We start from the raw sequence: 72,089 nt of genomic DNA, 5'->3' as shown, positions 1-72,089 counted from the left end.
CTTTTTGGCCAAGTTAGGCAGTGGCTCCGAGAAACAGGTACAGTCTGACAATTATTCTATGTGAAATAAAATCGTGATAACTTCTGAACGGTTTGCGTTATCACGTTCAAGCTGACCTGTAGGCTATGGGACATGATGGCAGTTAGTATGAATATGCGCCTGGTTTGGTTTAGTGACGAAGCCCCCTTTCATTTGGAGGGCTCCGTCAATAAGAAAAACTGGCGCCTTTCGGGGAGTGAGAGTCCGCATTTCGCGATCGAGAAGACTCTTCGCCCTCAACGGGTGACTGTGTGGTGTGCAGTGTCCAGTGACAGAATGGTCGCTGCGATCCTTGAGGGCAGGGTGATTACCGAACCGTTCGTGAAGGTTTTGGAAGATGATTTCGTCCACAGTATCCAAAGTGAGGCTGGTTTCTGCAAGATGTGTTTCATGCAAGACCGAGCTCGACCCCATCGAAGCAGGAAAGTGTTTGATGTCCTTGAGAAACAGTTTGGGGACCGGATTGTGGCTCTGGGTAATTCAGGGGCCACTGGCATTGGCCTCCATTGGCCGCCATATTTTCCGGATCTGAACACGTGTGACTCCTTTTTGTGGGGTTATATCAAAGACAAGCTGTGCTGAAAACAGCCATTTGGGAGGCCGTCGACAAGATCGATGTTCCGACACTTCATCGAGTAAGCCGAAATTCGCTATTCGTCTGCGCCACACCATCGCCAATGGTGGCAGATACATCTAACATGTCATAACGTAAATATGAACATCCGTAGTGACGTTTATATGTTGAATGAAGTGTGTGCACCCAATAGTTTGTAAATAATTTACGTTCTTTCGTATGTTCAATAATTGTCATCCTGCACCTTCACCGAGATGGGGCTGGACTATGGTGCTCTACGGCAAAGCCGCACGCCCGAAATTGAAGTAGGTGTACAGCTTGGCGTTGAAGAGAACTCGTTAGTCCATAAAACTGCGCATGCAGTGAGTGCTAGTCACAGCATCGCCAGGGACATTCTGCGTGAGCAGCAATTACATCCGTACGACTTACAAAGGGTACATGCTGTGGGTCCAGTCGATGTTCCACAACGCCTTGCCTACTACACGTGGTTCCCGCATCGTTCCATCGATACACACCTGTTGCACGTAGTGTTCTGTTTAAGAATGAGTGTAAGTTCACTAGTGACTGAGTTCGGAATTCGAGAAGACGCCATGCTGGGCAGACAAAAACCCTCGCGCCGTGCGTGTTCAGGGATTTCAACACCGGTTAGGTATGAGCAGCTGTTGTGAACGGTCATGTGAGTGGGCCATACCTCCTTACACTCAAGCTAACAGGTTTTCCATGCTTGATCTTCCTACAAAACGTTCTGGAATCGTTCTCGGAAGGCGATCCCATGAATGTTCTTCCACATTATGGTGCACCGCCTCAATTTACGTGTGCGGTCTGGAGCCATCTCAACAGATATGGTGAAAGAAGGATAGGCCGAGGTCGTCCAAACTTGTGGCAGTAGCGAACGTTGGATTAAACTCCTGTTGACTACTTCTTGTCGAGTCGTATGTAAAATTTAATTTACGAGAATGCTGCAGAGACAGAGGAAGATCTGCAGGCACGAGTTCTGGCCGCTGCACTAGAAACCGTAGAGACAACGTTGTTGGTGGCCACATCAATAATTTAATACAAACAAATAAACTGAAGTGATAAATGGATGTTTCGTTATGTTTCTTTTCGAACATTTACCTAAAAATAGTACTGCGTGATGCTTAATTCATTTCCTCATGTAGAAATGGATGAATTAATAATCTGAATTGAAACCTTCGCAGACCGGAAACGGTAGGTTTTCGGGCGTGGGCTCCTGTTCAAAATATTACGTACTTTCTCCCCCTACAAGGCCTAGAAGTTTGTAAATGGAATTTCCAAACACGCTATATTTTACCACTCCATCATTCCCTGTCTCAGGAGTAAAAGTAAGAGGAGCTATTGGGGGCTGTTTCTAGACGGAGATGCAATTGATTTCGTTACCTATTGCAACAGATTACACAGCAAGGGATCCGCCGGTATCCTTAATTCAAGGGCTTACTGCACCTGCCGTATTATATAGCAATTGGATCGCTGCACGGGCATTGTCATTGCTTACTAGCAGCAGTGACTATTTGCCAAGATGCGCAAAGGCCGTAGCAGGCTGACTTTCATCATTCCATTGTCGACACAGCCGGCGAGGATTTGGTTAATCTTCTTCCTCCGTCATTTGAAACTGAGAGAAGCTTTGTCATACAATGAGACTAAGTCGGCTGTGAGGATGATGTCTGATGTTTGCATTAACCACCTCTGCAACTGATAACGGGCTTCGTCAGTGCTCGAAATATCGAAGACAATGAAAGGGCGATGCGTTGTCGATTTGTCAGTGTGCCCCGCTTGCGTTGTAAATCATTCACGGTGGTAGAGCTGGATATGTACAAAAGCTGGATTGTACGAACTATGCGACTGGGTAGTCGCTTCCAGCTGCCAGTCGATAGTAGCACACAGCTCTGTTACAAATTCTGCGTGAAATTCGACGGCAAAAGCTCTTAGTCTGCAGTATACTTCCTGAACAGTTTACCTCAGCCTTGAATGACAGTAATTCCTTTAAATTTCATGACGAGAAAATTTTACGTGGAGTATGGAGATGTGGCATGTGGATGGCGATACATCCATAGTGTCCAGCATGTGATCCAAGCGCTGCCCTTTAGCAGTTCTTCTTACTTCTTCTAGACATTAATGAACGTGCTCTTAATGTTCTGAAACCAAATGCCTTAGGAAATATTTCCTAAGAAGAGAATGTCATAATTTGGGAAATCTTGTCGTTAGCTTTGTGTTTACCACATGCATTCTGTGTCATATAGTTTTGTGAAGATAGCGAAAGTATGCTCACAATTTAAAGCGTGTCTATATAAATAAAATATACTGTGTAAAACATGACACAATGTTCACCATAGCCGACCGGGGTGGCCGAGCGGCTCTAGACGCTACAGTCGGGAACCGCGCGACCGCTACGGTTGCAGGTTCGAATTCTGCCTCGGGCATAGATGTGTGTGATGTCCTTAGGTTAGTTAGGTTTAAGTAGTTCTAAGTTCTAGGGCACTGATGACCTCAGAAGTTAAGTCCCATAGTTCTCAGATCCATTTGAACCATTTGAACTGTTCACCATAGGTAGAAGTGTTTGTGCTCCAGCTGGAAACCATAATACCTTAGATGCATTCCTTAAGGACGAAGTGGCTGTGCTTAGGACTTACGATCATGAACGAGAAGCAAAAATTATAAAAGACGTGAAATAATGGTGTACTCGCCCGACACATACAATCAATACTTGCATACAAGAAGTTATTGACAATTCGCGAAGCTGCTGAGGATGTGAACAAAATCACCGGACATTGAAATGATCACTAAGACTAAGGAAGATCTAGAAGAGACCTGCAGCACAAGGGAAATGACCTTCTGTAAACATTACGGTTATGAGAACAAACAGGAGAAACTAAAGTGAACCTTTAAGAAGAAGAATTGGAGGAGACGAACAAGAAGTGGTAGAGGTATTTGCCCGTTCGGCAAGTAACATAATAAGGAATAATAGGGGTTGGAAAGAAATAATAAGCTGAATACAGCAGGCCGTAATACACATTTAATTTGAAAAAAAATTTACGTAGCAGCAAGAACATTAGTCTGAAAATTAGTAAGCGTATCATGAGAGCATTTGGAGTGTGGCTCTTTGCGGTTGCGAACCTTGGACAACAGGTAAACAAAAGAGAAGATGACAAGAATGGGTCTGAGCACTATGGGACTTAACTTCTAAGGTCATCAGTCCCCTAGAACACCTAACTACTTAAACCTAACTAACCTAAGAACATCACACACATCCATGCCCGAGGCAAGATTCGAACCAGCGACCGTAGCGGTCGCGCGGTTCCAGACTGTAGCGCCTAGAAGAAGACTAGAAGCCCTGGAGATTTGATGGTGCTTAAGGTTGTTGATCAGATAGAGAGAGACACAGTTACCAATGAAGGCGTGCTCAGAAGAATACAGGAACGCAGATCTCTTTGGAGAGTAGACAAACTCGTAGGATGCACTGCAAAACACAACAAAATCGTTGGCAAAATAGCACAGGGAGCGATTCTGGGAAGGAATCACAGGGGACAACCAAACATGGGGCAGATTATGAATGATGTAGGTGACATAGAAATGACGAGGAAGGTAAACTGAAGACGGGGGGGGGGGGGGGGGGGGAGAAGGATTGAATACTACTGTAAACCAACCTCATACTTAAGTCTTCACTTTCCAATAAAAGGGAGACCAAAGTCTCAACACACTCCTACATACAACCAATGTGGGATAACAGTAGTGTTTTTATATTTATTGGGTAGGTAAAATACATTATGCCTCAATTCATACAGTGCTACCTTGTATTAATGTCACTAGTGCAAGTATTCCTACGTAAATTTACGAATCTCTGACCTGTTGTGAACATACCGAAATTCTGTGAAACAAAAGATGCGTAATTAATTGTAACTCAGCTGAAACTGTGATTTGAAATACGAGTAACAATGTTCCTAACACTGTGTTCATATTCGTACATGAGCAATGTGCTGTTTCGTTAACACAATAATGTTCAAATGTGTGTGAAATCTTATGGGACTCAACGGATAAAGTTCATCAGTCCCTAAGCTTACACACTACTTAACCTAAATTATCGTAACGGCAAACACACACACCCATGTCTTAGGGAGGACTCGAGCCTCCGCCGGCACCAGCCTCACATCCCATGACTGCAGCGCCTCAGACCGCACGGATCATCCCGCGCGGCTTCGTTAAAACAGCAATGTAATGACACAACTGTGCTAACCTTTACATTACTTGCAAAGGAAACTGAAACAAATAACGAATGATTTTATGCATCCCTTACCTGTTAATAAAGTTTTACTACTCAAGTTTTCTGCGATAATGCAAAATATCCAACTGCGAGCTGTAATATAAAATTTCCCAAAGAATAAGAAAAGTATCTCATATTATTTTCTGAATAAGTATACTATTCTAATGCTCTTTGCTGTTATCTCTATTTAAATATTGACTGTAGCACGGTATTCAGTTCACATATAAAGAGTCGTCTGTTTGTTGTCAAAATAGCGGATCAATTCTAGTGTCCGATACCAACCGTCGGCTTTGACCAGTGACGTATGTGTGATGTTATTTTGTTTGTGCCGCAGATTGCTGTCGATGATTTCTCTGGATTTCCTCGTTACGCGAGTATATTAAAACTTCGATGAAGATTGTTTTGTTTTGTCCTCGTAATATGTTTTCGGTACCTTTTGTTAATGAAAGTAATCGTAATTTAATAATTTACTTCGAAAATTCTGCTCCAGAAAATGAGTGACCGTACATCAACTATAGAATTTTTGCAATCATTGGGAGTCATTGCTGAATTTTGCAAGTGCAGTGTCTGTGGAAATTATATGGTTTTGATGAAGGTTGCGCCACCACGAACTTCCGACGAATACATGTGGAGGTGCAGAAAAAATAACATATGGAGATCCATACGCAGAGGGACGTGGTTCGAAAGATGGAGGCTGAATTTACAAGTAATTGTCATGCTGACCTACTATTTTTGCTATGAATATTCTTGCAAATCTGTCATGCACGAAGCAGGGGTTTCGTGTGGCACTGTAGTCGACCGGTTCTCATTTTGTGTTCAGGGGCTATAGTTGAAGTAGATGAGTCACATTTTGGAAAGAGAAAGTACAAAAGGTGGCACGAGGTTGTTGGACTTTGGGTGTTTTGAGTAGTAGTTTCTGGAGGAGATTGTGCTGATATTGTATTTAGGGTTGCAACAAATCGGACAAAGGAAACCTTGACATCTTTAATGGAAGAATATGTGGAAGAAGGTTCTGTAGTCATATCGGATGGGTTTGCTTCGTACAAGGGGTTGGGTGAAAGGGGTTATCATTATTTGGTCGTGAATCACAAAATTCAGTTTAAAGATTATTAGACGGGGGCATGCACTAATACTATCAAGGGGTATTGGGGGGCTGTGAAATCTGTTGTCGGGCGGGGAAAGAGAAGGATTTCAGTTTTGCAAGGCCATTTAGATGAATACTGTTGGAGGAAGAGTATTCCTAAAATTTAATGTTTTTTTCTTACATTTATGAAAATTGTCATCAAAATCTACAAGCCTCATTTTGTTAGTTAGGTGTTGGTGGGCCTGATACTTTTTTCTTGTTTTCCGTTGCGTTTCTTATGTTACTGTATTGTGCGAGTGCTACTTTTTTGGTTTCTCTGGAGGAAGGTTTTTCTGTCCTTTTAATATTTTCTGGTTACAATGGTGGGCTGAGCGGTATTGCTGTTCCCTTGCCGGAGGGTTTATGTGATTGACTCGTGGTTTCATTTTTTCTTTATTATTTTAAAATTTTGTGTCTGACTGAGGGCAGATGGAAGGGAACAACTGATTTGGGTGTTACCTCATTCGTGACTGACATTTTGTGTTTATAATTATTTTTTTCATTGGTTATTCTGGATTTTGTTTCTTTCGTTAGAGTTTCACCTTCTAACATTATTATTTATTGTTATGTCCTTCTTTCGTTCTTGTCAGCTTCGATCTTTGACTCCTTTGGAAGTTTATATGCGGTAAGTTTCTTTTTATGTAGCCACTTTTATGTTTTCCTTACCGATGTTTCTCCTGCACTTCTCTTATTTTTACTGTCACTCCTAGAGTATCGATTTTATTCAGTGTTATTTGGAGCTACTGTAGCTGGTGTCACTTTCGTGTAGTATAGTTATCGGTTGCTAAGTTTAGTAATTTCTTCGTTTTATTTCTTTGTGTGTGCAGTAATGTGTGCAAAGATTTTCATTTTTTGGAAGTCTAGTCGTATTCTGTAGTTCACTAACAAGATCATTTTTCCAGCACGTTTCTGATATAAGATTTTCGCGCAACAAACAGTAAATTGGAATCGGTAACTAGAAATAACCTCCTACAGGGGTTGCTTCTAGTTACCGATTCCAGCTCTTCAACGGTTCATTATTTAGATAGTTTTTGCAGTACGTGTACAAAATTAATATATTATATGCATTCGTATTTGCTCTGAAGTTCTTATTTATTTAGTTCATCTTCAACTCGTTTAACTGAAATTTGCGCGTAAATAATAGTCGCGTTAAATTTATTATTTTATGGCATGTTACATTCGTTTGTTTACGAGTATGATCCGTCCCATTCAAAGACAATCCATTGCAGCATCTTTGCCTTACGTATGACGTCATTGCTAAAAGCTGACGGGTGGTATCGGACACTAGAATTTATTCAAAATGGCTGCCCAAAGATGTAGCATCTTTTCATATACCTGAGATGGCATTGCTATGTCAGAAGATCGTCGCTGCATCATATTCTCCAACAGGTCTTTTTCTTTGAGTCATCAGTCTTTTGACTGGTTTGATGCGGCCCGCTACGAATCCTTCTCCTAGGCGAGCCTCTTCATCTCACAGTAGCAGTTTGCAATCTACGTGCTCAATTATTTGCTAGATATATTCCAGCCTCTGTCTTCGTCTACAGCTGTTGCCCTCTGCAGCTCCCTCTAGTACTATGGAAGGCATTCCCACATGTCTTAACAGATATCCTTTCATCCTGTCCTGTCCCTTGCCATTGTCTTCCACATATTCCTTCCTTTCTGATTCTGCTCAAACCCTCCTCGTCCCTTACGTTATCAGTCCACCTAATTTTCAACATTTGCCTGTAGCACCACATCTCAAATGCTTCAATTCTTTTCTGTTCCGCTTATAGCACAGTCCATGAGTACTACCAAACAATATCGTGCTCCAAACATACATTCTTAGAAATTTGTTCTCAAATTAAGCCCTATGTTTGATACTAATGGACTTCTCTTCGCCAGGAATGCCCTTTTTCAAGGGCTGGTCCCTTTTGATGTCCTCCTTTCTCCGTCCGTCACTGGTTATTTCGCTGCCTAGACAGTAGATTTCCTTAACTTTGCCGGCAGGAGTAGCCGTGAGGTTCTAGGCGCTGCAGTCTGAAACCGAACGACCGCTACGGGCGCAGGTTCCAATCCTGCCTCGGGCAAGGATGTGTGTGATGTCCTCAGGTTAGTTAGGTTTAATTAGTTCTACGTTCTAGGCGAATGATGACCTCAGAAGTTAAGTCGCATAGTGCTCAGAGCCATTTGAACCATTTGTCCTTAACTTCATCTACTTCGTTATCATTAATCCTGACGTTAATTGTCTTGCTGTTCTCATTTCTGCTAGTTCTCATTACTTTCGTCTTTCGTCGATTTTCCCTCAGTCTATGTTCTGTACTCATTAGATCGTTCATTCCATTTAGTAGATCATGTAATTCTTATTCACTATCACTCAGGATAGCAAGGTTATCAGCGAATCGTATCAATGGTATCATTTCACCTTGAATTTTAGGTCTACTCCTGAACCTTTTGTTTAATTCCATCATTGCTTCTTCGATCGGACTGAACAGTAGGAGCGAAAGACTAGGTCCCTGTCTTGCACCGATTCTAATAAGAGAATTTCGTTCTTGGTCGTCCACTCATTATTCCCGCTTTGCTGTTGTACGTACTGTATCTTACCCGTCTTTTCCTACAGTATACCCCTATTTTTCTTAGAATTTTAAACATCTTGCACCATTTTACATTGTCAAATGCCTGTTCCCAAACCCGCTGAACGTGTCTTGATTTTTCTTTAGTCTTGCCTCCATTATCAATCGCAACGTAAGAATTGCCTCTGTGGTGCCTGTATCTTTCCCAAAGCCAAACTGATCGACATCTAACAGATGACTGTATATTATTGTTGTAAGCAACTTGTTTCCATGAGCTGTTTAGCTGATTGTGTGATAATTCTCGCAATTGGCAGCTCTTGTAGTCTTCGGCATTGTGTAGATGATAAATCAGATGGTATGTCGCCAGACTCATAGAGTCTCTGACGTGAATAGTCGTTTTGTTGACACATCCGCCAATGATTTTAGAAATTTATGATGGAATTTTATCGATCCATTCTGCCTTATTTGATCTTAAGTGTTCCAAAGCTCTCGTAAGTTCTGATTCTAATACTGGATCCCGCGTTCCTTCTAAATCGACTCCTGTTTCTTCTTCTATCCCGTCACACAAATTTTCCCCTCATAGAGACCTTCAATGGACTCTTTTCAGTTACCCGCTCTCTCGCCTTCTTTAACAGTGGAATTCCCATTCACTCTTAAGGTTGCCACCCTTGCTTTTAATTTCATCGAACTTTGTTTTGACTTTCCTGTATGCTGAGTCAGTCCTCCCGACGATCATTTCTTATTAGATTTCTTCACATTTTTCCTACAGCCATTGCGCCTTAGCTTCCCTGCACTTCCTATTTATTTCATTCCTCAGCAACTTGTATTCCTGAATTTCGCTATTCGGTTTTGTACTTCCATCTTTCATCGATCAGCTTAACTATTTCTTCTGTTACCTTGGTTTCTTCGCGTAGGTACGTTTATCTTTCCAACTTCAGTGAGAGCCCCTTTTAGAGATGTCCGTTGTTCTTCAACTGTACTGCCTACTGAGCTATTCCTTAGTTAGTTGCCCTTGGCAAACGTATTTTTAACAATATTCTAGGAGCCAAAAAAGCCTGAATAATATGAAACTCTGATGTCCACGATGAACCATTGACACAACAAATTAAATAGATAATAGGATAACGCAGCGATAGTTCTGAAGTAAGCAGAGGTAGTTTCTGATACTAGCCTGTAACACATAATAATCATTATAGTCAGATAGTTTACACGTTGTTGTATGGGAATATTTAGCAGTTATTAGTTTTCAAGATGAATGACTGGATTTGTAAGTGAGTGAATAAACGGAAAACGTAATTTCTTGCAGTGGAAATGTCGCCATTTGGCTGGAGTTGTGTTTAGACCTACCTGTTCGAATTTCGTAGTCGTAATTTTACCCTAGCACACTTTACAAAACCTGAGATAATGTTGACCGTATGAATAAAGAATAATTCTACGCGTCACTTTCGGCGTGATTTGTTTTTTCTCAAAGAAAATGTTATCTTTTAAAATACGAGAGTAGGCTATCTACTGTATCCCGATTTCTTCAAGACAGAAGACATTTTGTATGTTGCACGTTTTTCTACATCATCTTCACTCATTTTCTGGACTATGTACTCATATTATTTAGCATAGCGTAAGACTGATAATCTATATTCTCGTCGTCAAGCATTTCAGCAAATATTCACTCGGAAACTGTTGTATTTAGCTATTCACAAGAGACATGCGGCTGGTGCTACATCCGCCAACAAACTAATCTATTACAGTACTTCTGCTTTCAGAATCACCAGTGAATTTAGGAATCAGATTTAATCCCATGAGGCGTTTCCGCTTTAACTGGGACTTGTGAACTTAGGGAATAAAATTTAATTTCGTGAGGCAAACTTGATGCTAGACGAAAATTGAAGATCTGAATTATACATTCACTGTCGGCGCCCATCTAATAAGCGTGGCGTAGGAGACATGTCAGACGTTATACAATAGCTCTGTACTACTGGGACGCAGAGACATTCGTTGGCTGTAGTTTTTCAGGTATTTCGTTTACGCCGAGACACATAGAGATTCGCGAGATACCGTTGTGTAATAGAATGCAGTTTGCAGATTTTATCTTGTTAAGCTCGCACCACGAATTCCCACGGGCATGTTGACAGAAAAGCGACGAACTCCCCCGTCAAATTTTTCGCCGTTTGTCCGCTGGGATATTAATTCCGGAATTGAGCCGGGCCTTTCCGCAGGAGCGGTGATTAACTTCGACCCGCGGGTGGGGCTCAGCGCGACTACTAGCGGAGGCAGCGGGTAATTAAGACCGGCGCGAGGATTTCCTGCGGGAGCGCCAGACGACAGGTGACGAAATTCCTGCAGATGCCCACCCGCTCACGTTCCTAGAGGGAAATTAAACTCGCGAAGCTCCCTACCCGCTCGTTCGTACAAAATACCTCTGTTTTAATAGGAAACAACAAACGCGTGTAAACTGCACTAGTTTTTCCGGTATCTTATACTACCAAAAAGGATCAAATATTGCAGATCTGCCATTTCAAAAATGCGTAAATGATACTTTGCACCATCTAGTTTCCCATCGGTGTCGATAGGTCATTTTCATGCAATCACAGAAATTCTGTGGGAAAATTAAATATTCTGCTGAACTACATTGCTTGACGACTAATCGATTTTAGGACAATTTGATTTTGGGTTAACTATTAATATCAGTGACTATCGAAACTAAATGTTTAGTTTTCGATGTATTATTACATTTATGAATTTCAGAACGTAGATAATTATTCACAATATTGCACTACACTTGCAGTGAGGCTGATATTTCGAATTCTAGTTGGCAGCATCGTTAGTTAATAACAGAGAGGAACGGTGTAATGCGATATTCTGTGTACAAAACGTAACGTCCTGCTATTACTGTATTTAAAAGTAACGTCTTGATTGATTTACGGCAATTTATATACTTCTTCCCTGTACTAGTAATTTCAAACATAGTTTTCATAGTTAGCAATCTCGAAGGTAGAAATAAAACTGTGAATCACCTTAAACAGTTTTGCTTGCAACATCTAAGTGTCAGTTCGTGATTCTTACTGCTTATCAATTCCTTTGCATCTCACACTACGCAATATACACTCCTGAAAATGGAAAAAAGAACACATTGACACCGGTGTGTCAGACCCACCATACTTGCTCCGGACACTGCGAGAGGGCTGCACAAGCAATGATCACACGCACGGCACAGCGGACACACCAGGAACCGCGGTGTTGGCCGTCGAATGGCGCTAGCTGCGCAGCATTTGTGCACCGCCGCCGTCAGTGCCAGCCAGTTTGCCGTGGCATACGGAGCTCCATCGCAGTCTTTAATACTGGTAGCATGCCGCGACAGCGTGGACGTGAACCGTATGTGCAGCTGACGGACTTTGAGCGAGGGCGTATAGTGGGCATGCGGGAGGCCGGGTGGACGTACCGCCGAACTGCGTAACACGTGGGGCGTGAGGTCTCCACAGTACATCGATGTTGTCGCCAGTGGTCGGCGGAAGATGCACGTGCCCGTCGACCTGGGACCGGACCGCAGCGACGCACGGATGCACGCCAAGACCGTAGGATCCTACGCAGTGCCGTAGGGGACCGCACCGCCACTTCCCAGCAAATTAGGGACACTGTTGCTCCTGGGGTATCGGCGAGGACCATTCGCAACCGTCTCCATGAAGCTGGGCTACAGTCCCGCATTCCGTTAGGCCGACTTCCGCTCACGCCCCAACATCGTGCAGCCCGCCTCCAGTGGTGTCGCGAAGGGCGTGAATGGAGGGACGAATGGAGACGTGTCGTCTTCAGCGATGTGAGTCGCTACTGCCTTGGTGCCAATGATGGTCGTATGCGTGTTTGGCGCCGTGCAGGTGAGCCCCACAATCAGGACTGCATACGACTGAGGCACAGAGGGCCAACACCCGGCATCATGGTGTGGGGAGCGATCTCCTACATTGGCCATACACCTCTGGTGATCGTCGAGGGGACACTGAATAGTGCACGGTACATCCAAACCGTCATCGAACCCATCGTACTACTATTCCTAGACCGGCAAGGGAACTTGCTGTTCCAACAGGACAATGAACGTCCGCATGTATCCCGTGCCACCCAACGTGCTCTAGAAGGTGTAAGTCAACTACCCTGGCCAGCAAGATCTCCGGATCTGTCCCCCATTGAGCATGTTTGGGACTGGATGAAGCGTCGTCTCACGCGGTCTGCACGTCCAGCACGAACGCTGGTCCAACTGAGGCGCCAGGTGGAAATGGCATGGCAAGCCGTTCCACAGGACTACATCCAGCACCTCTACGATAGTCTCCATGGGAGAATAGCAGCCTGCATTGCTGCGAAAGGTGGATATACACTGTACTAGTGCCGATATTGTGCATGCTCTGTTGCCTGTGTCTATGTGCCTGTGGTTCTGTCAGTGTGATCATGTGATGTATCGGACCCCAGGAATGTATCAATAAAGTTTCCCCTTCTTGGGACAATGAATTCACGGTGTTCTTATTTCAATTTCCAGGAGTGTATCTCTTCCACTACTTTTCTTTCATTCAAATTTCAAAGGTTTTTCACTGCCCATCGTTGTGGTGTTAAGAATCTTGCTTCCATATAACAGCATTTTGTCTATCACTCCGTCATATACCTTTGGCTTTGATGGAGAATTCCTGTGATGTCGTTAACTGCTGTTCATTGAATACGAGTTATGAATATGCTATTAACACAAGGCAACGGACTTGCCGCAGTGGCTACTTCGGGTGCCGTGAAATCACCTAAGTTAAGCGCTGTCGGGCGCTGTCGGGCGCTGTCGGTCGCTGTCGGGCGTGGTCGGCACTTGGATGGGTGACCATCCAGGCCGCCATGCGCTGTTGCCATTTTTCAGGGTGCACTCAGCTTCGTGATGCCAATTGAAGAGCTACTCGACCGAACAGTGGCGGCTTTGGTCAACAATACCATCATAACTACCGGGAGAGCGGTGTGCTGACCCCACGCTCCTCCTATTCGCATCCTCCACTGCGGATGACGTGGCGGTCGGATGGTCCCGGTAGGCCACTTGTGGCATGAAGATGTAGTGCTGTAAAGACAAGCAAACGGTGAAAAAAACCTTTTTAGTGAAAGTTTCATAGTCTGTAGTGCGTCATGTCCTAATGTACACTGAAGAGCCAAAGAAACAGGTACACCTGCCTGATATCATATAGGGCCCCCGCGAGGACGCAAAAGTGCCCCAACAAAACGTGCCATGTCTGAAGTAGTGCTGAAGGGAATTGAGACAATGAATCCTGCAGGGCTGTCCACAAATCCGTAAGAGTACTAGGGGACGGAGATATCTTCTGAACAGCACGTTGCAAGACATCCCAGATATTCTCAATAATGTTGACGTAGGGGGTCTTTGGTACCCCGTAGAAGTGATTACACTAACAAGAATGTTCCTGGAGCCACTGGACGTATGGGATGTCGTATTGTCCTGCTGGAATTGGCCAAGTCTCTCGGAAGGCACAATCGACATGAATCACTGCAGCCGATGAGACAGGATGCTTATGCACGTCTCACCTGCCAGAGTCGTATCTGGTCATATCAGGGGTCCCATGTCTTTTCAACTGCACACGCCACACACTATTACACAGCCTCCACCAGCTTGAACAGTCTCCTACTGACATCCAGGGTCCATGGATTAGTGAGATTGCCTCCATACCCGTACACTCCCATTCGTTCAATACAGTTTGCAACGAAACTCCTTTGACCAGGCAATATGTTTCCAGTCATCAACAGTCAAATGTCGGCGTTCACGGACCCAGGCGAGGCATAAACCTTTGTGTAATGCAGTAATCAAGGATACACGAGTGGGCCTCCGACTCCAAGGGCCCATAGCAGTGATGTTTCGTTGAATGATTCGTACACTGACACTTGTTGATGGCAGAGGATTGGGATGAGCAAGAATTTGCGGAAGGCTTACACTTTTGTCACATTGAACGAATCTCTTCAGTCGTTTTTGGACCCGTTTTTGCAGGATCTTTTTCCGGTCATAGCGATGTCGGAGATTTGATGTTTTACCAGATTCCTGATTTTCACGGTACACTCTTGAAATGGTCGTCTCCACACTTCATCGTTACCTCGGATATGAGGTGGCCCATTGCTCGTGCATCGACTATGTAGGCACTTTCAAGCTTAATTAAATCTTGATAACTTGCCATTGTCGCAGCAGTAACCGATCTAACAACTGCGCCAGACACTTCTCTTATATAGGTGTTGCCGACCACAGCGCCCTATTCTGACTGTTTACATACCTTTGTATTTGAATACACATGTCTATACGTGTTTTTTTGAAGCTTCAGTGTGTAACAAAAAAGCTTTTTCAGCCTTTCTTTTACAGTTAACAGTTAGTATTTAAGAAATGATTTCTTAGTGATTTTATATGTATTTGATAAACAATTACTGTTAATGATGGTATGAGAGTGACTGCAATAGAAAATATACATGGTCAAACTGCTGGTATAAATGGCGGAATGGATAAGGAGCAAGAAATTTCTTATGGTCATACGGCGGGAAAATCATTCCACATGAGGTATACGCACCTGAAGATAAACATTTACACAAGGTTGGAGCCGGTAGCGACACCTACAACGAGCTGACATGAGGAAAGTTACCAACCGATTTTTCATACACAAACAGAAGTTGACCGCCGTTGCCTGGTGAAACGTTAATGTGATGCCTCGTATAAAGAGGAGAAATGCGCACCATCACGTTTCCGACTTTGATAAAGGATGAAGCTTAACCTATCGCGATTGCGGTTTATTGTATCACGACACTGCTCCCCACGTTGGTCGAGATCCAACGACTGTTAGTAGAATACGGAATCGGTGGGTTCAGGAGGGTAATACGGAACACCGTGCTGGATCCCAACGGCCTTATATCACTAGCAGTCGAGATGACAGGCATCTTATCCGCATGGCTGTAACGGGTCGTGCAGCCACGGCTCGTTCCCTGAGTCAACGAAAGGGGACGTATGAAAGACAGCAATCTTCTGCACGAACAGTTCGACGACGTTCGCAGCAGCACGGACTATCAGCTCGGAGACCCTTGACGCTGCATCACAGACAGGAGGGCCTTGGTTGGTGAACCAAACGACGAACCTGGGTGCACTAATGGCGAAACATCATTTTATCTGGTGATTCCACGTTCTGTTTACAGCATCGTGATGGTCGCATTCGTTTTTGGCGATATAGCGGTGAACGCACATTGGAAGCGTGTATTCGTCATAACCATACTGGCGTATCACCCGGAATGATGGTATGGGGTACCATTGGTTACACGTCTCGGTCACCTGTTGTTCGCATTGAAGGCACTTTCGATCCATGCGAAACCGTACATTTCAGCAGGATAATGCACCATCGCGTGTTGCAGATCCTGCACGCGCGTTTCTGGATACAGAAAAAATTTGACTGCTGCCCTTGCCTGCTCATTCTCTATATCACTCACCAATTGAAAACGTGGCCGAGCAACTAGGTCGTCACAATACGCCAGTCACTACTCTTAATGAACTGTGGTATTGTGCTGAAGCTGCATGGGCAGCTGTACCTGTACACGCCATCCATTCTCTGTTTGGCTCAATGCCCAGGAGTATCACGGCAGTTATTACGGCCAGAGGTGGTTGTTCCAGGTCCTGATTTCTCAGGATCTATGGACCCAAACTGCATGAAAATGTAATCACATGTCAGTACTAGTATAATACATTTGCCCAACGAATACCCGTTTATCTCCTGCATTTCTTCTTGTTGTGGCAATTTTAATGGCCAGTAGTGCATAATGTGTAGCCTCATCCGAGAAATAGCTGAACTATTCACATTGGATATCAGGCCAAGTCAGTTTGCGACTTCCATTTTTGTTGTGACCCTATTGTGACCCTGCACGGCAGAGAGTCTGTAGGCGTCGTCCCTGTGTCATACTTTATAGTCTATGACTGTGTACCCACCGATTCTGGATGTGGGCCTTCCCTGAGGACACTATCCCGCTTGATAGGTGCCATGAAGTCATTTCTGGTGTGGTTGTCCGTTGATCGGAGTGCCACCTTCCGTGAAGAACTCTTGACAGTTTGTATGATTATGTCGTGAATTGGCACAGGACGGGAATATAGCTGTTTGTTGCTTCTATTTAGGAAACCAGTGTATATTGTGTAAAGTCTGTGGAGTTTACCTTTGCCACCTCAGTGATTACCATCTCAGGAGCTCCCCCTTCCGTGTTACAGATCTATTTTCATAATGAACCTATCAATACACGTATATGTCAGTAGGTTTCACAAAAGAGTGTGTATAATATTTGCATTGTAACTTCATAAGGATTTCTTTTGAAAATAAATTGGATGCAATGAATTGACGTGAAAGCTGCAGGCCATTAGAAATGTGGCGCATACTCAGCTATATTAGATAATTATATTGTTGCTGTTGTGATCTTCAGCTCTATCTACTCTATCCTGTGCAAGCTTCTTCATCTCCCAGTACCTACTGTAACTCACATCCTTCTGAATCTCTTTAGTTTTTTCATTTCTTGGTCACCCTCTATAATTTTTACCTTCCACGCTGCCCTCCAATACCAAACTGGTGATCCCTTGATGCCTCAGAATATGCCCTACCAACTGATCCCTTCTTCTAGCCAAGTTGTGCCATAAATTTCTCTTCTCTCCAATTCTATTCTATACCTCCTCATTAGTTATGTGATCTAACCACCACATTTCGAAAGATTCTATTCTCTTCTTGTCTAAACTATTTACCGCCCACGTTTCACTTCCATACGTGGCTACACTCGATACAAATACTTTCAGAAACGACTTCATGACACTTAAATCTATACTCGATATTAACAAATTTCTCTCATTCAGAAACGCTTTCCTTGCTATTGCCAGTTTACGTTTTGTATCCCCTCTACTTCGACCATCATCAGTTACTTTTCTCCCCAAATAGCAAAACTCATGTACTACTTTAAGTATCTCATTTCCTAATCTAATTCCCACAGCATCTTCCGATTTAATTCGACTTTATTCCATTATCCTCGATTTGCTTTTGTTGATATTCATCTTATATCCTCCTTTCAAGACAATCTCCTTTCCATTCAATTGATCTTCCAGGTCCTTGGCTGTCCCTGACAGAATTACAATGTCTTCGGCGAACCTCAAAATTTTAATTTCTTCTTCATGGATTTTAATTCCTACTCCGAACTTTTCTTTTGTTTCCTTTACTGCTTGCTCAATATACAGATTGAATAACATCGGGGAGAGGCTACAACCCTGTCTCACTCCCTGCCCAACCACTTCTTCCCTTTCATGTCCCTCAACTCTTATAACTGTCAACTGGTTTCTGTACAAATTGTTAATAGCCTTTCGCTCCCTGTATTTTACCCCTGCCACCTTTAGAATTTGAAAGACTATTCCAAGCAATATTGTCAAAAGCTTTCTTTAAGTCAGCAATTGCTAGAAACGTAGGTTTGCCTTTCCTTAATCTATTTTCTAATTTAAGTCGTAGGGTCAGTATTGCCTCACGTGTTTCAACATCTCTGTGGAATGCAAACTCATCTTCCCCGAGATCGGCTTCGACCAGTTTTGCCATTCGTCTGTAAAGAATTCGTGTTAATATTTTGCAGCCGTGGCTTATGAAACTGATATTTCGGTAATTTTCACATGTATCAACACCTGCTTTCTTTGGGATTGGTATTATTATATTCTTCTTGCAGTCTGAGGGTATTTCGCCTGTATCATACATCTTGTTCACCAGATGGTAGAGTTTTGTCATGATTGTCTCTCCCCAGGGGTCAATAGTTCTAATGGAATGTTTTCTACTCCCGGGGCCTTGTTTCGACTTAGGTCTTTCAGTGCTCTGTCGAACTCCTCACGCAGTATCGTGTATCCTATTTCATCTTCATCTACATTCTCTTCCATTTCCCTAATTTTGTCCTCAAGAACATCGCCCTTGTATAGACCGTCTATATACTCCTACTATAAAAGTCGATAAATCAAATATACGACAAGTGTAATGTCTATGTAACTAAATTGTAGCTTTTTTTTTTCAGAAGAGATGAAATTCTTTTGTGAATTTTGTATTCGTTTCATATGTTGAGTAGATTGCTCTCTAAATTTGATACTCATGATCGAAAGACATAAAATTCAAAAGATTAAAGTATTCAATTTTCCTGCCAGTTGTGATAACATGGGGTGTTAAATGTCTGACAGAAAAGTACTCTTTTTACATTTCAGGTTTGTTACTAAGACATGCCATATCCGAATAGAACACGCAAATGTGCAGCAGTGGGCGGTGTTTGCTATTAAATCGCTCTGTGTCCTTGCAACTTACTCATAGCTCAGATATAAGGATGGTGTACACCTGACGCAAACAACGTTGTAAGGTGGAAAGACTTAGACCCTAGAGTCGTGCCATGGCATGAGAGTCGTAGCTTTCAGCCTTGCTGCACACTTGTCCCTCCACGACGTCATCTTGTCTGAGCATAAGCGGGGTGAAGGGAGAGGGAAACTGCAAAGGTGCCGCATTTACATGGCAGTGCAATCACACTGCTCGTGACTTAGTTTATATTTCATATCTCTCACTAACAGAGATCGCAAACAAAATAAATTTTGAGTATGTTTTGGTTATTTTTGAAGCGCTGAAGACATAACAGAATCTTTCTTTGGTGAAAACTGTCAACACACAAAAATTTCACAGGTTTCCCGCACTCATATCGCCACATAGTCGTGACATATTTAGCTTCATCATCGAAAAAGGTAGTTAACACTAATATATCGATCGAAATATTGTACCACTTTTGCAGTCTCATTATGACGACATGGAAACTCAAACAGAGGAGTGCATTGCAGACGTCTTGGGCAGTTTTAACACAAAAGGATTTGTCGTTAAAACAGGAATTACCTCTCAGGTCAAACAGTTACTTTTGCACTTGCACAGAAGTGCTTCCAACTGAAACGGCAAACGGTCTCGAAACAGATGCAAGATTGACACTGACCCCAACACATTTACAAAAAATATCCTTGTACTTCCTTCAAGGCCATAAAACCTTCTTCAGAACTTACGTTTTATTTTTCAGGCACATAAATTTGGGAACTGGATTGTGTTTGTCAGAAAGTACCGCTTCTACAACGCTATTTTATTTTTAAATACATCCCCATCAAATCAGTAAGAAGTAGTTTCTCACATTGGACTGGCTTACTGTGGGTAGTGTACAGACCAGTATCCATACACGTCTCATATTTCCTTTGAAAACTGTTGCAGCTAACAAAAGAATAAGCCGTGCGACTAAAGAAAATTTAGTGTTCATGCCACCAATTTCTTCACTTTCTGTATGGCTCGCGCATTGTCAGCTAAGTCTTTAAATACATCCTCTGTGTTAACATGTATAGCACATTACAGTATCTATCACTTTGTTTGATGTAGCTCACTGAAAATTTCCTCCTGTGCCTACCTATCCATCTCAGACTAACAATTCCAACCTGCATCCTCTGTTATTTGCTGGATGTATTCCTGCCTCTGTCTTGGTCTACAGTTTTTACCCTCTACAGCTCCCTCTAGTACCATGGAACTTATTCGTTGTTGTCAGAACAGATGTCCTACCATCCTGTCCCTTCTTCTTATCAGTCTTTCCCATATATTGCTTTTATTGCCGATTCTGTGAAGTACCTCCACGTTCCTTACCTTATCAGTCGACCTAATTTTCGAGATTCTTCTGTAGCACCACGTTTCAAATATTTAAATTCTCTTCTGTTTCCATTTTCCCACTGTCTATGTCTCACTAGCATACAGTGGTGTGCTCCAAACATACGTTCATAGAAATTTCTTAATCAAATGAAGAACTATATTTGATATTAACAGACTTCTCTTGGCCTGGAATGCCCATTTTTGTCAGTACGTGTATGCTTTTTATGTCCTCTTTGCCTCGTTCGTAACCGGTTATTCTGCTGCCTAGGCAGTAGAATTCTTCAACTTCATCTTCTTCGTGACTATCAAACCTAATGTGAAGTTTCTCGTTGTTCTCATTTCCTCTACTTCTCATTACTTTCGTCTTCCTTCGATTTAGTCTCAATCTATATTTTGTACTCTTTAGACTTTTCGTTCCAATCAGCAGATGATGCAATTCTTCTTCACTTTCACTCAGAATAACAATGCCATAAGCGAATCTTATTATTGATATCCTTTCACCTTGAATTTTAATTCCACTCTCGAATCTGTATTTTACTTCTGTCATTGCGTCTTCGCTGTATGGATTGAACAATGGGGCCGAGAGAGTATATCCCCCTCCTCCACACTTTTTAGTGCGAGCACTTCGTTCTCGATTTTCCACTCTTATTATTCCCTCTTAGCAATTTATATTACCATTTTCTCCATATAGCCTATACGTATTTTCGTTAGAATTTCGAAAACTTTGCACCATTTTTCATTGTCGAATACTTTATCTAAGTCGATATGACCTCTGAAAGTGTCTCGATTTTTCTTCAGTGTTGCTTCCATTATTAACCATTACGTCAGAATTGCCACTGTGATGGCTTCATCTTTCCTCAAGCCAACTAACTGAATCTTAATTTTGCTTCCCATTCTTTTGCATATTACATTTGTCAGAAACTTGAATGCATGAGCTACAAAACTGATTGTGCAATAATTCGCGCACTTTTCGGCTCTTGCAATCTTCAGAATTGTGTGGATGATGTTCCTCAGTAAGTTTGATAGTGTATCGCCAGTCTCATATATTCTACACACCAAAAGGAACAGTCAATTTGTTGCCACTTATCGCATGAATTGCAATAATAATGGTGGACTATCAGATATCCCCCCAGACGCATTTGCTCCTAGGTTTTCCAAGGTTCGGATTCTATAACTGGTTCCCCTATCTCTTCCCTGTCGACTACTGTTTCTTCTTCTATCACATCATCAGGCAAGTCCTCCCCCCCCCCCCCCCCGCCTCCCCCCCCGCCGTAGTGGCCTACAGTGTACTCTTTCCACTAATCCGCTCTCTCTCATCCATTTAACAGAGGGATTCCATGGTCCCATGGCATGTTATCGCCTTTGTTTTTCATTTCACCGAAGGTTATTTTGACTTTTCTGTGGGCAGAATCAGTCCTTCCGACAGCCATTTCTTTGTCGATTTCTTCATATTTCTCATACTGCCGTTTGGTCTTAGCACCTCCTTCATGCTAGCAACAAACAGCGCTGACACTACTATTACACCGAACTGAAGAGCGTCGTGCCGACCGAAACTGCCATGCCCCAATAATAAATGAAATGTCATGCTGTACTGAGTACTTCCGGGAAGAGACGAGCGCCGGCCGGGGTGGCAGAGCGGTTCTAGGCGCTACAGTCTGGAACCGCGCGACCGCTACGGTCGCTGGTTCGAATCCTGCCCCGGGCATGGATGTGTGTGATGTCCTTCGGTTAGTTAGGTTTTAGTAGTTCTAAGTGCTAGGGGACTTTTGACCTCAGAAGTTAAGCCCCATAGTGCTCAGAACCATTTGAACCAAGAGACGAGCGAAGCCGAGACAGACCGGGTTGCGAACCCAAGCGACAGGCACGCACGTCCTGATTGAAGTTTGGCGCCCGTGGCCTCCACGGGAATGCAGTAGAGTATAAAGTGATAAAGTGAAGGGACCAAAGGAAAGACGGTGAACAGAAAAGCACAGGGAATTATTTGTGGCAGTTCGTGGAGTGATTCTCCACTGTAAGAATTATCTTAGTATACCTGGAATTTGCGCCACTGTTGCCTTCTACAGAGAATAGATTTGTGTGTGCATGGTACCTCTGAAGGGTGTTCGTAGTGCTCTGACGACCGATTACTCACTACTTCTTGTGTCAATGAAGACTTCTATGTATGACCAAATAAAGCAGAGGTGCCAGCGCAAGAAAACCGTATGCCACCTCACCTTTAGCCAACTCCGAATCAAATGTCCACACTAGAATGTTTTGCACAATAATGACCTAAATTCAGGCTAGCACTATTCAGATATTACTATCATTATCACAGAATCTTAGTACGCAAAGTAGGAGTCAAACAGAAGTGTGATTGTTTTTAAATCTCTTGATTAAATAGTGGTGGATACCAGTAGAAAAGTTACGCTTAACAGTTCAGATTACGCGATGCACGTTTCGTTGAATATTAATTTTCCTTCAATTATTTTTTGTCAAAAGTTGTGAGAAAAAGGATTAATCGTATAACTAATCTGAGGCTGTTACTCATACGAGTGGCTCTGAATGGAGGCAGTTTCAAAATTAAACATGGGCACATCGGCGTAACGAACAGTCACTGGTAGTTGTTCTGATGCACTAAATACTATATAACTCACTTCAGATGACAGAAGGTAGACTACGAAGCAGACTGATGTTACACCTCATTGAGAAAAACTGCCTTCAGCACATTTCAGTTCTTTATTCCGTAAAATGAAATGGTGAGAAAGGCCATTAACCTCTACAGATTCCATCACTACTCATATTAGCCTATTTCGTGAGTCGTCAGCCCGGTTTTACTGTACAGTAATTAAGATATTACTCCACCCACTGCCACTTTATCCTGCCTTACAGATCAGGATTACCTGAGCCGAGAATTGAAAGGGGGACAGCTACCATACGTTTTAAACGTTTCCCTCGTTCCGTTGATTATGTGGGCCACGCAGCTGTAATTTTATGTTGGTTAATTTACCTGAGACATAAGATGTGAAAACTTGAGATAAAGTAATGGTACCAAGAAAGTGCTGCCGGACAAGTAAATTAGCCAACGGTAGCTATTTATCTACAAGAAAGGGTGGAGGCAGATCAAATACTAGCAGTCCTCTTTCACCCAGCTATATTTTTAACAAACTTCTAAACCACATCCGAAATAAATACCTAAGGCTACAACTAGAAAATATTAAGTTTTATGGAAAAAAGCCGAAATGATTAAGATAAGGTCACTCACATTTATCGTAAATGACAACATAATATCCGTTGATAGAGACAATGAGGCGGATTCTGTACCTAAGCTTTCACAAAGCTTTTGAAGAAATACCAAGACGTTGAGAAAATTTGTTGGTATCTGGTATATAATCAAATTTGCTCTGCATTTAAACTTTGTGTTATACAGAACACAGCACGTTTTCTTGGGAGAAGTGTCACATGCAGCAAAGAAGTATCGTATGGTGTGTCTCACGACGTCGTTACAGGCGAATTAATGTTTCCATTATAAATTACGAGTATTTACTTAGATGGTAGCATTGGTAGCCGTTTCCGCATAACTGATTACGTTTCAGAATGTTATCGGATAAGGAACGGAGTGATATGCAGTTAGAGTTCTACACACTAACCTCGTGGTGGAAAGTCGGAATCTAGCTCTTATTGAAGACATACTTTAAGGGACGGAAGAATCAAATAAAATGATAACCCTTAAATTTACCAGTTTCTGAATGTAAAACTATTTTAGTGATTCCCAAATGGATATCCAATCACTTGATAAGTCATACAATGTAAGCAGGGCTGATTATTCTGACTGAGGAGAAACTAAGCCTAATTCGTTAAAGATATCCAGACGCAGCAAGTTTGATGCCTTAAGGATGTTAACTACTGCTAAAGTAGCTGTCTTGGTAAACTGTTTGTAAGTTACTTCCGTCGTCGGTGCACCTTTGACTGAAATTTATTCATTACTGTAGCTTTACAGTGAGATTTCAAAATGCTGCAATTTAGGAGAACCTAGTCGTTCATGCACGTGCAGATTTATGATAGAGAGATCGACGATCCTGTGTCAATCTGGAATTTGATAGGTATTCTGTTCACCAGTAATGTGACATATAAAGATTTGTTCCTGTTTTGTACAATAGCATTAACTTTATGGTTATCTTTTGAAACCTGAATATGGTCTTGCCTATTCATATCGTCACACGCATTGGAGGTATTATTCTTAAAATTAAGCACTTTATTATTGCTAAACTTATTTCTAGACTGTACACTTATCTTATTACACACTTACTATTTGTGCCCTTTTCGATTGCAAAACTCACAATGTGGGTTACCATAGTAACAATTGTCTCTGTGATGATTGATTTCACATTTAAGATATGATTTCAACTTTAGTCTTTTAGTTCGGGTGTGTGATCCGTTGGTAGATTGCGTGAGCCTAGCCCTGCTGTCCTTTTTACGGCCTTGGGTACGCGGGCCGCGTTTCTCCGTTTCGCGTGCTTGTGTCGCGAACACGTCACAGCCGTCGTCTTGTACCACACTCAAAGAAGCTTGGCTTTGTTCGTGTGCTCGAATGAATGGTAAACAATCTTGCAAAGACGCATTGATTAAACTAAGGAGCTCTTTCCTTAATTTCTCGTCTGGTGAATGTATTGTGAGCATATCACGCATTAATGAATCTGCATAGGACTTTTTACACATTTCGTTTTCACAAATAACTTTGCAGTTCCTAGTGAATCCTTGCAACTGTGTAATCCATTCCGTGTATGTCCGCTGGGCCTTTTACTTGCATAAGTAAAATTTATGCCTTGCACCAGCGACATGCGTTTCATTGTCGAAGTATTTTTCAAGCAAGTCTTTAATAGCTGGGAATGACAAATTTGTTGGTTCACTAGTCATTCAGTTTTAAGATAAGGCTGTAGATAGCTGCGCTGCCATTTGCCAAAAAATAAGATCTTTATTTTACATCACCTGAAATCTGGTGTGTGAGGAAGTGCTGTTCCAGGCGTGCTGCATAGTCCTGCCACGCTTCTTCCTTGCTGTTGTAAACTGCGCAAGGTGTTGGCGGAAGTTTAATTTGTAGCGGAGACGCTACGGCAGGCTGTGGCTCCAAACGTTCCACTCTTGTAAGCAACAAGCAACGCCTGTTGCGTCTGTTGTATTTGTACCATGAGATTTACGATCAGCGCCGTGAGGTCCATGGTTATCTGAGAATTCCAAGTACGACTAGGTTACTGCAATAATGATATTTTAGCTGCAAGAGAGCGGGTTAACAGGCAAGTATGCATCTTCCTGAAATCTTCTGTAATTCTATTTTATTTTAGAGTCACACGTGGTCTTCCGTAATTGTGCTTTAATCTTCTGTTTACTTAGTACCTCGTCACCAATGTGGTGTACGTACTGTAAGACCTTCAGTACACACACTTTTATATTATTTGACTTGTCGCTCTAACGAAGTAGGCGAGTATTAGCAATATGTCTAGTGGTCTTATCATGGCGTCTTTATCTTCTGCCGTTAGGCCAGACAATAGAAATGCCACTTGCACGCTTAGAGCAGCGGATTGACCGTGCCCAACTTTAAACAGAACTTGATTAATTTTCACCGACATTTATGAAAATAATAACAAACATAAACATTACTTAACTTGGTTCTGGATGCTATTTACAATTGACAATCTGAAGCACCTTTGGTATTAGTAAGTTAATCTTATTCTCACATATATCTCTGATACTTGACAAACGTGTCTATACATTTATCTTCATGGCTATGTACAGTAATATGGTAATCTTATTAGGCACAGACTTAAACTTGACTATAGACTGGTACAGCCTAATGCAGACAAATGCAGACTGGTACGGACAAATGCAGATAGACTAATCAGAGGTCAGTACACTCATTATAATACCTCGAGCGTTCATGTATCACTGTGCAAGTGTGATCTGCGAGGAGATAAGGTTCTACATTAGCAGCAATCTCATTGGCGGCGTTACATATTAATAGACGGATCGGAGGAAGCAGAATTTGGTCCGTCTCTATGGCAGCACCATCTTGTAGTGCGGAGACGAACGAGCGCTGCGCCTGCGCTGTTGTGCTTAGTGGGGCGCGCTCTAGTGGGAAAGTTGTGTACTTGCTGACTACGTGTAACTATGTACACAACAACCACATTAACGCAATAAATCCTCAAAAATGAGGTCCGTCAACCTCAATGCATTTGGCAATACGTGTAACGAAATTCCTCTCAACAGCGAGTAGTTATCCTTCCGTAATGTTCGCACATGCATTGACAATGTGCTGAGGCATGTGGTCAGGTGTTGTCGGTGGACTACAATAGGAAATATCCTTCTACTTTCCCCACAGAAAGAAATCCGGGGACGTCAGAACCGGTGAAGATGAGGGCCATGGTATGGTGTTTCGATGACCAATCAATCTGTCATGAAATATGCTATTCAATACCGCTTCAACATCATGGGAGCTTTGTGCCAGACATCCATCATGTTGGAAGTACATCGCCAATCTGTCATGCAGTGAAACATCTTGTAGTAACATCGGTAGAATATAACGTAGGAAATCAGCATAAATTGCACCACTTAGATTGCCATCGATAAAATGGGGGCCAATTATCCGTCCTCCCATAATGCTGCACCATACATTAACCCGCCAAGGTCGCTGGTGTTCCACTTGTCGCAGCCTGCGTGGATATTCCGTTGCACAATAGTGCATATTATTCCGGTTTACGTTAGCGCTATTGGTGAATGACGCTTCGTCGCTAAATAGAAAGCGTGCAAAAAATCGGTCATCGTTTCATAATTTGTCTTGTGCCAAGTGACAGAACAGTACACGACGTCTACAGTGGTCGCCATGCAATTCCTGGTGCATAGAAATATGATACGGGTGCAACCGATGTTGATGTAGCATTATTGCTCAAATTGAGTGCTACTGATGTGCGGATTAGCTGCGACAGCAGCTAAAACACCTACTTGGGTATCATCATTTGTTGCAGGTCGTGGTTGACGTTTCACATGTGGCTGAACACTTCCTATTTCCTTAAATAACGTAAGTATCCGGCGAACGGTCCGGGCACTTGGATGATGCCGTTCAGCATACATAGCACCCGCCCTTGAGCATTTTGATCACATCGACACAATATCGTCCTTTTCCACGGTTAGTAAACAGTCCATTTTAACATGGGTAATGTATAACGAAGCAAATACCGTCCGCACTGGCGGAATGTTACGTGATACAACGTACTTACACGTTTGTGACTATTACAGCGCCATCTATTATAAAGCGTAAAAAGTGGTCCAACTAAAACATTCATATTTCTTTACATACTAAACGAATATGTAATACAAAATGGGTGTTCCTAACCAAAAAAAAAAAAAAAATGCAGTTAATATCCGTTTGACCTATGGCGGCGCCATCTAGCGGGCCAACCATAGCGCCATCTGGTTTCCCCCTTCAAGCTAGACGAGTTTCATTGTTTGTGGTGTTTTCGTTTGACGCTTATTACGTGAGATATTTGGCCAAGTCACTAACAATGGGCCACCCTGTATATACTGTAGGAAAGGCCTTTGGTTGAAGTAGGATTTGGTGAGCAGAGATAATCCTTGTCAAAGGTAAAACTTAACTATCGACTGTCATCTTATCAAAAATTAAATTTTCTAGCGATTCTTCAGAGCTACTGTCAAAATAATTATCCATGAGTATGCAGAGAAGCAATTGAAAATCACAAGCGTCAGGACAATTTTGGTAGGAAAGAGGAAGCATTGAAACTTTGCAAAATACAGACAGTAGCTCCAGAGCATCACTAGACAATTTTAACTTTGACAAGACGACAGTCGATAGTTAAGTTTTATCTATGACAAGGATTATAACTGTAATCACTAGTTACTTCAACCATAATCTACCCTCTCTGCCTCCCTTCCGATCCTCGAGTCCTCCTGCATTTCCGTCTTCTGCCTTTCCCTATTCCTTCTCGTGTCTGCGGTGCCCCTCTTATGAGACCTCTCCCTCCATCAGTTCCCCACACCCTCCCCTTCGTTTTTCTCTCCTCCACCCCCCCCCCATTTTGCCACCAATCTGTCCAGGTCGCCCCCCCCCCCCCCCCAGTCTGGCCTTGGCTGTGGTGTGACACCTTCGTGCCGACTTTTTAGTGCAGTGTTTCCAGTGAGTGATCAATGTTGTGCATGTTTCCCGAAGTGTTGCGAACGGAAATAGTACTGTCGATATTTGTGATTTTTATATCTCTTTCGGACAGAAAGCATGTTTTTTAATTGTCTGTCTACTATTGTACCTGTCTACTTCCTGTGTTTTTTATTAGCATCGCCAACCCTTCGTTTTATGTTTTACCTTTCCACAATTTTCCGCCGTTTTACAATTTAAGTCACCGTTCCATCGCCTGCTTTATTATCTCCTTCTTGTGTTTTAAAAATCATGTAGGCTGAATAGCAGCGTACTAAGCTGCTGCCAGCCCGCCCCTAAAATCGATTGGTCTGTCAGCAAGGCTTAGTGGAGGAGCGCCTCTGAAGCCGTTCAGCGGTCCTGGACGAAACACTTATAACCCGTGAAACACACTTTCTCTCAATGTTCCCAAGCTCTGTTGGATGTGATGAATGGCGATATGTTTATGAACTGAGTACCACATCACAAACCTTGTTTAAATGGAAATGTTTGTCTTCGTTTATTAAGTTTTCCGGCATTTTTATTTTGATAGCTTCCTTAATTTCGTCACATTTCATTTCAAGATTATGTTAGAGACAGTATTTGGCTCAGGACCGGTTTTCTACTCAAGTGACCTTTCACTTTGGCGCCCTCTACCCCGCTGCCCTTATCCCTCGGACACTTTGATCCACGCCAATTCCCGCTAGTGATTGTAATAAGTGCTGTACACCAACTTTAGTTTCACTAGAAACCATTGTGCACAGCGACTGTGGATTAACTTAAGGATTTAAGAAAGGACAGAAACACAGCAATTATTCGCTATTCCATTGGTTTTTTATGATGCTTGCACACCCAGATTTTAGCTGTAAATACCATCTTCAGTGGACTCCAGTGAGTTAGCAGCCAACAAATTCGCAGCAGCGCATGTCCCGTATGATTTCACTGGCGTATAGGAAGTAAAGTCATATGGTGACTGTATACATGTGTTCGGAAGATTCTGGCACCCGTATCAGCTCGGCGCCCCCAGATTCATGTAGAATACAAATTTTACAGTGGTGGCGACTCTGGTGCCCCTCTGTGCTTGGTGTCCCAACGTCACCACCTAAAAAGTGGTGGTGCCAAACGGCAACTTGCGTAGCAACGGCCTTACGCCGACCCTGCCTTGATGACAGATGATTTTCATGGTTGGCTTACTAGAGTGTGTCGATGATATTTCATTCCGTTTTCTCCTGACTGTTTTTAGTTTGCACCATACAATACGATACGTTCGTGTGATCGGAGGTTTGGAGTTTATGGAACATTTGGAGAATGGCATTCTGTATGCGTTTGGGAACTCGCCAGCCATCACCAGAACTTCAGAACGCCGAGCACGAGCATCACTCTGGGCTCTGAAATACGGAACAGAAACAAACGGCTTGGTAGTCCTTAGGAGTCGGATTTACATTCAGTTCTAAATAGCAATGCGAGACTAGCAGTAGTTAACGGTCCGGGTGGAATCCAGAGCGTAGACGTAACTGAGAAAAAGAAGTAGCATTTCAAGGAGACGGTTTGGTTGGTAGTCGAAATTTTGGGCTTAAAACGGAAAATAACTCAACAGAACAGCAGTAAGCACTCCATCCATCATTCTTGTGCCTCATGTCTGACAACAGAATCACAAATACATTAAATTAAATACAGTGAGAAAGATTTACGAAAAGGAACGAGCAATAAAAGTCAACACCAACAGGGCTTACGTTTGTGATTAGTAACAGTTTTCGACTAACGTAAAATAGTTCAGTAACTTCCTTCGAGTTGAATGGAATGAATAGCGTCTTGAAAGGAGGATATAAGATGAATATCAACAAAAGCAAAACGGGGATAATGGAATGTAGTCTGATTAAGTCGGGTGATGCTGAGGGATTTAGATTAGAAAATGAGATACTTAAAGTAGTAAAGGAGTTTTGCTATTTGGGGAGCAAAATAACTGATGATGGTAGAAGTAGAGAGGATATAAATTGTAGACTGGCAATGGCAAGGAAAGCGTTTCTGAAGAAGAGAAATTTGTAAACATCGAGTATAGATTTAAGTGTCACGAAATCATTTCTGAAAGTATTTGCATGGACTGTAGCCATGTAGCCATGTATGGAAGTGAAACATGGACGATAAATAGTTTATACAAACAGAGAATAGAAGCTTTCGAAATGTGGTGCTACAGAAGAATGCTGAAGATTACATGGGTAGATCACATAACTAATGAGGAGGTATTGAATAGGATTGGGGAGGAGTTTGTGGCACGACGAGAAGAAGGGATCGGTTAGTAGGACATGTTCTGAGGCATCAAGGGATCACCAATTTTGTATTGGAGGGCGGGGTGGAGGGTAAAAATCGTAGAGGGAGACCAAGAGGTGAATACACTAAGCAGATCAGAAGGATGTAGGTTGCAGTAGGTAATGGGAGATGAAGAAGCTTGCACAGGATAGAGTAGCATGGAGAGTTGCATCTAACCAGTCTCAGGACTGAAGACCTCAACAACAACAACTTCCTTCGACCTTTATATTTTGGTTATGACCTCCTGTGATAATGTGGTTTAATTTCTTTGTGAATGCCTTTGATATACTGTATGTATTTACTTTATCGCAGCGAAATGGGGAGAGGCATTTTCTCATTGATGGGAGACGGGCAAGAACGGGACAGTGAGGCACAATTGCAGTGTGCTGTTTTATAGTCCTGGGAATGCTAAAACTTATGGTAATGACATGTAAATATGTCTCTGAATGGAAGGGAAGGGTTTGGCAGCCATAAGCAATTCTAACTTATTTTGGAGGGCACCTTCGATCGGTTTCCAGTTTCGATTTTATAGCGTTTGGCGAATTTCAACACATGTTAAACCATTAACTGTTAACTATAAGCCCTTCAGCAATATTTAATCTTAAATTGCATGCCATTTGATATAGGACAGTCACAAACACGTTCACATCCCTCAGTTATGTCCCACAAAAGTTTTTGATCTGAAGTCTGTCTTTGGGACGGAATAGCATAGTGTCCCCTTATGCCTCGACAATATTGCATGCAAGTACATTTCAGACTATATGTTTCCCTTTCCCCTTGCTTATCCAGGTGGTGCTAACTTACTTTATAAAACTAGTAGACAGCAATGAGATCACTGAGCCAGGTGGCGCAGTGGTTAGACACTGGATTCGCATTCGGGAGGACGACGGTTCAATCTCGCGTCCGGCCATCCTGATTTAGGTTTTCTGTGATTTCCCTAAATCGCTACAGGCAAATGCCGGAATGGTTCCTTTCAAAGCGCACGGCCGACTCCCTTCCCCGTCCTTCCCTAATCCTATAAGACCGATGACTTCGCTGTCTGGTCTCCTTCCCCAAAACCAAGCAATGAGATTCTGAATCAATGGAAATGGCAGTTCAAAGTATTCCGTCTTCTGAAATGTGGTTTTTAAAAAGGGTCTTGACGGCACCAAATAAACGCAAGAAAGATACATTCGTAAAACTATGAATAATTCTGACTACAGAGCTGACAAATCAGAAGACAAATTTAAAAACTGTTCGCTGCAGAGAAACTGTCGATTTAACTCATACTCGTAAGAATGAACTGCACCAAGCTGTTGCAAGTTCAGAAAAGAAAGAAAGTGATTACAAAAGGTTCAAAAACTGTAGGCCAGGAAAGACAACTGTAAATAAAGCGCTTTGATAGAATCAAAGCTAAAAAGTGTAACTGTAGACACAAAAAAGACAGAAGATGAAGCGTTTTGAATACAATAAGAAGATGAGTGCGATGGAGAGGAGTGAATCAGACGAAGATGAAGCTGAGTGTCTTTTACTTCATTTGTGAGGGCTGTTTCGTAAGTCAGATATGTTTTAAGCGGGCACACAATTTGTGTGCTGGCACAGAGTGAGGATGAAGAAGGAACTGTCATTTGTGAATTCTGCTACTGAAACTAGTACATAGTTATTAGTTTGATAGCTACTAAGCATTAAAGATAATTGCACAATTGTTTTCTTATTCTTAATGTCGTTAATCTTTTGTAGATAACTTATTGCACAATCTGTGCCCTCGTTTACTCTGATGGATAGAGCGTCTGCCATGTAAGCAGGTGATCCCAGGTTCGAGTGCCGGTCGGGGCACAGAATTTCAGCTGTCCCCGTAGATATATATCAACGACTGTCGACATCTTAAAGTCTCGATTTAATTATCATTTAATTCTAGAGACCACCGAGCGAGGTGGTGCAGTGGTTAGCACACTGGACGCGCATTCGGCAAGACGACGGTTCAATCCCGCCTCCGGCCATCCTGATTTAGGTTTTCCGTGATTTCCCTAAATCGTTTCAGGCAAATGCAGAGATGGTTCCTTGGAAAGGGCACGGCCGATTTCCTTTCCCCTCCTTCCCTAACCCGAGCTTGTGCTCCGTCTCTAATGACCTCGTTGTCGACGGGACGTTAAAAAACACTAACCTAACCTAACCTAATTCTAGAGAGCTGTATGGTCACTGATATATATCTTCATATACAGTATAATGAACAGATGCAGGTGATCATACAGGATGCTTACTTACGCGTCACCTGTCAGAGTTGTATCTAGACATATCGGGAATCCCATATCACTCCAACTGAACAAGCCCCACACCATTACAGAGCCTCCACCAGCTTGAACAATCCCCTGCTGACATGCTGGATCGATGGACTCATGTATATACGCTCGAAACAGCCAGAAACGAGACTCGTCCGAACAGGCAACATGTTTCTATTCATTAACAGTCTAATATCAGAGTTGACGGGCCCAGGCTAGGAGTAAACCTTTATGTTCTGAAGTCATCAAGAATACGCGAGTGGGCCTTCTTCTCCGAAAGCCGATATCGATGATGTTTCGTTGAATGGTTCGCACGCTGACACTTTTTGGTGACCCAGCTTTGAAATCTCCAGCAATTTGCGGGAAGGATTGCTCTTCTGTCGTGTTAAACGGTTCTCTTCAGTCGTCGTTAGTCTCGTTCTTGCAGGATCTTTTTTCCTGCTGCGGATGTACGAGATTTGATGTTTTACCGTATTACTGATATTCACTGTACACTCGTGAAATGGTCGTACAGGAAAATTCCCACTTCATCTGTGTCTCGAAACTGCTGTGTCCCATCGCTTGTGCGACGAGTATTGCTCTCGTAAATCCTGATAACCTACCATTGTAGCAGCAATGAACAATCTAACAACTGCGCCAGACACTTGTTGTCTTGTGTAGGCGTTGCCGACGGCAGCGCCGTATTCTGCCTGTTTACATATCTCAGTATTTGATTTCGAATGGCTATACCAGGTTCTTTGCCGCTTAGGTGTTTGATGGGCACTGTTAAGCCTTAAATTTGTGTCATACCTCAGGTACTGAGATGCACAATTTTTTACTTTTCATCTAAAGCAGTCTACACGAAAGAGATCTGTAGACTAATAGAAAGAATTCACAACTACAGCAATAAAATGGTATATCTTTGGCTTAATATTATTACGCTATTTACGTAAATAATTTTGCTGTGGTCAGTTCCGTGCTCTCTTTACTGGAACAATTGTCATAATTAGTAATTAATTAAATTAGTTCCAAAATATAAAAAAATACATCTTTCCCAACGATGTGATTAAAATCGGTTCTGTTTATGGATAATTGGCTGTTACTCTATCACTGAGAGAAAAAGTAATCGCTACAACACTTTTATTGTAAATATGATACTGGCCTTTGACTTGACACTCAGCTCATTATTTATTTACATTCTCTTTGGGACAGCTGTTAAATTGCAATGCAATCTGATCGCGCATAATCCGAAATTTGTTAACTGGTTATTCCCCTACTGGTGTGATACGCATTGCGACACACCAGCGCATCGCACCCAGCGATAAACGCCAGAAAACGCTATGAGTCTCCTACCCAATAGATAAAATTTATGAAAAAGAGTATACCACGAGGGTTTCTCTACAGCAGGTCGACTGTATCTGTATTAACAGAAAATGAGAAAGGAAACACTATGTCAACTTAGGTCAGTATACTGGTGAATATACAGGGTGGTCCATTGATAGTGACCGGGCCAAATATCTCACGAAATAAGCATGAAACGAAAAAATTACAAAGAACGAAAGTCGTCTAATTTGAAGGGGGAAACCAGATGGCGCTATGGTTGGCCCGCTAGATGGCGCTGCCATAGGTCAAACAGATAACAACTGCGTTTTTTAAAATAGGAACCCCCATTTTTATTACATATTCGTATAGTTCGTTCTTTGTGGTTTTTTCGTTTGACGCTTATTTCGTGAGATATTAGATCCGGTCAACATATATGGACCACCCTGTATACGACGGTAAGCTTCCTTTAAACTTCATCTGGATAGAGAAATTCAGAACTGGAACGGCAGTCGGGGAAAGAGCTTTCATATTAATAGAACTTATCTCAATAACCCGCTATTTCTTTTCCATAAATTGAATAAACGAAAATTTGTTATTAACACATACTTTGTTTTATTCGTGTTAAAATCTTGGCGCGATTCATAATATAATAAATGAATCGTCAAAACTTAGCTATAATTGTTTTTCGGGTATTATTACGCTGTTTGCCTCAAGCGCTGATAGAATGTTATAAAATGTAATGGAGGGATTTAATGGAGCAAGACTGAAAGCAAGTTTGGTTTCTCTGTTCTAATAAGTTTGAATCAGCATATTATCGACACAATGAAAATAAATACTTTCTTTTTTCCGTAAGTTAAACAGAGTTATTAAATTTAAGTTTTCATCTCTCTGAAATCCAAACAGACAATCCATGCAATAATATCAGTGCCCCTCTGTGTCTGTCTCTCTCTATCCCTCTCTTGAGTGTGTGTGTGTGAGTGTGTATGTTTGTGTGTTTCTGTACACATTGTTGCCAGATTTCTTTAAACTTCTTGTGGAGGACAAGGTGATTAAGAAACAGTATATCGTCGAATTTGAAACATTAAGTAAACAAATAACTAATTCGTAAGACATTGGTATAAATCGTAAATTTGTTTGTTCTATACTATGTTTTGGTATAAAGTAATAATATGCTATCCGAGGATCATACAGAACAATTTTCTAATATTTATTCTCTTCTCCCATGACTTTTAAATTCTTCGCCTGCATAATAGAGGTGACAAGTGAAGGAAACAGGAGCGATAGTGATATACACCCTGAGAGCAAATGTCTTTGCCCGGAAAATATCGCATCCAAGCGACATAATTATGAATCTTCTACAGTCCGGAGGAGGTTCTCTATTACCATGTGATTACGACGTTAGGAAGTGAGTTAAGAATTTTATGTGTGAGAAGCATCAGAAAAGTGATTATTGGTCATAGAAAATTGGATATTCAAATGATGAGAATTACTAGAGGAACATCGGTAGACAAATAAGTGGATCTGGCATCAACTTGATGTGGAAGACTTGAAAAGAGGAAGGAGGAAACATGCAGAAGGGTACATAAATGCTAGGCAGATGAAGGAAGTTATTTACCGGATCGAGAAAAGGAGAACTTTTATAAGAATTTTCTGAAAGAAGTTTACTATAGTTGTACAGGAAATTTCTTTAAAAATATGTCCAGATACCAATACTTGTTAAGATACGGTATACCTCACTTCTGCCGAGAACAGTATGAAATTATTTGTGTCGACTTTCAATTTTATGAAGTTCGTTGTTCGTTTGTAACATGCTGTTGCCAGACATACAGTTCTACAGCTGTTGCGAAAAATCACCCTTGCCTTATATATAATTTAAACGTCGTATTGGCATCAAAGCAAAACTGATGATAGTGGTAGAGGTAGAGTCATATAATTCATATGAAATAGGGTATGTGTTATTGGCTATTGCTTGAGAAAGATAGTTCCCTTATCATTTAGCTACAAAATGGCAGGTCAGCAACTGGAAGCAGTTAATTCCATAAATTATTTGGGAGTACGCATTAGGAGTGATTTAAAATGGAATGATCATATAAAGTTGATCGTCGGTAAAGCAGATGCCTGACTGAGATTCATTGGAAGAATCCTAAGGAAGTGCTATCCGAAAACAAAGGAAGTAGGTTACAGTACGCTTGTTCGCCCACTGCTTGAATACTGCTCAGCAATGTGGGATCCGTACCAGATAGGGTTGATAGAAGAGGTAGAGAAGATCCAACGGAGAGCAGCACGCTTCATTACAGGATCATTTAGTAATTGCGAAAGCGTTACGGAGATGATAGATAAACTCCAGTGGAAGACTCTGCGGGAGGGAAGCTCAGTAGCTCGGTATGGGCTTTTGTTAAAGTTTCGGGAACATACCTTCACCGAAGAGTCGAGCAGTATATTGCTCCCTCCTACGTATATCTCGCGAAGAGACCACGAGGATAAAATCAGAGAGATTAGAGCCCACACAGAAGCATACCGACAATCCTTCTTTCCACGAACAATACGAGACAGGAATAGAAGGAGAACCGATAGAGGTACTCCGGGTACCCTCCGCTACACACCGTCATGTGGCCTGCGGAGTATGGATGTAGATGTAGATGTAGATACGAAGAACGATATCCTCTGTGCCGCATCCTTAAACATGTTGAACAGATTGATCCAGTGGATTACAGGCAAGATACCACTCATTTGAAACACAAGAAGATAATCTAGGGAAAAACGTGCAGAGACCTGCAGTTTAAGAACGCATATACAGCACTCTTTGTAGGGCATTTCTGCACGAGCAGTTACATTATTCAATTCACTATGGATTAAAGTTATACGTAGGGATTCTATGGCTGAGCTGTGAACGTCAGCAGTTTATAGCTTCATTTGGACTATGTATCAGACGGGGATTACATACACTGGACTAGTAAGTTACCACTGCAATCATGCATGGGAAGAAGTAAATACTTGAGTGATCATGGAATGAATGTACTCATGGTCGGATTACTGATTATAACATCTGTGAGGGAATTATGGACGTAAGATTCACAGAATAATTTAACTTTCTTGGAAAAATTCTGTATATTATTCCTGCATGGCACTGGAAAACACTTTCTTGACTAAGACAAAAGATACCATTCAAAAATCTGCACCTCGTACTGCAGTATCTAATACAAACCATTAATGAGTAATGATTATTCAAAGAGGCCTGTTAGAATGTACGCTCCTTGATCCTGGCATTTAAGTTTTAATTTCTCGCTGTGGAGGCATATAAGAGCATTCGAGTATCCCACATCAACCGGCGAGTTACTTATGTTAATACGAGCGTGACCAAATCCGAGATTAGCCTGATGCTTTAGAACCAGTTGATGAAAATCCTCCAGTAGTGTCAAGTGACAGCTGGCAGTGTTACCCACAAGTTAATTAGTATTTTTCCCCGGATATATACATCGTCCGAAGGGTTTCGAGGCTGGATTAATAAAAAGTATATAGTCTATTCACCGCGAGTTGGGACGAAACAGGAACAGTTTCACGTGACCTACCACCACCTGTTGCAGTAAAAGCAGAGGTGTCGAAAAACGTCACGCACTGTTGTGAGTTGGCCACTGGGCTGACGTCACATCGAAGCTTGTATCGCTTATAATAAGAAACTGGATTAATAAAAAGTATATAGTCTATTCACCGCGAGTTGGGACGAAACAGCAACAGTTTCACGTGACCTACCACCACCTGTTGCAGTAAAAGCAGAGATGTCGAAAAACGTCACGCACTGTTGTGAGTTGGCCACTGGGCTGACGTCACATCGAAGCTTGTATCGCTTATAATAAGAAACTGGATTAATAAAAAGTATATGGTCTATTCACCGCGAGTTGGGACGAAACAGGAACAGTTTCACGTGACCTACCACCACCTGTTGCAGTAAAAGCAGAGATGTCGAAAAACGTCACGCACTGTTGTGAGTTGGCCACTGGGCTGACGTCACATCGAAGCTTGTATCGCTTATAATAAGAAACCCTATATCATGAACTCTGGCAATAATGTAATGGAAGAAAGCATAAGAAACCGACAGGAGAGTCAAACACAAATGTTTTTAATAACGACACCAGTTACAATTATGTTAAAGGATCGATAAGGCAGAGCCGGAGAGGTTCGAGTCCTCCCTGGGCATGGGTTTGTGTGTTGTTTTTAACTTAAGTTAGTTTAAGTAGCGTGTAAGTCTAGGGACCGATGACCTCACCGGCTTGGTCCCTTAGGAATTCGCACATATTTGAACATTTTGATCGATAAAACTAAGATCATTCCTTAAAATTTGATCGGTTTTGATTCAGGATGAGAAAAAAACACTCTTCCCTCGTCGTTATAATGCAGTCCAGTGTCCATATTTGAGTTGCAAACTCCTCCACATCGTGCAGGATACATTTTTCCACTCTTCTGCAATCACAGTTCTTACTGCTCGTTCTAATCGTTTTTTTACTTTCGAGTTTCCGTATGTTCTATGCTTTTGCTGCGACATAGCCTTTGTACTGTCTCAGACGGAATCGACAGCTTTTAATTCGTAACAGTACGGAAAAGTGTGAACAAGTTTTTCTTGCATTATAAGCCATTTCATCTACTGTGAATTCGTTGTGACCTACCTCCTTCTAATTAAAAATTTCTAGTAGTTATTTCTTCAACATATCATCTTAAAAAGCAATATTTTTGTATTTTAGCTATTCACATATATTTTGCATATTGGAATTCCCATTGGGAACTTCCGCTTTTCGACTGGATGGATGCGGCACGTTATCAAGAACAGAAGCTGCGTTTTCCTGAAGCCGAAGAAGAGCATCTTGGAACAACTTCTCGAGTGTATTGGCGCACGTCGCTTTATGAAAATCTTCAATCATTTCGGTTTTGAAAAAGGTGTAACAGCGTTGGACTAAATATAGTTTGCTCCCAACGTTTGTGATAATCGGGCATTTTCCATTATCCGGTGTACCATTGCTCCCGAGGGACTACCCGGGCGAAATCGTTTGCTTAGAGGATTTTATAGCGTTAGCTATTGAGACGTTACTGCAGATGTGTCCTGTATTTAACCCTGGCTCATTCAAATAGTACCTTGGTCTTCCCTTACTGTTCCAGAATTTAATGGTTCGTAGATCACGCCACCTCCACTATATGTCATCCCTGTCTGTTAACATACTATCGCCTGAATGCCGAACCTATTTCAAACGCATCTCTTTTAATAGTTTATACAATGTAGTTCTCCAAAAATTCCCACAAACTCGACATTCGTTCACGGTAGCAAACATTTTGTTAGTTGGTGGGTTATTCATAACGAAAAAAAAGTTCATCTAATTTATTTCGTATCGCATTTCTGTCGAAGTCAACACTTTCTGAAAGCTTTTGCTGTGATTTTTCTTTCTTGCGTGACTTTAAAGAGTATATGACCTTGTACTCATATATCACACGATACCGCGAAGAATGATCAACACACCTGTAGATGCAGCTATTTTCATAAGAATGTCAATCATTGTCTGTTCTGGATACAAAAGTTACATTCTGTACACACTAAGGACCATGTGCCTCTCTGCTGAACTTACTGATTTCTTCATTGGATAACTTCTTGGTTGGACTTATAACTAACATATCGCCTCACTCGTTGTATTCGTGAAGGATGACATTGTGGGTTTACTCGTACGCGATACTTACGGGACCAAAAACAGATTTTGGTTGGGCACAGAAACAATGAATGCTAAATGAGATTACGAACTCTTATACTTACGCTAACTACCAAAGTTGGTCCTTCAAACGGAAAGAACCTTATCAGATTCTAACACCAGTCTATAACGACTCATATTCGCAACGCCTGCGGCCACATTGTGTTAGTGCTCTCTGTATACTTTAGACGGTGATGGCAGCAGCGTGGTCACGCGTTTGATATGTTTACAGGCCGTCTCTTGTTTCGGTGAATGTCGTTTAGAAATCTTAATATGGTAATTTTAATGCTACAGGTGTTGTACATAGTCAACCCCCACTCGAGTACAATGCATAAAACGTGCATAGAACCATATGGAATTCTGAGAATGTAGTTCTTTGTGATGATTAACTCAAGCGCCGCATTGGCTTCACTATCGATTTTTTCGTCAAAACATTGACCGTTCATGTGAGATGCTGTACTTTGTTGTAGTTTCGTACTGATGACACCAGTTCCATCAGGCTAGATGATTTTTTCCTGGTAAGAGTTTTCCGTGTTTGCATTTCGAAAAAAGCCTCGGCAGTCGTCCGGGAGGCATTCCTTTTGTTCGCCAGCGGGACAAACACTATAAACACTTTCCTCTATTTCAAAACATTCTGCTCAGTTTCTTGAACACTAAGTGACGATCTTCCACACCAACTCGTAGCACCATTACTACTGTCGCACGTCCACTATTTGACAGTGTCTGCTTATAACCGACTTGTCGAGTGCACATCTGCTGTTTACCGTTGTTGGTTGAAGCTGCCGCCGTAGTTACCGCGCTGACGTAGCTTACACGCCAGGCATAAACGCAGTCTCGGAACGTTTGCGGCGGACGGTAAGTGTTCATCGGACTTATTTCTTCAATTTGCCATTTCTGTCTGATATTAGCATACTGTTTTCTTCTTATTTTACGACCATTCAAGTATCATTGTATATGCTCATCTGCTGCATACATAGATACATAAATTCTCTCGTTGTCAATGTTTCATGCCAGTAACTGTCTTGTCGGCCGGGGTGGCCGAGCGGTTCTAGGCGCTACAGTCTGGGACCGCGCGACTGCTACGGTCGCAGGTTCGAATCCTGCCTCGGGCATGTATGTGTGTGATGTCCTTAGGCTTAAGTAGTTCTAGGAGACTGACGGCCTCAGAAGTTAAGTCCCACAGTGCTCAGAGCCATTTGGGCGGATAACTGTCTTAGTTCGTACAATACGGTTTTTTATCTACGCCAGTCTATGTACGGTAGCTTCCTTGCTTTGTAGTAGAGTAGGACTAGAACAGCGTTCCATATTCACCGTATTCACCTTCGAGTCTACTATGACATAAGATTTGTTTTTAAATGACACACTGCACGTTGAGAGCAAGGACTTGAAATCGGCGCATCGCCAAAGTCAGGTGAAATTGTGAAGTAGATGACTGAGATTATAATACAACCAAGATGGCGAAATGATTTCTCTTTTAATAAATTCTCGGCTGTCGCTTCGGATATGAGAAAACATACTGGGTAGAAGTTTCTCCACCGAATAGGCAATGAGAATCTACTCGTTCAGATCTAAAATATGTTACGTTTTTTGTGGAGCACTAACCCGGTCTTTGAATAACTTCTAATCATCGTGCTGAAACACATTCTTGAAATACGTAACCTCAAAATACAGAGAGCCCTCATCCTAAATCGCTTTAGCCATATGCAACACATGTTTACATATAACTCAAATGGTTCAAATGGCTCTGAGCACTATGGGACTTAACATCTATGGTCATCAGTCACCTAGAACATAGAACTACTTAAACCTAACTAACCTAAGGACATCACACACATCCATGCCCTAGGCAGGATTCGAACCTGCGACCGTAGCAGTCATGCGGCTCCGGACTGAGCGCCTAGAACCGCTAGACCACCGCGGCCGGCTACATTTAACTCTCATCCGGTGCGGGTGAAGTATGATCTATTGAGATGTAATTTTCAACATATCGGTTTGATTTGTACAGGGTCGTCATATTTCATAGTACAGAGTGCTTCCATGCGATGTGGTTGAACACCAATGTGTTGCTAATGATATGCGGGACAATCGAAAAGGATAGACATAAGTTAGGCAACATTATGACGAGTTCATACAATGGCTGGAAATACACAAATGGCCATTAAAGTTGCTACACCAAGAAGAAATGCAGACGATAAACATGTATTCATTAGACAAACATATAATACTAGAACTGACATGTGATTACATTTTCACGTAATTTGGATGCATAGATCCTGAGAAATCACTACCAGAAAAACCACCCCTGGCCGTAATAAGGGCCTTGATACGCCTCGGCATTGAGTCAAACAGAGCTTGGATGGCGTGTACAGGTACAGCTGCCCATGCAGCTTTAACAAGATACCACAGTTCATCAAGAGTAGTGATTGGAGTATTGTGACGAGCCGGTTGCTCGGCCACCATTGACCAGACGTTATCAATTGGCGAGAAACCTGGAGAGTGTGCTGGCCAGGGCAGCTATCGAACATTTTCCTATACCATCACTCCAGGTGATACGCCAGTATGCCGATGACGAATACACGCTTCCAATGTGCGTTCACCGGGATGTCGCCAAACACGGATGCGACCATCATGATGCTGTAAACAGAACCTGAAATCATCCGACAAAATGACGGTTTGCCATTCGTGCAACCAGGTTTGTCGTTGAGTACACCATCGCCGGCGCTCCTTCCTTACACGAGGAATCGCAGCAACGTTTCACGAGGCAACACCGGTCAACTACTGTTTGTGTATGAGAAATCGGTTGGAAACTTTCCTCGTGTCGGCACGTTGTAGGTGTCGCCACCGGCGCCAACCTTGTGGGAATGCTTTGAAAAACTAATCATTTGCATGTCACAGCATCTTCTTCCTGTCGATTAAATTTCGCGTCTGTAGCACGTCATCTTCGTGGTGTAGTAATTCTAATGGCCAGTAGTGTAGAACCTGCTGGTTTCTGGAGACTGAGGAGATCTTTTATTTGTTTCCACTACTGTATGTGCCAGTGAAAGCTTTTTATTAGAACCACACAACTCAATTAAAGCAGGGTGACACAAAAAATTAAAGCAAAAATAGTTTTATATTTTATTCGCTTACTTGTCATCTGCTTCAAAATTATAACATATAACGTGCGCTACTACGATTATTAATGTAATTTCACGATGTCTGTCAGTATCTCTTCAGTTAGGGATACTTAATTTAACCGCGATTGTGCAGATATTCATTGTAACTACTTTGATGAGCGTGTCGCCATGTCCTAAGCACGGTGTTTTGGTATTCTTCCCACTGCATGTAAACCAACGCAACTCTCGTGGGATTTATCTTTTGGTGTGTGTGTGTTATTATAATTTTACAAAAAAAAAGTTTCGAGGGGCTCTGAGCACTATGAGACTTAACTTTTGAGGTCATCAGTCCCCTAGAACTTAGAACTACTTAAAGCTAACTGACCTAAGGACATAACACTCAACCATGTCTGAGGCAGGATTCTAACCTGCGACCGTTGCGGTCGTGCGGTTCCAGGCTGAAGCGCCTAGAACCTCTCGGCCACTCTGGCCGGCATAACTACTACTATTACTAAAATATATAACTGCTGTCGTCGTAAACTGGAATCTACCATGACAGCAATTATGTGGTTGGATAACTGACTGTGTAAATAAAATAAGGAGGTTATGTGTCAACACATGAAAATTGCAAAACGTTGAAATTAGTTGATCGTGTGTAAGAACTGACTGTGATACTAACAAAGTGTTTTATCGCTATGACTTTTCCTTTCCCCTCTTTTTCCTTCATCTAGAACGAAATACCTCGTTTCTTGTCTGTGCTACCTACCTAATTCGTAGGAAACTTTGGCAGAGCTTGAAACCACATAAATTGTTCGTTTTTAATTTAATATCTCAGCCGGAAACATCCCTTTAGCTCTGTGTGACATCATATTCACAAATATTAACGATCAATTAGTGTTTCGATGAAATAATACTTGGGTAACTCGTCAGATGTGAGCGTCAAACTGGTGCCATATATCGACGTCAAATCTAAATAGCGTCATCAGATAACAGGGTGAACTGAGATGCTAGAACTTTAACCAACTAAATACGACTTCACAAATTTTGAGATTTCATGCTCAACTGATATGATAGCTAAATGGAAAACAAATTTATGTGGAATGACAAATCCCTACGCAAGTATGTTATATCGGTTGTGTCACAGAGGGTAAGTTCTGGAACTGTTATTTTTGTATGTTACCTACCTCTCAGTGGTTCTGTACTCCTATAAATAGCATTTCTGTGACCAACGTCATTAAACTGTCGGAAATGAAGCTCTCAGTTCTGTCACGTCCATTTGTCTTTCTTTAATACTGAAATGGGACAAAATATATTATTGAAATTAAAAGCGAAGTTGTCGCAATCCCTTTTATTCTTGCAACACAAGTCGGTCTCTCCTAAATTCAGCCAACAATTGCTTCCTGCCGGCCGCGGTGGTCTAGCGGTTCTATGCGCTCAGTCCGGAACCGCGCGACTGCTACAGTCGCAGGGTCGAATCCTGCCTCGGGCATGGATGTGTGTGATCTCCTTAGGTTAGTTAGGTTTAAGTAGTTCTACGTTCTAGGGGACTGATGACCTCAGATGTTATGTCCCATAGTGCTCAGAGCCATTTGAACCATTTGAACCAATTGCTTCCCGATCTTCCTCCCAGTTTTCCAATACCACCCGTCACTAAGTTGAGGAATCAGTTTGTGTCCTTGGATAAGTTTCCAAGTGCACCGTGAGCTATGTTGCCTTCTGCCTTCTGCCTTTCGTTTGCCACAGTGTCCTATGTACATGTCGGACGCTATGTACTGAGATGCAGGTCAAAGTGATTGGGGAGTACAGCGCTAGGTTTTTGTGACGGGGGTTCAGTTAGGCTGAAACATATTTTTTAGTAATCCGTCAGTTTCAGATTCCATATGAACGCAATTTTCGCTCTCCGGAATCTAACGAGAAACTAAACATGCCATGTCTCAAGAGTGAACTCGCCACGAGACTTCAGAACTTGATACAGATAGACTAGCGTCACGTCGGTAAGAGAACGAGACAGAGCTCTAAATTGCTGAGGGTGGAAAAAAAGGAAAGCATAAGTGATTTTGTTCTTAGAGAGATTTGAATAGCTAATATTGTCCGTTGAACGTTTCTACCTTCATATCTCCACAGCTACGTCTACGTGACTACTCTGCTGTTCATAATAAATTGCCTGGCAGAGGGTTCATTTCGCTGAAAATATTGATTTTTAAAACACAACAAGTAAGACATATAATTAGCGGATATTATATTTAAATTGATTTTGGAGGGGGGAAGAAAGGAAAAGGATCGGGAGGGATCGGTAGGACATTACGCGGAATCGGCGACGACGAATGAAAGTGTTTATCGGACCGGGATTCGAACCTGGGACCTGCTGATTTCTAGGCAGGTGCGGTGACGACTGCACCATCCGGGACAAAGCGTTGGCGCAACCGCACGGACTACTATCCGCAGCCCCTGTCCATGCACGTAACTAGCCGACAATTTAAGCATTTCATCAGAAACGCTTCAACTGATCAGGATCCATTAAACATTTCCATAAAATAAAATGTCTTCAACAGACATCGTATTACAAATCGTTATCACACGGCTAGTACTTACCAGCCTCTGCACAACTGGGCTATAGTCCTTCACCAAACACGTACACACACACACACACACACACACACACACACACACACACACACAGCCTAGTGATATTGGTTAACGCACCATACTTGTCGGACTGCACAAGCTACAGCTAACGAACATCATAATATCAGAGTCAGTTACATATCATAATACAGATACTACATTGTACCCTGTTGCTAGAAATGGCTGCCGAGAGTTAGTAGATCCACTAGCGGTCGCTCTCCATGCTAAACCCTAGCTGAAGTTTAACCTTGATCGTACATTCCATGTTTATTAACTTTAATGTCTGTGGTTTCACATAAAGCTAAGGCAGTAGCCATTTGTCGGACACTATTACAACTATTGGGCGATAGCGCATTTGTAACGGTAGTTTTGATTTCCCGTTTACACCCGTGTTTATCCCTTTATAAGAAAAATGGGTATGAGCACTATGGGACTTAACTTCTGAGGTCATAATTCCCCTAGAACGTAGAACTACTTAAACCTAACTAACCTAAGGACATCACACACATCCATGCCCGAGGCATCCATGCGACCGTAGCGGTCGCGCGGTTCGAGACTGTAGCGCCTAGAACCGCTGGGCCACTCCGGCCGACTGTGCCTTTACATTTAGACAGGCTTTAGCCAGATCAGCAGTGTCAGCAGCACGAAAGTGTACTGTTGTTGCCTTGCTAGTAGTCAGCACATAACTCTGATTTGTCATTGGTAGAATTAGAACAGTTCTTGGTGCAGGATTTTGTTGTTAGCAGCTCAGGATAACCACTAAGGTAGCGGATTGCACCGCGGTGACTATCGAATGTGGTTTCCTAGACAAATTTTGAACACTTGACAGTGCTGAGATGTGGTGCCATAAGCACAGTCACAGTACTCAAACGAGACACTGATCAAAGCAACCAAACACCTTGACACTCTTATGCAGCGGTATCAGCACTAGGCTCTCCCAAAAGATTAAGGAAAGCTCATAAAAGACAAGCAACGTAACATCTTCACTCGACGCAGCTGCCGTAAACCACACATTCTTGACTGCCCAGACACCGACACACACGTCCGAGTGACACCACAGAGGTGCAGCCGATCATAATTAAGACAACCACATTCAGTTACGGTTGCCAAAAACCGTTATAAAGAAGCAAGATTGACCGTTCGTTTCCTTACAATTACTCGCAGAAATCATAGGCTGTCAATAAAACTACTACGTGAATCACGTGGCACTGGTGTAAGGTATTAGTACAAGGTTTCACCACCTGAAAATTTACCACTATACAACTGTCAGTACACAGCTCCAGACACGTAACTGCTGCTAACTGTTCCTGTCGGTTCGTTCAGAGATCGCGGTGCCACATCAAACTCAACGACGCGAATAGACGCCACAGACATTAATGAGAGCTCGCTGCAATCCGCATTGCCACATGGGTGACGTTACTGAAGACCATGCCTTCCCTCTCAGCATAGCAGAACCCTTATGCTGAGATCAAAAAACCCTGAGGTGTGAAAAGTAATGTGATTGCGATGTGCACGTATACAGATGTTCTGACGACCTCAACTTCAACAGTTGACAACAATGAGTAGCGTTCGCGATGTCTAGATGGACAAAGTGATGCTTTGCTAGTCCACGACAGTTTTAAGTTATTCAGTACTCCTGTGGCAAAGAAGTAGGCCTAAGTCAAGTAAACCGTTTGTTCGGCTATGTAATAACGTTAACTAATATTTGATCTGTTATAGTTAACAATGAACCACTCCCCAGAGAACTAGAAGAACCCACAGTATGGCCACATGATTGTAGTTTCGTCTGATCCACTCGGTCTGCGTGCAAAGGGAAAGAAAACGTTAATGTCCAAAATCACCAAACGCGCGTCGTTGCAGACACCTCTCAAAACGAGCCGAAACCAATGTCCCAAGACGTGATAAAATAATTTACCAGAAACACGTAAGCTCACCGCAATGTCACGTAAAAATCGGCTTGTCACTCCCTGCAGCAATGAACAGACACTAAACCTTCGGTGGTACAATATGACCGGCGCTAGCTGATGATTTCGGAGTTTGGAATGAATACCTGAACCATGGAACAACTAAGAGAGACAACACAGAAACACTTCCACTTTCTTGAGAATACTCCACTCTCGTACACACGACGGCCTGATGCCTCTCTGTCACATCGACCTCTGCTGCAACACTTCTTGCCTCACTGATACAAGGAGGAAAACACCTTTCACCACAGCTGCTAGAGGAGGCCCATACTGCTAGCGAGTTCCGCTTCGGTGAGCATCACAAGAAAATGGACCAGAGTTCCGGTCGCCGCAAGCTTCAGGGGGCTGAAACAGCTACCAGGCAGTGCAAACTCGAGATAGAGCGTCGCATGCTGTACGAGGCGGGATTTTAAAATCTCCTAAGCTGGGCCACTTGGGTCAAGTGAACTGGCGCTAGCAGTCTCCTGCAGGACATTGCCTGAAGATCGCTTAACTGCTTTATATTCTTGCAAGCTGCTCCCTCAACGTTGCACCACCCGTGTCTGTTCACAGTACAGCGGTACGACCACTGTTCGGTAGCCAGTCAGCATCATGCAAGGCAACCACCAGCCATACGGGTCATCCACCTTGCTCCGATGAGACCGTGGATGGAGCTAGGACCATACTAAGCACCTCCGGTTACCGGCTACCGTCACATGACGCCTGCAGCTAGAGGTCAGGAGGCGCCGGAATTCGCTGTAGGCTGCAAAACGGCCGCGACGCACGGCTGCGTCACCAGCACAGACTCAGCGTCAGATGTCGTTACGTTACTGTCCAGCAAGAACGATCAGTTTAGAGTCACGCTGTGGTGTCCACAGCGCCGAGGAGCGTGGGTTCGACACCCCTTCACGCCCGCTCGATGTGGACCTGGATGAGGACCTGAAGTATCGTTTAGCATGACCAGTGTTAAGTAATTTATATGGTTATAACTTGAGCGTTGTCCGATTTTCTCCTGCACCTTGCCAGAGAAGCCGCACGCTCTTGGTAAAGAGCTACGCTGACAAAACGAAAGCCATGCTCCGACAGTGCCGAATTACCAAACCCTGCTGACTCAGTAACAATACAAAGAATTTGGAACGTAAACTTGCGTATTCACTTCTTCTGTCTGTTTAGTGCAGTGACGTGTTATCTTAAAGTATTTCTGTGGTACAATCTCTACAGCTGACTCTGCACGGTGCACCTGGGTGTATTCTGTTCAAAGAACGGACAGAGAATAAAGGTGGTTGTGTAACCACACCACATAGTCACAACGACTCTTCGTGCATAACACGCTGTTTAACAGTAACCCAGATTGAGTAGTTCTGTAAGTTCAGTGCACCGTTTAATTGAAATGTGGCTCGTCTCTCATCAGAATATTGCCCGATCACATGTCATCAACTTCAGTCTGTGACACAAACAGAAGAGCAAATTGATAATGATGCTGTGCATCATAAAATTTCATTTTGCACGGACTGGATCTTGTACGGGTACCTGTGTAACGCAGACGCCAAAACGTTGCGAACTGTTGACCATGGGATGGAGAATTCTCACGACACTGCACAGCCCGTAGGACTACCCACGGCACGTGTTGCGTGATCAGTTACAGCGTCAGGATCGTGGTCAGTAGCTTCCACCGCGACAGGACGGCTTCCTCTTCCAGGCGCCACATCAAACTCACCTGTTTCTTCGAATCTGATTAGCATCCTCTTTAAACCATTTAATGACATCGGGCCTTTCCTGAGACCTTTCAGTCGGTTATACTCTCAGCACAGTAATTGCTATTATTCACGTAAGATCGTTCCACGAACAGCATGCGGTCCCTCTTTTCGATAGCCGTACTGTTTACTCACGTTATGGCCTATCAAATGACGGCAATGGTGTGTTATATTCATGTAAGCAGTGTACAGTGCACTTGATGACCAAAATCTGAACTAATTTTTTTCCCAGCGTAAATAATTACTCCTCTAACGAATTAGCATAGCTACCAAGTTTTGCTGTCATACGTTAGCTACAGTCCACTTCGGACTTCGGACTTCAATTCAGTTACTAACACTCGGTAAATATTGGTCTCTGAACAAGTTTTCAGGGCGAGCGATTGGCGTTTTTGGTCGGTAAACCCTGGACTGAAGTTTAAACTATTTTGCGTAACTGGTGTCTTTTTTAATAAATTTTGAATAGTGGTCTAAACTGTTTCTGGGCGTATTTAAATTATTCCTTCATATTATTCCTCAATGGCACTTTTGCAATAATTTGATTTTTGGGGCGTCATGGTATTACTCAAAAAAGGTGCTCAGGTTGCCAGAGTGTACTTGATGTAAATTTCGTGCAGTGAAAGAAAATTCTTTAAGTATTCTGTTGAGTCTGGGCTCAGTAGTTCACCACTCCCTCACATCCTTAACCATTTCAGTGCCTATCGAGTTCCACATGTTCTTCTAGTTCTCTCTCTCTTCCGTGTCATCTCTTGACATCAACTGGTGCAAGGATCAACAGTGTAAATGTACCATCCCTACGTTTAACGGGTATTATAATTTTTCAATTACTCAGTTGTTGCTGTTGCTAAAGATTAGTTTCCATTCTAAATACAAGGCAACTAGTAAAAATATGTGATAAGAGAATATAACTGCGAAAAACATAGAATTCCTAAATACACATACGAGGAGGCATTACGGCTTCATATTCCTAGGATACTGTTAAATTTGAAAGGACTATAAGTATTAGCCTTCTCTGCTGACATAACTGGTCAGTTCGAGAGGCCTTTCCTATTTCTTTCACAACGCAGCTAGGTTGTCAACCAGCTGGTATCTCGAAATGCGAACGCTTAAGCTCTGATCCTCTAAAGAATTTTTATACTTCGCTAAAACGGGATCCGCTCTCACTCGATGTTTCTCTTAGCATTCGCAATTTGGGAACAGAGTAGTAATTGATTTCACTGTTAGTAGATTTCCCATTAGTGTGATGCTGGAGATAACGCTTCATAAATTTCAAAAGTTTACCTACTACTACAGAAATGTATATAAAACCACTTTATAGTGTTAGTAAAGGTCCTGCTAATTCAACTGCTCCTAAATACTATATTTTCTTAGGAAACAAGTTGCAAATTTCATCTGTTTGTCTGGCTGTATAGGGTCTTACTTATTTGACAAATCCGTAAAGCATTTGGTATATTCTGGCGACGTTGTGACATTATTCAACGAGCAAGTATCATGAAATATATGTACACATAGTAACATTACAGATACCCATAGTTCATGTGGGCATGCCAAAAATATCACATATGTATCTTTCCGTCTTTAACTGTGCATTCGTTGCACATCTTTGTTACATGTGTACGCTTGTACCATTTTTATTCTCAATTATTCTCCATATTGCATCACTCTTTTTCTCTTTGTTTACTGTCTAGTATTTTAATATCTCTCAGAACGTAGTAGTTAAAATCTAATTCCTTAAATTCTCGATCATGGAATCAGTTTTCGTCAGAGATTAGAAATTCAAGAGAAGCCGCCTATGGAGTAAGATAAATTTCTATTTACTCCGTTTTGATATGGTCGTTGTTGTGCACGGCTCTATGCATCAAATATATTATGACGTGCAGAAAGCTAATGCCTCTTATATTTTTATTCTGTTCTCGAAATCGGTGCAGGTGTGAAACGCCATGCATATTTCTTGGTCGACTTCCCCGCTTCGCTGCCATAAACCTTCCGCCACAATAGGCTCTGAATTGTGGAGCGCAACATGACGGTGAGTAACGTAAATATGTCAGTATGTGAGAAACAGCATGTTGCAATTAAATTTCTAACCGTAGAAAATATACCTCCAATTGAAATCTATAGAAGAACGAGAGCTGGGTACGGGAATGATTGTATCGGCATCAGTAATTTACGATTATTTGTTGTTCGTGCTCATAATGGAGGAAACGGTAGTGTCAACCTCACCGTGTTACGGAGCTCACCGACGCTGATAAAGTTCCAGATCATGCCATCGGCACGTAAAATCATGCCCATAGTGCTTTGGGGTGTTCTATGTTTGGTGCATTTCTAATTCATGACATCGATCATCCTCCCTACTGTCTTGACTTGGCTACGTACGGTTTTAGTGTGCTCCCAAAACGTAAAAGAACAACATCGAGGACATCACGTTTGCCGGCCAGGGTGGCCGAGCGGTTCTAGGCGCTACAGTCTAGAACAGCGCGACCACTACGGTCGCAGGTTCGAATCCTGCCTCGGGCATGGATGTGTGACGTCCTTAGGTTGGATAGGTTTAAGTAGTTCTAGGTTCTAGGGGACTGATGACCGTAGAAGTTACGTCCCTTAGTTCTCAGAGCCATTTGAACCATTTTTTGACATCACGTTTGTAGTGTGAAGCTGTGTCAGCAGAGGGGACGTTGTGGCTCCGTCAACAAACATTCTGCTTTGACGGTGTTAACAAACTGGTCTCTCGTTGGAATAAATGTGTTCGTCGACAGGGTGACTGGGATGAGAAATAAATAAATAAACATGAAGAATAAAGATGTAGAATTTTAAGTTTGTTTTATTGAAACATCTTTAAGAGTTTTTTTCATAAAATGTTCGGAGCTACTTCTTCTTAGCATTCACTCGTACGTGCAATATCCCAGAGTCGCCAGGGGCAACAGAAATAATCAATCACATACATGTTTCCTCTAGCAAATTCTCGCCCATACTCAGATAGCTAGTTGCGGAAACGACTATTCCTCCCATGAGACCTTAGTGAAATAACTAGTTTAGCCGGAATTCGAGTGCAACCAGACACTGCACGGAAATTCGTACGGCAGAGGAACAAGGTAACGTGAAAACTGGGAGCAGGGTGAATTTTGTTAGAACAAAACGTGGAATTTCACGGTGTAGAATATTGTCAAGACCGACAACAGATTGGTTCACTCTTCCAAATGTACTGCGAAACGATAATAATCGCAAGATCGATTTGTATGTGGCAGACAGTTCCCACCAGACTCCATGTTGAAGTGTTTGTATCTTGGTTAGAAATTTAACAGTCGTAATAGGTGGCTACGATGCCGGAACTTGCGTGCTACGATAAACTATCTTGTATCAAAGTACCGGTGAAATTTAATCATACCAGACAAGAGATTAGTCACCCCCTATGTCCTTAGTTTAGTTTCGTGTAGTTACATATTTAGCCATCATATTGATCTCAGTTGGTCGACCAAGAGAGCCCACAAATTTCTGCTGGTACACCATGTCCTACTGCAGCCAATCTTTGTTAGATCAGCAGAGCTAATAAGTTGCAGAGATGTTGATTGTCACGATTGAACCCGATGCTGCAATAGTCTCAAGAATTTTCTAAGGTATTAAAGTGCCACAATGATTAGTTAGCAGACCAGGAACACGCGTGAGGAAAGTTATGGACACGGCTCTGTCATAGAGAACCAGATGTTTACTGCATACTCTAGGCTTCGTCATCGAAAATGGTAAAATATATATCCTTATTCATGATAACGTACCACGATTGAGTTGGCACAAATCATGCAGCGAAAGACACCTCCAAAACATAACACAACCACCTCCGGCCAGAACTACGCCCATCTAAAACTAATCTCTGTCCGAACAGGCCGTGAAAGCCAGTATCGACCAGCCGCCATGTCATCCCTATCCCCCAGGCGTCACTGGATGCGGATATGGAGGGGGATGTGGTCAGCACACCGTTCTCCCAGCTGCACGTCATTTTACGAGATCGGAGCCGCTGCTTCTCAGTCAGTAGCTCTTCAGTTTGCCTCACAAGGGCTGAGTGCATCCTACTTGCCAACAGAGCTCAGCAGACCAACTACGCCCTTCAGACACTGCGAATTTACTGAGTCATTTGGCAGTCGCTCCAGTCGACACCTTGCTTAATTTAAAGGTAAAATTCTATTTCTCCGGACCACACTAAACGCCCGTGGTTATCCACCACTGTCACACATATAGTCACAACACTCCCGCTCCTCTTTATGATGCACTGCGACAGCTGCGCTCTAAGCGGACAGCAAGATACACTCCTTAATACGATAGATGATGAGGGCGAATGGCACTGTTTATATCGATTTGTGATACAGTTTGAACAAGAGAGTTTTAAACTATAATATAAAAATCGACACTGACTAAAAATTGACACCACGTGTATCATTCTTTTGTTTGCTACGTACTCTAGGATGTATGAACGCTACATTACACGGGAGCTTTTCTTACAATTCTCTTGAATGGTACGAATATTTAGTGAAGAATGTCATATACACTCAAGATCAAGGAAATGGCTAGTAAACTAAGTTTCTGCAGTAAGACGTCGTATATCTACTCAGTAATGTGAACTTTTCGTCACTACATGTCCAAAGAAAGAAAACTGACGTTCTACGGTTCGGAGCGTTGAATGTCAAATCCTTAATCTGGCAGGTAGATTAGAAAATTAAAAAAGGGTAAATGGATTGGTTAAAGTTAGATATAGTGGGAATTAGTGAAGTTCGGTGGCAGGAGGAACAAGACTTCTGGTCAGGTGACTACAGGGTTATAAACACAAAATCAGGTAGGGGTAATGCAGGAGAAGGTTTAATAATGAATAGGAAAATAGGAATGCGGGTAAGCTACTACAAACAGCGTAGTAAACACATTATTGTGGCCAAGAAAGATACGAAGCCCATGCCTACCACAGTAGTACAAGTTTATATGCCAAATAGTTCTGCAGATGACGAAGAAATTTATGATGAAATAAAAGAAATTAGTCAGATAGTGAATGGAGACGAAAATTTAATAGACATGGGTGACTGGAATTCGTCAGTAGGAAAAAGGGGAGAAGGAAACGTAGTAGGTGAATATGGATTGGGCCTAAGAAATGCAAGAGGAAGAAGCATGGTAGAATTTTGCACAGAGCACAACTTAAACATAGCTAACACTCGGTTCAAGAGTCATAAAATAAGGTTGTACACATGGAAGAAGCCTGCAGATACTGACAGGTTGCAAATAGATTATACAATGGTAAGACAGAGATATACTAACCAGGTTTTAAATTGTAAGATATTTCCAGAGGCTGATGAGGACTCTGACCACACTCTATTGGCTATGACCTGTAGATTAAAACTGAAGAAACTACAAAAAGGTGGTAATTTAAGGAGATGGGACCTGGATAAACTGACTAAACCACAGGTTGTACAGAGTTTCAGGGAGAGCATAAGGGAACAATTGACAACAACGGGGGAAAGAAATACAGTAGAAGAAGAAGGGTAGCTTTGAGGGACGAAGTAGTGAAAGCAGCAGAGGATCAAGTAGGTAAAAAGACGAGGGCTAGTAGAAATCTTTGGGTAGCTGAAGAAGCATTGAATTTAATTGATGGAAGGAGAAAATATAAAAGTTCAGTAAATGAAGCAGGCAAAGAGGAATACAAACGTCTCAAAAATAAGATCGATAGAAAGTGCAAAATGGCAAGAGGACAAATGTAAGGATGTAGATGCTTATCTCACTAGGAGTAAGATAGATACTGCCTACAGGAAAATTAAACAGACCTTGGGAGAAAAGAGAACCACTTATATGAATATCAAGAGCTCAGAGGGAAAACAAATTATAGGCAAAGAAGGTAAAGCAGGAAGGTGGAAGGAGTATATAGAGGGTCTACACAAGGACGCTGCACTAGAGTACAATATTATGGAAATGGAAGAGGATGTGAATAAAGATGAAATGGGAAATACGATACTGCGTGAAGAGTTTGATGGAGCACTGAAAGACGTTAGTCGAAACAAGGCCCCGGGAGTAGACAACATTCCATTAGAACTACTGACATCCTTGGGAGAGCCAGTCATGACAAAACTTTGTCATCTGGTGAGCAAGATATATGAGACAGACGAAATAGCCGGCCGCAGTGGTCTAGCGGTTCAGGCGCACAGTCTGGAACCGCGCGACTGCTGCGGTCGCAGGTTCGAATCCTGCCTCGGGCATGGATGTGTGTGATGTCCTTAGGTTAGTTAGGTTTAAGTAGTTCTATGTTCTAGGGGACTGATGACCACAGATGATAAGTCCCATAGTGCTCAGAGCCATTTGAACCACTTTCTGAACCAGGCGAAATACCCTCAGACTTAAATAAGAATACAATAATTTCAATCCTAAATAAAGCAGGTGTTGACAGATATGAAAATTACCGAACTATTTGTTTAATAAGTCATGGCTACCAAATACGAATGGAGAAACTAGTAGAAGCAGACCTCGGGGAAGATCAGTTTGGATTCTGTAGTAGTATCAGAACATATGAGGCAATACGTACTGACATTACGACTCATCTTAGAAGCTAGATTAAGGAAAGGCAATCCTACACTTCTAGCATTTGTGGACTTCGAGAAAGCTTTTGACAATGTTGATTGGAATATTCTCCTTCAAATTCTGAAGCTGGCAGGGGTTAAATACAGGGAGCTAAAGGCTATTTACAATTTGTACAGAAATCAGATTGTAGTTATAAGAGTGGCGGGACATGAAAGGGAAGCAGTGGTTGGGAAGGGAGTGAGACAGGGTTGTAGCCTCTCTCCGATGTTATTCAATCTGTATATTGAGCAAGTAGTAAAGGAAACAAAAGAAGAGTTCGGAGTAGGTATTAAAATCCATGGAGAAGAAATAAAAACTTTGAGCTTCGCCGATGACATTGTAATTCTGTCAGAGACAGCAAAGGACTTTGAATAGCAGTTGAACGGAAAGGACAGTGTCGTAAAAGGAGGACAGAAGATGAACAGCAACAAAAGCAAAACGAGAATAATGGAATATATTCGAATTAATTTGGGTGATGCTGAAGGAATTAGATTAGGAAATAAGACACTTAAAGTAGTAATGGAGTTTTGCTACTTGGGGAGCAGAATAACTCATGATGTTCGAAGTAGAGAACATATAAAATGTAGACTGGCAATGGCAAGGAAAGCATTTCTGAAAAAGAGAAATTTGTTAACATTGAGTATAAATTTGAGTGTCAGGAAGTCGTTTCTGAAAGTATTTGCATGTAGGGTAGCCATGTATGGAAGGGAAACATGGACGATAAATAGTTTGTACAAGAAGAGAATAGAAGCTTTCAAAATGTGGTGCAACAAAAGAATGCTGAAGATTAAATGGGTAAATCACATAACTAATGAGGAAGTATTTCATAGGATTGGGGAAAAGAGAAGTTTGTGGCACAACTTGATTAGAAGAAGGGCTCGGTTGGTAGGACATGTTCTGAGGCATCAAGGGATCACCAATATAATACTGGAGGGCAGCGCGGAGGGTAAAAATCGTAGAGGGAGACTAGGAGATGAATACATCAAGCAGATTCACAAGGATGCAGGTTGCAGTAGGTACTGGGAGATGAAGAAGCTTGCTCAGGATAGAGTAGCATGGAGAGCTGCATGAAACCAGTCTCAGGACTGAAGACCACAACAACAACATGTCCAATCATGTATGTGAATCTAGAAGTAGGAAACAGGTGTGGAATGCTATACCTACGTTATTTAACATACCAAATTAGCTGCCATATCTGTAGATGAAGAGATAACCACACTGATGTGACAGTAAAGCATCGAAAGCAATAAATCGTTTCGAAAACTGGTGAAATCAATGCCACAATTATTGCTACATATGAGCCACAAAACGGCAACAATCTTAAACACTCTCGCCTTTGAAGTAAAAGTAATTATATTTCCTAAAATGTTCATGTATTAGAAAGTAGAGTGAAATCTACGAATGTGCTAATCATTATACTCCATAAAAAGTTGTTACGTGTCAAGCACACAGCCTAGCATGATGAAAAAAGACAAGAACAGTAATATATGCTTCTCGTGCACAAAATATGTGTTTATATTCTCTTGGTCTAGGGGTATCGTCTTCGATCCATAATCAAAACGTCTTCGGTCCCGGATTCGATCACCGCCACTGCCTAAATTTTGATAAATAATCAGCATTGGCGGCCGCAGACTTCCGGCATAAGAAGTCAGCCTCATTCTGCCAACGGCCTTGTCAAAGAGGGCGGAGGAGCGGATAAAGGTTCAGGGCACTCCCTTGTCCTAGGGGTGGGAAATTGCCCCTAAAGACGGAAGAATCAGCAATGATCAACGACATGAGGATGCAGAAGGCACTGGAAACCACTGCATTAAAGACACGTAACGTGTATCCACAGGACATGTGGCCTGTAGTTGAAGAAGTGTCATGATGATCTCTCCATTGGCAAAGATTCCGGAACGGTCCCCCATTCGGATCCCCGGGAGGGGACTTCCAAGGGGGAGGTTGCCATGAGAAAAAGATTGAATAATCAACGAAAGGATAATGTTCTACGTGGCATGTCAGAACCTTGAACGTGGCAGGGAAACTAGAAAATCTGAAAAGGGAAATGCAAAGGCTCAATCTAGATATAGTAGGCGTCAGTGAAGTGAAGAGGAAGGAAGACAAGGATTTCTGGTCAGATGAGTATCGGGTAATATCAACAGCAGCAGAAAATGGTATAACAGGTGTAGGATTCGTTATGAATAGTAAGGTAGGGCAGAGGGTGTGTTACTGTGAACAGTTCAGTGACCGGGTTGTTCTAATCAGAATCGACAACAGACCAACACCGACAACGATAGTTCAGGTATACATGCCGATGCCACAAGCTGAAGTTGAACAGATAGAGAAAGTGTATGGGGATATTGAAAGGGTAATGCAGTATGTAAAGGGGGACGAAAATCTAATAGTCAAGGGCGACTGGAATGCAGTTGTAAGGGAACGAGTAGAAGAAAATGTTACAGGAGAATATGGGCTTGGGACGAGGAACGAAAGAGGAGAAAGACTAATTGAGTTCTGTAACAAGTTTCAGCTAGTAATAGCGAATACCCTGTTCAAGAATCACAAGAGGAGGAGGTATACTCGGAAAAGGCCGGGAGATACGGGAAGATTTCAATTAGACTACATCATGGTCAGACAGAGATTCCGAAATCAGATACTGGATTGTAAGGCGTACCCAGGAGCAGATATAGACTCAGATCACAGTATAGTAGTGATGAAGAGTATGCTGAAGTTCAACACATTAGTCAGGAAGAATCAATACGCAAAGAAGTGGGATACGGAAGTTCTAAGGAATGATGAGATACGTTTGAAGTTCTCTGACGCTATAGATACAGCAATAAGGAATAGCGCAGTAGGCAGCACAGTTGAAGAGGAAGGGACTTCTCTAAAAAGGGCAATCACAGAAGTTGGGAAGGAAAACAGAGGTAAAAAGAAGGTAGCTGCAAAGAAACCATGGGTAACAGAAGAAATACTTCAGTTGATTGATGAGAGGAGGAAGTACAAACATGTTCCGGGAAAATCAGGAATACAGAAATAACAGTCGCTGAGGAATGAAATAAATAGGAAGTGCAGGGAAACTAAGACGAAATGGCTGCAGGAAAAATGTGAAGACATCGAAAAAGAAATGATTGTCGGAAGGACAGACTCAGCACACACGAAAGTCAAAACCACCTTTGGTCACATTAAAAGCATCGGTGGTAACATTAAGAGTGCAACGGGAATTTTACTGTTAAATGCAGAGGAGAGAGCAGATAGGTGGAAAGAATTCATTGAGAGCCTCTATGAGGGTGAAGATTTGTCTGATGTGTAGCAGAAGAAACAGGAGTCGACTTAGAAGAGACAGGGGATCCAGTATTAGAAGCAGAATTGAAAAGAGCTTTGGAGAACTTACGGTCAAATAAGGCAGAAGGGATAGATAACATTCCATCAGAGTTTCCAATATTATTAGGGGAAGTGGCAACAAAACGACTATTCACGTTGGTGTGTAGAATATATGAGTCTGGCCACGTACCATCTGACTTTCGGAAAAGCATCACCCACACAATTCCGAAGACGGCAAGGGCAGACAAGTGAGGGAGTTATCGCACAATCAGCTTAACAGCTCATGCATCGAAGGTGCTTACAAGAATAATATACAAAAGAATGGAAAAGAAAATTGAGAATGCGATAGGTGACGATCAGTTTGGCTTTAGGAAAGTAAAGGCACGAGAGAGCCAATTCAGACGTTACTGCTAATAATGGAAGCAAGGCTAAAGAAAAATCAAGACACGTTCATAGGATTTGACGATCTGGTAAAAGTGTTCGACAATATAAAATGGTGCAAGGTGTTCGAGATTCTGAAAAAAAGTAGGGGTAAGCTATAGGGAGAGACGGGTCATATACAATATGTACAACAACCAAGAGGGAACAATAAGAGTGGACGATCAAGAACGAAGTGCTCGTATTAAGAAGGGAGTATGACAAGGCTGTAGCCTTTCGCCCCTACTTTTCAATCTGTACATCGAGGAAGCAATGATGGAAATAAAAGAAAGGTTCAGGAGAGGAATTAAAATACAAGGTGAAAGGATATCAATGATACGAGTCGCTGATGACATTGCTATCCTGAGTGAAAGTGAAGAAGAATTAAATGATCTGCTGAACGGAATGAACCGTCTAACGAGTACACAGTATGGTTTAAGAGTAAATCAGAGAAAGACGAAGGTAATGAGAAGTAGTAGAAATGAGAACAGCGAGAAACTTAACATCTGGATTGATGGTCACGAAGTCAATGAAGTTAAGGAATTCTGCTACCTAGGCAGTAAAATAACCAATGACGGACGGAGCAAGGAGGACATTAAAAGCAGACTCGCTATGGCAAAAAAGGCATATCTGGCCAAGAGAAGTCTGCTAATATCAAATACCGGCCTTAATTTGAGGAAGAAATTTCTGAGGATGTACGTCTGGAGTACAGCATTGTATGGTAGTGAAACATGGACTGTGGGAAAACCGGAACAAAAGAGAATTGAAGCATTTGAGATGTGGTGCTATAAACGAATGTTGAAAATTAGGTGGACTGGTAAGGTACGGAATGAGGCGATTCTATGCAGAATCGGAGAGGAAAGGAATATGTGGAAAACACTGATAAGAGAAGGGACAGGATGATAGGACATCTGCTAATGCATGAGGGAATGACTTCCATGGTACTAGAGGGAGCTTTAGAGGGCAAAAACTGTAGAGGAAGACAGAGATTGGAATACGTTAAGCAAATAATTGAGGACGTAGGTAGCAAGTGCTACACTGAGATGAAGGGGTTAGCACAGGAAAGGAATTCGTGGGGGGCCGCATCAAACCAGTCAGTAGACTGATGACAAAAAAAAAATTTCTCTTGGTTTCAGTTTCTTTTTAATTTTGATTTCATACCCCTCACTTTATGCGGGGTATGGGTGGACTGTCAGAGGTGCAATACTTACCTCTTCCACCAGATTCGTCCCGTCGGTGGATTGCTTGCGTGCCTCAGCGATACAGATTTCCATACCATAGGTGTAACCACAACGGAGGTCAGACAAACACATGGTTCCTGAAGGGGAGCAGCAGCCTTTTCGGTAGTTTAATCCGAGTATTTCGTACTTGGCCGTCCACTCTGATTGTTCTCTGTTCGCTCTTGTATGTAGTGTATATTATTCGTCTCTCCCTGTATCTTATCCTTATTTTTCTCGTCTACGTCGACAGTTCCTATGAACGTATCTTGATCTTCCTCTAGTCTTGCTTCCATAATGAATCGCAACCGCATGTTATTTTTCTGGCCTTAACTTTTCATAAAGTCAAATTGATCACCATCTAATACACCCTCAGTTTCCTATTAAATTGTTCTATATATTATTATTGTCAACAAATTGGATACATAAGTGTTAAGCTGACTCGCCCTTGTCAGCTTTTGCAGACTTCGGAACTGTGTGGACGATGTTTTTCCGAATGTCACATGATTTGTCGCCAGACTCATACAGTCCGCACCCCACCGTGAAAAATCGTTTTGTTGCCACTTCACCCAGTGATTTTCAAAATCTGATGGAATGTTATCTATGTCTTCTGCCTTGTCAGATCTTAAGTCCTGCAAAGCTCTCCTAAGACTGATACTAATACTGGCCGCCATATCTCTTCTAAATCGACTCCTGTTTCTTCTTCCAACACATGAGACAAATCTTACACCTCACAGAGCCCTTCAATGCACTCTTTCCACCTTTCCGCCCTCTCCGCTGCATTTAACAATGGAATTCCCGTTGCATTCTTGCTACTAACCTTGCTTTTAATTTCACCGAATGTTGGTCTGACTTTCCTATGTACTGAGTCAGTCTTTCCCATAATCATTTCTGTTTCTATTTCTTGACATTTTTCATTCATCCATTTCTTCTAAGCTTCCATGAACTTCCTAATTGTTTCATTTTTCGTCGTCTGTATTTCTGTATTCCAGAATATCACTGAACATTTTGGTACTTCCTTCTTTTATCAATCAGCTGAAGTATTTCATCTGTTACGCATGGTTTACTTGCAGTTACCTTCTTTGTACCTATGAGTTTCTTTCCAACTTCCGTGATTGACCTTTTAGAGATGTCCATTCCTCTTCAACTGTATTGCCTATTGAGGAATTCCTTACTGCTACATCTTTAGCCTTCGAGAACTTCAAGCGTATCTCGTCATTCCTTAGCACTTCTGTATCGCTCTTTTTTCAAATTGTTTCTTCCTGAGTAATCTCTTAAACTCTAGCACATTCTTCAACAGAACTATTATTAACTGAGTCTGCATCTGCCACCGGGTACGCCTTATAATCCAGTATCTGATTTCGGGTCTTCTGTCTGTTCATGATGTAATATAACTGAAATCTTCCTGTATCTCCCAGCTTTTTCTAAGTTCTCCTCTTGTGATTCTTGAACAGTGTATCAGCTATTACTAGCTGAAGTTTGTAACAGAACTCAATTTGCCTGTCTCCTCTATCATTCTTTTTCCGAAACCCACACTCTCCTATAATCTTACGTTCTACTCCTCCTTCTACAACTGTATTTCTCCCACGACTATTAGTTTTTCGTCTCCCTTTCAATATCCTCTTATAATTTCTCTGTTTCTTGATCTTCAGCTTGAGACGTCGGCATGCTTACCAGGACTATATTTGTCAATGTTCTTTTGCTGTCGATTCTGATAAGAACATTGCTATCACTGAACTGTTCACAGTAATACACTCTCTGCCCTACCCTGCTGTTTATAACGAATCATACTCCCTTTATACCATTTTCTGCTTCAGTTGATGTTAGCCTATACTCATCTGAACCAAAATCCTTGTCATCTTTGGTTGAAATGGCTCTGAGCACTATGGAACTTAACATCTATGGTCATCAGGCCCCTAGAACTTAGAACTACTTAAACCTAACTAACCTAAGGACAGCACACAACACCCAGTCATCGCGAGGCAGAGAAAATCCCTGACCCTGCTCGTCTTCTTTGAATTTCACTTCATCGACAGGTGCTGCATCTAGATTGAGCCCATACATTTCTCTTTTGAGATTTTATAGCTTCCCTATCACGTTCAACTTCTGACATTACACTCCCCGACTCGAAGAAAGTTATCCATTCGTTGGTTATTCATTCTTTCTTTTCTTGGTCACGTCACCATTGGCAATCCCCTCCAGGAAATTCGAATGGGGGTTATTCCGGAATCTTTTGTGAATGGAGAGTCATCATGAAACGTTTTCAATTACATGCCATATGTCCTTTGGATACTTGTTATATATCTTTAATGCAGTGGTTTCCATTGCCTTCTGCATCCTAATGCCGATGGTCATTGCTGATATTTCTGCCTTTAGGGGCAATTTAGTCAAAGGAATCACTAACGTATTTTAAATGTTCACTGACTGACAATGGAGAAGAGCGAAACATAAACTCCAATTTCAATGACATTTTCGACCTGATAAAAGTGTAATAACTGCAACAGTTGATCCAATTAAGAAAAAAGGAAACAAAAATTCACCATGTACTGATACTACAAACAGAAAGTCATGAATATTTACATGTGCCAGATGAAAGAAATAAAGCTTTCGTATGCCGTATTTAGAAGAAAGGCGAGAAGTCACAGTGAACTACTTTAGCGAGGAATATGTCTCCCAAATGCCTGTTAGGAACTGCAAAAACTATAAGTAAGAGATTACTACCAGTAGTGGATACATGTATGTTAGGGGTACAGTATGATTTCAGAAAAGGCAAATCGTGTTATGATTGTCTTATCTCTTCGCCACAAGCAACTGACAAAAAAGGACAATTCACCGTACCAGTTTATTATGTTCTCATACATTACGAGAAGACATTTGACGGTGTAAAGCGGAAAATTCTACGGGAATCATTAAAGGAAATGGAAGTTACAGCACATCAGGTTACGGAAATTAAGGAATTATACGAAAGTAATGTTACGAAGATCCGTAGTGTGAGGAATGGAACAGAAAAAGCCGACAGTAAACGCTGCCCGCTGCCTCCCATGCTCTTCAATGTTTATATGGACGATATGATTCATAAATGATCGACCGAATTGAAAAAGACATTAAGAAATGTTTCTTTTCCCAGTATCAGTTCGTACTAGGAAAATCCGAACAAGTGTTTCAAGCTGTATTAGAACCATTGTGTCAAATTGTCGCTAAATGTTGATGAGAATTTCGATAGTTGGCAGATAGAGAACTGCAAATCATAAGAACCAAGACTGTTAGACGTGACCAAAAAATTCACTGAGTAAGAAAGTTTAAATACCCAGGGTTCAGATATGTATTTTGCAAATTAGAAAATGTAGAGCAAACATTGGCCTGATTCAGACTTTCGAGCGGAACCATTTAACATACCATGAAATATACAATAAGGAAAGAAATAGTAATGAAACAGTACAAAGTGAGAAACTTCCTTTTCATACCCTGTTTTATTGAATAATGGAGTATAACATGATATGAATTGCTATAAATCGAATCATCAGAGATGAAATCCCTCAGCTTTGTAGCAGGATATAGAGCAGTGCACCATACTATAAACAGAGATGTTAGACAAAAGCGAAACTGAGAAACCACTACAGATACAAATGAAATACACAGACTCAACTGGAAACATCGTGGTTAACGTATGACAACTGATAACATAACTAAAGCTGCAACATGGTATAACCCAATTCTATAGACTAACTCTGGACGTCCTTTAAAGGCGTTAAGGGAGATATTCTTGGTGGAAGAGACATAAAGGCGTAATCTTTGAAGGCGATGACGGAGACGATGTTGAGAGATTTCGAGGAGGAGATGCTACACTTATGAAGCTCCTTTTCGTATGTGTGAATCACGTTCATATCTACACCCATGCTCATAAATTATGGATAAGTGATAACATGAGAAAACAGTTCCGAAACACATGTGCTACAAAACGTAACTGATTCCTGCGCATGTACCCCGACACCAATATGGGATATGATCACCATGTACACGTACTTAGTCCGCACAGCGTGTTGGCATACTCAGGATAAGTTGATCGAGGAGCTGCTGGGGTTTAGCCTCTCTTTCTTGCACCAGTGTCTGTCGGAGCTCCTGAAGAGTCGTGGGGGTTACAAGACGTGCTGCAATACGTCTACCGAGAGCATCCCAGACGTGCTCAATGGGGTTTAGGTCTAGAGAACAGGCATGCTACTCGATTCGCCTGATATCTTCTGTTTCAGGGTACTCCTCCACGGTGGCAACTCGGTGGCGCCGTGCGTTATCATCCATCAGGAGGAAGGTGGGACCCACTGCACCCCTGAAAAGGAGGACATACTGGTGCCAAATGACGTCCTGGTACACCTGACCTGTTAAAGTTCCTCTGTCAAAGACATGCAGGGGTGTACGTGCAGCAACCATAATCCCACCCCACACCATAAAACCACGACTCTCTCAGGTCTCTTTCAAGGACGTTAAGGGGTGGTATCTGGTTCCTGGTTCACGCCAGATGAACTCCCGACGAGAATCACTGTTCTGACTATACATGGACTTGTCCATGAACATAACCTGGGACCACTCCTCCAATCACTACGTAATGTGTTCTTGCCATCAGGCTTTACGCACTCTCCTGGGACCAGGGGTCAGTGGAATGCACCTTGCACATCTCCGGGTCAATAAACCACGTCTGATGAGTCGTCTGTAGACTGCGTGTCTGGAGACAACTGTTCCAGTGGCTGCAGTAAGGTCCCGAGCAAGGCTACTTGCAGTACTCCGTGGCCGTCTGCGGGCACTGATGGTGAGATATCGGTCTTCTTGCGGTGTTGTACACTGTGGACGTCCCGTACTGTTACGCCTGGACACGTTTCCTTTCTGCTGGAATCGTTGCCATAATCTTGAGCTCACACTTTGTGGCACAAAGAGGACCCCTGCTGTGTTTCACCAGAGTCCCGTTTCACTAGTATTCTACCATTCATAACGTCATAAATGTGTGTTCTTTGAGCCATTTTCAACACACAGTCCCCATTACAATTTATGAAAACGTCTGCACTCTTACTCGCTGCACCATAGAGATGCACCAAGACACATCTGCGTTTGTGGACTGCTGCCAGCGGCACCGTGCGACGAACACAGGTCAAATGTAGCATATGGTCATACCCCGAGGTTATTTAAACACTCAAACCGCCCACCAGATCGTTTTTTCACCAAGTATCAGCATTATCCTTCATTTATGAGCATGAGTGTATAAATGTCACCACAGTCTGGAATCGGTCATCTCTCTTCCCATCTTCGACGGTTGTAGTGAAGTTAACACAGCTGTTTCACGGGAGAATATTGAAGTCGCAGTTAACATTGGTGAAAACGATCCGCACTATCAGATTTGAATCCTTACCACCCATTTAACACAGCAAATGAAGAATCAGTAATATCTGTACTCTCCTGTCTCATATGACGACATCCATCGCCTGAAAGTGTGATTTTCGGTTGACGTACCTCCAGAAACTACATGAATGTATTAGCAGTCCTATGTGAAAAGCAAGAAGGAACTTAAAATATTAACCAACTCTACTGGTAACAAAATTTTAAAGGCCAGAAAACTGCCAATCAGTTAAATTAATTTCAATCTCAATTTTCATACTTTGTTTTATGTAAGTGTGTGCTGGTCATTTAATACACTTGACTTATGAAATATTACGATAAACAGAAAGCAAGATTCATAGGTACAAATTTGCTAAATTAAGGGACAATTGGTGCCGAATTTTCGCTGTAAGCCATTGAAAATACGTATTATCCTGCGGTCGGCAGGATGTATTTAGGTTAGTTAGGTTTAAGTTGTTCTTAGCTCTAGGGGACTGATGACCTGAGATGTTTTCCCATAGTGCTCAGAGCCATTTGAACCATTTTGTACCCCACACGCAATAACATCAAGAAACACAATATTTCCTGTAGAAACCAGATAAGAGTAGCCTTCAAGACGAAAGAAAATTATGACCAAAATATTTATTTTCCAATTACATAGATACAATGCGCTACTGAATGCTATTGCGGGTGTCTACTATGCACAGCCGTCCTAAGTATCGGCCGGAGCTGTCCTAGCTGTAGGTACACACTGCCGGTCTGACTCTGCTGGCGTGCTTATAACGTTGATTCGGCGGAGTGATGCACGTAGTCCCATGAGTTCCACGTGAGTTCACATGTCTTTTCGAGAAGTACTTCCGTGTTTGTGAGGAAAGCCGGTTACTGTCTACATACCACTGGCGATGTTTCGAGCTGAGCTCCTGAAGGGAGGCCGGCAGCCCACCTGGCTTGACTGCTGTGCAGACGCTCAAACTTTTTAAGGAGTAGCTACGATATTTCTCCCCCTGGAAAAAGAATGCACAGCACCACAACCATCCATAGGAATAGGGGTGTCGTCGCCGATGTCCATGGGTTCGATGCCGGCAGGGGCGGGAGGCGGTGACAATGCAGGGGCAGCTCGCGGCGGAGGCGGTAGTGGAGGTTCCATCACAGGGCGGCTGGCGACACACACTGGCAACTCCCACGGGGCGTCCAGGTCCACGAGACGGGGGCAGAGCTGGTTGAGGTGCCGGCGGGCGGCGGAACCATCGGTCCACTGGAGAGACTCCGTTGCCCGGTCACAGAGCTTGGTGGTGACTGCAGGTGCCCAACGCGCCCATGGATGGGAGAAGATCCGTGCCCTGACCGCCTGACAGACGTCGAAGGAGTGCACTGCAGTGTGGGTGGGACTATGAGTAGCATAACATTTTGATGAATCACCCTCCGATGCACAGATATTTTGGTCTTTACCAGGTTTCGACTAAATTAATCTATCCTTCTTCAGAAGCATATTATTACTATAACATGCCCGAGTAAGGCAAGGTCAACATTAAAATTCAAACCTATAGTACCGTGGTACCCTGTCGACATGGTACTACGGTACTGTAGGTCTTAATTTTAACATGGTAACATAGGTTTTAATTTTAATATTGACTGTACTTTACTCAGGCATGTTATAATAATTTTATACTTCAGAAGACGGCTAGATTAATTTAGTCGAAACCAGGTAAAGACCAGAAAATTTGTGCAACTGAGGCTGAATCTTCAAGATATTAGTCTATCACAGTTGATAACGCAGCTGCAATACGCTAAAAGTTCTTAGGATGAGAATCCTCTCGAACAAGGACAGATAAGGAATAGCGGAATGGTCGACCGTGAAGTATCTACACTGGAGTATTACCGGCATCGGAGGCGGCGCTGTATGTGGCTAAAAAAAGAATCACAGTCTCGTTCAGTGGGTGATCGCTCAACAGTTTATCGAGCTGGGTCTTGAAATTCCGCACAAAACATTTGGCCAGGTGGTTGACGCAGGGTGAAAAAAATGGAGCAGTATGGACGAGTGAAGTTCCATTGGTAGTACAGAATGGCTTAAACTCGTCCGAAGCAAATTGTGGATCGTTATCCGTGACGATCGTTTTGGGGAGGCCCACGAAAGCAAAGAGGGGTTGGAGAATTTTTTTTGTTTCAGGAGACGTGGTGTTCATCATGCAGGAGACACCAGGCTATCCTGCCCCGGAATCGATCAGTATGAGTCACTGGGAACCATGAAACGACCATGCAAAACCCAAATGGAGATGTTCCCACGGAGAAGCTGCAACCTGCTACGAAAAATACTGGTGCAGGGATGCTGCCTGACGTGTTTGGTACGTGGTGCTCTCTGAAACAAGAGAGGCAATGTCTTTAGCCAAACCGGGCCAATAAAGGTTTCAGCAGGCCCGCTTTTTGGTGAACAACAAGCCCCAATGGCCAGCGTCGAAGAGGTCGAGGACACGACGGAGCAATGCATGCGATATGACCACTCGGGGATGTTCTGAATCACTATGAAGTGAAGCCACTTCGAAGGAAGAGACTGTGCCGACGATCCCAAAAATGCTGGACGGCTGGTCGGCTAACATGCAGCGATTTGGCGGTGGAGAGCTTGCAGCGTCAGATCCTGAGCAGTGGCCCGTCCGCCGGGCAGCATCACCATCCAACGGAAGCGCGTCCAGAGCTGCGTCCACGTCCGGTTCCACATGGAAACAAACAAAGGAGGAGGCCGTTTAGAGGTGCGAAAGACAATATCAAAGTCGAACGTCAGCAGGAAGAGCACCCCAATGCTGGAGGTGGCGCACTGTCGCACCAGTGTTAAACAAATAAAACCGAAGGTTTGTGATCGGTCAGCATTGTGAAATGACGACTATACATGAAATCGTAGATTTTCGTTAGGGCGAAAACCAGAGCCAAAACTTCCTTTTAACTTTGACTATATTTGGTTTGAGCGTCGGTCAATTTTTTGGTGCGAAAGCCACCGGCCTCTCAACGCCCTCGGTCACTTGCGATAAGACCACACCCAGCCCATAGTCCGATGCATCGGCTGCGACGATGAGGGACAGGGGAGGATAGTAAGAGGCCAGACAAGGAGGGCGCGAGAGAGCTGGCTTAAGGCCTGCTCGCACGTCGTGTCCCAAACCCAACGCGCACCTCTACTCAATAACCCGGTCAGCGGCGCTGAAACCTCGGTGGCATGGGCTATAAAACGCCGATAATAGTTGATTTTACCAAGGACGGGTTGCAGTAGCTTCACGTTGGTGGGAGGGGGCAGGTTTTGAATCACTTCGACATACTCCTTAGATGCGTGTAGGCCGCGGGTATCAATCATGAACCAGAGGTAATAAACCTCTCGCGCAGAAAAGTCACACTTTTCTTTCCGGCAACGCAGGTTAGCCTCGGAAAAAAACCTGAAAAGCCTATCCAGCTTGTCCACGAGGTCCCCCACGTACAAGACACCGACGATGACATCGTCCAGACAATTTGCCTCACCGAGTACATGCCGTGTGAGGCGTTCCCAATAACGTTGGAGAATGAAGGGGCGTTGGCAATGCCAAACAGGAGGTGGTTGTAGCGGAAAAGGCCACACGGGGTATTAACGACTAGGATCTGCTGCGATTCCTTGTCCAGTAGCAGCTGCAAATAGGCATCGTGCAAATCAGTCCACCGATGGGACAGGATAAGCATCGATGATGGCCTGAGGATTGACCGAGACGTTAAAATCCCCACAGATGCGTAGAGCACCGTTCGGCTTGTCGACCATAACAATAGGCGTCGCCCAGCAACTGTGAGGGGGGAAGGATGCCGTCGTTTTGTAAGCGGCGAAGTTCCATCTGGAGCCCTTCCTGGGGAGCAAAGGGCACTGTGCGGACCTCAAAAGACGAGGGTCAGCAGAGGGAAGAAGCTGAACATGCGCGGTGAAACCCTTCACCCTGGCGTGCAGTATGAGAACAACGTTTCGTATTTGCTAAGCTCTGGGGCAAGTTGGGTATCCGAGGAGGGCATCGAAACCGTCCGTACCTCGTCCTGCACTGATAAACTCAGACGACCAAAGATGTCCACACCAAGAAGGTTAGTAGCGCCGGGAGTGCGATAAAGGAACGACAGTTGTAAGAGGCTGGTTTGGGAAAAAACGCTCTCGACTGATATAAATAGGGTGATTAGTGAAACTACACAAGGCATGAGTGTACGGGGATAAAGACGGCGAGCCAAAGCGTTGGTATGTGGCACTATCCACAATAGAAACGGATGATTCCAATTCAATTTGAAGACCACCGGGACATGGGTGACCACCAAGGTAAGGATAAAACGGGCCGCCGACTGGGGAATGGTGGAGAATACTTGTCTGTCAATGTAATACGAGACTTGCAGGTCCAGAAGTGACGAGTTATGACGAGCCTAGGCGTTCGCAGGAAGTGTGGCATCTGCGTGATGTTCCTGCGAAGCTTGACACACCACTGCGATATGGCCCGCTTTGCTGCACACCATGCACCTTGCTCGCCGGTGGGGGCATCAGACCGTTGGTGAGTTCGAAAACAGTCAGGACAGGATGGAAAACGGGTGAAAGACTTTCTGTCTAGGCAAGTGGCGAGCTGCAAAAACAGATGGATCAAGACGCGCCGATGAGATGCACGAATGATCGGCAGACCATTGTCGAGGCACGGGTCCTGTAACATCAAAATATCAGCCCGAAAACACTAGTCTGCGGCGTGAAACACCATCATGTAGCAAATCAACGAAGAGGCATAATAGTGCTTGCAGGCAACGGTGGCGCACCAGTATTTAAAATCGCGGGAGAGAACCTGGAGCGTCTAGACCCATTCCCGGTATGTCTGACCTCGGGACTTTCGACAAGAAAAGAAAGTATGGGGGCCGGAGGTGACGTGTATTTATGCATAATAGTACTCAAAAAGTAAGCTCTTAATATGGGTAAATTAGAGATCGAGAGGGTTCAAATGGTTCAAATGGCTCTGAGCACTATGGGAATTAACTTCTGAGTTCATCAGTCCCCTAGAACTACTTAAACCTAACTAACCTAATCCCATCACACACATCCATGCCCGAGGCAGGATTTGAACCTGAGAACGTAGCGGTCGGAGGGATCCAGACTGTAGCGAGTGGATTGCTCACGATTCAATTATTGAACTAAACGATATACGTGTGGATCGACTGTCGCTTTGAAGAGAGCCTGACTTCGATTTTCGTCTTAGATGACATGGGCCAGTAAATGTTGTTCCTACCGTTCGATATAATTTGATCATGGTTCGACAGACATATCAAAAGCAGAAAACGTCGTTGGAGCCACGCGCAAAGTGTTCAATTTATCCGCGATAGACTCAACTCTATGAGATCTCTTGCAACGATGGGGAGTGAGGGCAAAGTTCTGACCTTGTGAGCGCTGCCTGAATATGCTGTAGAGTTTCCACCGAGGACTGAAGAAGTTCCTCCGAGGAGGCAATTTCTTTGGAAAATGAAAGTTTTATCTTCGTCGCCAATTACTGTTGTGTCCTGCTGTCGTCAGGAAAGAACTAACGATCAGGTTTGAACACACTTTAATTACTTTATTATAATAAAAAAGTCTTCTTGGCGTCCACTAATTTCGAAACGCAATAACAACAAGAAACACAACAATTTTTGCGATGGCCAAACCAGATAAGAGTACCAGACAATTAAAGAAAATAATGACCAATATGCCACTCTACCAATTACAAAGACAAAGAGTGCTACCGAATGCTACGAGTGTCTACTATGCTAGAGCCGGCGTAAGTATTGGCTGGAGCTGTCCTAGCTGTAGGTACACACTGTCGG

The sequence above is a fragment of the Schistocerca gregaria genome, chromosome 4 (assembly GCF_023897955.1).
Source record: "Schistocerca gregaria isolate iqSchGreg1 chromosome 4, iqSchGreg1.2, whole genome shotgun sequence".
Taxonomy (NCBI): Eukaryota; Metazoa; Arthropoda; class Insecta; order Orthoptera; family Acrididae; genus Schistocerca; species Schistocerca gregaria.
Note: the sequence above shows the minus strand (reverse complement) of the source record.